The following is a 70,864-nucleotide window of genomic DNA, read 5'->3' on the forward strand; positions in this document are numbered from 1 at the left end:
GGGGAGTACATTGTTATACTTGCTATCACCTATTGACAATATCAGTCAAGAATAATATAAGATTGTCTGCACCTTTAGTGACATATCTTGGCTTTTGATTCTAGGGGCTTATATAGGCTGCACAAGCTTAGGATTGGCTGCAGGTTATTGGCATTAATACAGAAGCTGCACCTTAAGCCTCTGCCCCAGGCATGACCCTTTGGTGAGTCAGAGAGCAATTTCCCAGGGGTAAAACTGTGATAGGTTTTGACACACACACCTGTAGTTTTGGTGCTCCTGGAATGATTTGCTCTCATTCAGGAGAAGCTAGGTATGTATCACCATTGTAGAGAACAGAGAAATATTCCAGACAACCACCCCTCCTAGCCAGGGAGGAACCCAAGGCTCAGGACTGGGCACTAGGGTTGGTGGAGCTGGAGGGGAGACTAGGAGGACTGATGTCTGAGTCCTGTCAAGGGCAGGCTTAGGAAGCATGTGGCATCAGAAGCATCACATTCAAGGCCTAGGTGGAAGCAAAGGTTGTGCCCCACTTCAGGCAGGATAGAAGGCTGGGAAGAACTCTCTCCCAGACAGAACTCTCCATACACAGAGCCCAGAAGAGGAGTCTTGGCTGGGGTGGGGGCTTATAGGTTATGACAAGTTTCAGTGCTAGAACCTAGGAATGGCCTTAGTAGACAATGGCATTTGTTGTTGTCTTTCTTTCTTTCTTTCTTTCTTTCTTTCTTTCTTTCTTTCTTTCTTTTCTTTCTTTCTTTTTTTTTTATCTAATCACTGTCCTCCAAGTGACTTTGGATCAACTATTCTAAAACCCAAGTTATTTTTTAGGTAGCTTCTAGGTGATATTCCTATGGGGGGGTGGTTATTTATTTGGTAACTTGAGTTTCGATGAACAGTTTCTTGATCTTGGAGGATACCCCAGGAAGGTATGAAATTCAAGGTCAAGTATTCTATGGATGCTTCACCAAGTTGTTGTTTTTTTTAATGCCTAAAAGGAGCACTGATTGTACCTGCTCTCAGTTTGTTATATTATAAATAGTCTTAATTATGTTCTATTACACAGAGGTTTGGGGTCTTAATCATTGGTGGTGACCAATTTATTCTTTTATTGATATAATTTTGGTCCCATTTGGAGGGAGTTTCATAGCTCTCCTCAGCCCAGTGTTGGAGATAGAAGATACTTTTGTTTTAGATACATGTTATGGGGTGCCTGAAAGTGGGATCCAAGCAAACTGCTCTGAAAGCGTTGTCCTAGAAACAGAAGGTATGGGGACAAATGCAGTCTAAGCCTCTTTGGTGGAAATCATGATTTTTAATTATTAATTAAGTCACATTTTTCTTTGTTAGCAAGTGCCAGCTGGTTGAGGTACAGAGCTCAGAGGGAGAAAGACCTTAAACTTTAGCTCTTTGGAGATCAGACCCTCCCTTGACACCATCAAATACCCTCTTATCTTCCCTTCCACTTGGTACTCTTTTAATATAGGGGCTGTGAGTGTTGGACCATTCTCTTATCCTCTTAGGTTCATGTGAGTGACAGAGGGAACTGGTTGTCTTCCCAGAGGTGGGACTTGGGAAAGACCAGCCTCCATTTGCAATTTTGTCTTCCTCTCCCCCTCCACCACCTTCTGCTTGTTCTAGAATCCTGTTTTCATCAGGAGAGCAGGGGCTCTTGTAGAGAGATCCCTGGCCAAGAAAACAGGAGTCTCCAAATCAGTGTAACTCATTTGGTGCCCCTGAGCAAACCTCTTCACCTCTCAGGACCTCAATTTTCTACCCTGTAAGAATGTGTATTTAAGATTCCTTGTATATATGCCCATGTTACATGATCCCTAAAGCCTCAGGACTCCAGACATTTTCTGATTTCTCCCAATGTGGACAGAGAGGTGAGTATACCTGATGAGGATTTCAGGTCGTAGTGAGTACAATACACCGAGAGGAGCTGTGGCCTCCAAGGAGTCAGTGATGTTTATACAAAGGCCGCAGGCTGGGTGTGCAGCATCCCTGTTCATTCCTCTAGATGCCTGGGTTCTGGTGAGGATTAACATATATGTGTGTGTTTTGTTTTTGTTTTTTCATTTTTATTTATTGATGGATGAGAGAGAGAAAGAGAGAGAGAGAGAGAGAGAGAGAGAGAGAGAGAGAGAGAGAGAGAGAAACATGGATTTATTGTTCCACTTATTTATGCATTCATTGGTTGCATCCTATATGTGTCCTGTCCAGGGATGGAACCTGCAACCTGTTGTATCAGGATGACGCTCTAACCAACTGAGCTACCTGGCCAGAGTTCATATATGTATTTTCAATGAAGGAAAGAAGAAGAGAGGATGGATGGGAGGGAGGGGATAAGAGATGGCAGGATGAAGTGAAGAGGAGAATCCCATTGACATTCCATAATAAGGGTACAGAGAAGCCCTGAATGGCTCTCCTTTCTAAAATTACCTCCCACCCATCCTGAGTGCTTTTTTTTTTTGACGAGGCCTTTCTAAAAATTCTGTTCTCCTTCCACACCTTAGCTGTCTCATTAGAAAGAAGTTCCCTCAGGCAGGGACTCCTCACATCACCTCGCCCCCAATAGGAACAATGAAGCCAGGATTGGATGCCACTGAAGAGGGAGTAGGTAGGAAAAGCCTAGGTGGGGTTGCATGCAGGCAGCGAGCCCCCCAGAGCTGAGGGCCCTAAGGATCAACATGATTCTGAAGGTGATTATCAAGGGTGGAAGGAGGAGGCAGGGTGCTTGGCCTAGGCTTCGCTGGGGCCATCTTGGACGTTGGTCGACATGTTGTTGGCCTGGAGCAGGAAGGCAGAGTGGGCCATGTCAGCTTCCTCCTTGGAGGACTGAGGGGAAATGGGAGAGGAGTCAGTGTTTGGAGCTTTGCTCAGTGAGTGGGGTTGGAAGGAGAGGATACACTAAATATCCTGAATTCATAATCCTGGCCCCAGCAACCCAAGCCTGTGCTGATGCCCTGTTCTTATGTCAGCCCCCATGCTTACCAACAAGGGCTAATCTTGAGAAACGGAAAGTCACAGCTTCTAAAAATATCTCCCTCTGGTCTCACTACCTCCTTCCGACACATGGAGTGGAACCCTCTGCTGCCTGGGTCTGTCCCCTGAAGCTCTGCCCACACAGTTCATGAGGGCAAGGGGTCTAGGCTGGCATCAGCCACATTGGTTGAGTGGTTCAGGCTTCCTCCACCAGCCCAGGGACACAACACAAGACTGGAGGGGAGCGCTGTCTCCAGAACTAACTCGTTCCCCTAATTGTTCCAAATGCTGGGGTTGGCTTCTGTGAGGGAGAGCAGACCTGATAAACGCTATCACCTTGGGATCAGGGAAACCGAGGGGAGGGTAATAGTGACCCAAAGGCAGGAGTCACCTCTGATAGGATTTCAAGTGAAGTAGCACTTGGTTGGGGTCGGGAGGGACATCTAGTGACTATCAAATTGCCCAGCAGCCTCAAATGTCTTCCGGGCTCAGGCAAAAGGCCTGTCATGAGCAAACTCTCAAGGGAGGGTGGGTGACATGAAGTCCATGGGCCCCCAGCCCAGGAGGAGCACCTGCCTAATCACCAACCTTTGATATTTGACCTTCCCACCCTAGGGCCAAACTTCATGCACTTGCCTTCCTCCTCCCCAGCCTCCCTCCCTCCTGTGTGTTTTCAGCCTATAAACATAGTCCATCTCCTATCTCTGTCCAGTGCCACACAAGTAAAATGCATCTCAGCCTCAGACATTTCTCCTGAACACTGCTTATCCCACCTTCCCTGCTCTGACACAGCCCCACTTTGAGGTAGTTTTTCCTAATGTCTAACTGCAGTCCCTCATGCTGTATTTCTTTGTCACCCAAAGGAGGCCTCCTTCTCCCTCCTCTCCCTTACCCTCTTGGCCTTCTTGGGCTCTTCAGTCTCCACAGTGTCCTCGGTGGTGGCCGTGAACTCTGTGTGTAGAGAAGGGGGTGAATTAGCCCTCACTAGCCTCCCATTCCCACCCCACAGAGTCAGCTCTAATTCTTTAAAAAAAAATGTTTTCATTGATTTTTAGAGAGAGAGAAAGGGAGAGGGAGAGAGAGGTAGAAACATCAATGGTGAGAGGGAATCATTGATTGGCTGTCTCCTGCACTCCTCACACTGGGGACTGAGCCTGCCACCGGGCATGTGCCCTGACCGGGAAACAAACCGGCGACCTCCTGGTGCATGGGTCTATGCTCAACCACTGAACCACACTGGCCGGGCAGAGTCAGCTCTAATTCTTTCTCTCCCAGGGGTCAGGAATCCTCTCGTGTGAGGGACGTACCATCTTCTCCTCCGAGAGATGTCTCCTGAGTGATCGTAGAGGCTCCCATGTTGTCATTGGCTCCAAAATCCCTGGAGTTCTCCAAGTCTGACATGCTGAAGTCTGTCCTGTAGCTTCCAATTGAAACCCGATCTGTCCGGGAAAGAGGAGTTGGTATAGTGCGGGGCTGAGAGCAGGTCACGCTGCTTCTCTCAGAAGGAGCCCCCAGGACAGCTGGCGGGGGGGGGGGGGAGGGGGGTGGTCTCTGGCTGCTCATCTCTATGACCCAGAGCAGACTGGAAGTGTTCTGAGTCTCCTCCCAGTCTCTGTTCATGAATAATCAAGACTCACTAATCCCTGGTCTGTTTGTCACTCTGAGACCTTTCCGTGCACAGGACCTCGTGTTGTCCTCTCATCGGCCCTTTGAGGTGATATGATGATCCCTGTCCTGAACCGTGAGGTGTGAAATGGGACACCCAAAGTCACACATCCAATCAGTTCTCAAATTAGGCTGGAAGTGCAGGTGCCCAGAACCCTGCTGTCCTCTAGTAGCTCTGCCTGAACTTGGACCTGAGCCGTCGGGGTGGCCTTCCAGAGACAGCATTTGGACAGCAGCACTTCATGTAAGTTTGGGGCACCTGCGGGTTTATCTTTCCCCACCCTGCTTTCCCAGAACCTTTTCTTTGAGTTTATGAAAGAGCAGAGAACATGGCAGCCCCATCCCCCGCCCCGCAAGGGGTTGGAGGTGGGGGGCAGGGAGCATCCCGGGGCTCACCAACGTTCCTCCTATGCCGGGCTCTAACCACAGCCACTGCCACGGCCCCCAGTGCTAGCACCAGGGCCAGGGGCACCAGCGTGGAGACCAGCACTGTGGAGCTTCCTCCTTGTCCCGCAGAGCTGGAAGAGAGATTGAGTGCGTTAGTCATGGAAAAGGAAATCTGGGGGTCCCACGTTGTGCTGGCTTTGGCTAGTTCTTCCTCTCAGGTTGATCCAGTCCCCCCTTCTGATAGAACCCTCTAGCTCCATTTTGCTAAGAAACCTTCCCAGACATGGCAAAGGCAAGGGCTGGGCCTTCCCTGCATCCCAGGCCTGGGAAATTGACCTGGACAGTAAACACTGGCCCAGCTCCTGGAGAAGGGCTGAGAGCACCAACAGCCTCTCCCAAACACCACAGTGGCAGTGAGGGCCGCCCCACGATCAGGAAGCGGACAGGCTCTCCTGCTCAGACCTGGGGGCCCAGCCTCAGGTCCTTGTCCTCTGAGATGCTCTCTGAGTGGGGAGCCCCCAGTCCTTCCTCACCTGCCAGGGTCTGCAGATGCTTTGCTCCTATCCTCTGGGTCTCCATTATCCTTCACTGGTTTGTCCTCTGCAAAAAGGCTGGGATCTCGAATGACTTTGTTCTCAATCTCCTTGATACGTGGCTCTATCACCTTGACAGGTGGCTCTATCACCTCCTTGCCAGGAGCAGCCGCGTTCACTCGGCTGACATCTTGGAATGCTGGAGAGAGCAGAGTGGGGCTGAATTGTGGCTCTTTCACTTCTGAGGCCAGGGAGTCTGAGGAGTGGGACTTTATTGTGACTCACAGGGTCAGAGTGAGATTTCAAAGCTGTTAGGGTAGGGACCAGGATGACATTCGACATAGAGGAGTGATGGTCACTTGTTTGTCACAAATGACCTCTGCCCCATTAACACCAAATTTATTCTTTATTCTCATCTACAAGGCTCCGTATCATAGATCCAACTGTGCATAAGGGCTGACCCACCCATCATTTGAGGACAAGGAGATTTTTCACAGCTTTAAAACCCTGCCCAACACCTCCTATCTGTAGGGCTGGGTGCGATAGTGCTGCCCCCTGGTGGGAGCACGGCGCTTGGTTCCTCAGTGAGGCAGAAGAGTAGGCCCCAGACAATTGCATTTCTAGAGGGACTAAAAATACCTGCATTAGGGATAAAACATTTCAGGTGACATTTAAGAAAGACGAGTAACAGGCAAGCTTACTAGAAGCGGTTGCCTTAACTTTCTTTGTCAGACCTTGCAGGAGAAGGCATCTTGCTGTCTACAGAGACCCGGCTTTGCAGAGTGTATTGCATATGACAATGACTTGGAAATTTTTACATGAAAAGGAAGATCTCTACATATAGAAAGACTTTCAAATGGCCCAACAGGGCAACTATGGGATTTGTCTTGAAGCTGAGGTTAAATGGGAGGCCTGCTATTTTTTTCTTGGTTTGTGTGTTTATTTGGGATGCCCTTTTTGGAGGGCTGAGACTATGTGGGGGCTAAACTTCTTCTATCCCAGCCTCTTGGAGCCAAACCTGGGCCCCTATGAGCAGGAGCCTTTCTCTGGGGACCAGGGGGAAGCAGGCCTTGGCCCTGAAGACTCACCCTTTGCCTTCTCCTTGACCTCCACGTAGACAGCCACTGTGTCTCCGAATCGGGGCCCATCCTTCACCCCACACCAGTACCAGCCCTCATCCTCCTTGGTGGCTGAGTTCAGGATCAGGGAGGTGAGCTGGTTGTTCTGGTCGCAATTCACAGAGGCCTGCCTGGAGGCCTCGTCTTGGCTGGGCAGGACCTTGCAACCTTTGTTGCTCCACTTGCACCAGTATTTCTCGTAGGAGAAGAACTTGCATGGCGAGTGGCAGGGCACCTTGAGAGTCTCTCCCTGCCAAGCAATGGCTTTCTCAGGTGCCTTGAGGTTTGGCTCTCCTGGAGCAGGAAGGGAGGGAGAAATAGGCACAGAAGTTGGCACCGGTGATGCTGCTGCAGGGAAATAGCTGTGGTGGGGACCTTGATCCACAGCTTATTTCCTTTTTGGACAGCATTATAAAGAATAGCATTGTAAGAAATGTAATTATGCACCCAGGTAATAATTTTTAGGAGTGACCACCAGGAATCAATCAGTCTATCACAGAACAGAGAACCTTGCATACTGGCTTCAGTTGGCTTTCCTTGTTCTTCTTTTCTGGACTCAATACAAAGGCTGGGGTCACTTCAGATAGGAAGAGTATGTGTTGTAGTCTGGAGTGAAGGCCAAGTGCTGGGAAGGGTGCTTGTTGCAGGTATGAAAGCATGACCTCTCCACAGCGGGCTCTCTCCTGAGGTCTGTCCCACCAGCATGGAGGTGGGTGAAGTAGAAGAAGAGTGGTAGGAGGTGATGCTGTTGCTGATTGGAGGAGTCCTGGGATGCCTCCCTTCCCTCTTGCCCAGTTCAGCTCTTTTTTTTTTTTTTTTTTTTTTTATCCTCACCGAAGGATATGTTTTTCTATTGAGTTTTTAGAGAGAGAGGCAAGGAGAGAAAGAGAAAAACATTGATAGGTTCCCTCCTAACTATGTCCTCGGGGGTTGAACTGGCAATGTGGATATGTGCCCTGACTAGGAATTGAACCCACCACCGTTTGGTGCATGGGCTGATGCTCCAATCAATTGAGCCACCCAACCCGGGCTTACCTTCCACAATCTTGAGCTCCACTGTGAACCACCAGCGAGTATCACCAGTGGTCAGACACCAGTAGAATCCAGCATCCTTGGTGGTGAGCTGGTTGAGTATGACCGTGTAGGTGCCATTGCCTGGCTCTTCGTACAGGGCGAGCCTGCCCTCGTAGGGTTTGCTCTGCTCCTTAACCAGCCCCTCGCTGCTCACCAGCTGTGGGCAGCCACTGTTTTGCTCATTCCAGCGACACCAGTACTTCCGGCTATTTTTATCCTTAGGGTGGTAGGGGCAGAGCATGGCCACAGAGCCTCCTACCACACCTTTCATCACAGAGACACTACGTGGAATCGTCGTCTCTAGAAGGACAGAGATGGCATGGAAGAATGGCAACATGGTCCGAGCAGGCTCTTCCCTGGTCTCAGCCAGGGTGGGGACTGAGGTTCATACTAATGACCTCACCCACCCCAGAAAGTAAGAAAAACTTTCCTAATGTCACAGAGCCTGGAGTTGGAGCTGCCCAAGCAGACCCCTGTAATCTTCATCGCTAGTCAGGACATCTTGCTCCTTCCCCCACCTTATTCTGAGCAGAGACTGGAAGGAATTTAAAGAGAAACTATCAGCTCCTCTTTTTACCTTCTTACAAAATCTTCCTCTATAGAAATTTTTGTCTGTTTATTAGCTTGTCCCACAAAAATAGCCTGATGCATTTTCTCCAAATTAAGAAACTATATTTAGAACAGTGTGATTTAAAATACAAACTCTGTAGCACAGGTAAGTTTAATTGTTGAGGACCCCGAGGGCCCTCCCAAAGAGAAGGACAGCCCTTCTCTAAGAAGTTCATGCTGAGGTTCAGTGAGATCCTGGGTGACTGGCGTGGATGAGGAATGTGGTAAGGACCCCACGCGGGACAGAAAAATGATGCCCAGGGAATGTGAGCCCCTTAAAAGGCACAAGGGCAGTAAGTACTGGTTTGTTGTTTCTTATGAGGGTAACTCCATGCATAGTGCTCTGGGGTGAGAAGGAGCAGGGATTTAAGCATTTCACCACATTGCTGGCTCACCAAAGTAGAGCTTAGTAAGCCAGATCTTGCTGAATAACAATTAATCCTAAGAGATGTTGGAGAGGAAAATTTAGAGGCAGGGTGTTGCCTTCCTGGGAAAGCTTTGAGAGCAAGACAAGCCACTGATTCTATCATCTGAGTGTAAGGCATGAGGAGCCATCTGCTAAGGGTCAGGGAGAAGGGGCAGATGGCCCTGCAAGTCCTGGGATGCCACGTTGTGTCCTCACTGTGACTCTCCGAAGCCCAGACAATCTACAAGTCTTGCTTCAATCAGGAGCTTCACTCTCCTCATTTCTGTTAACCAGGGACAGCCATCAAAATGATGACAGAGAAGAACTAAAGGTAACACAAGGCAGAGGCTGTGTTTCCTAGCTGTCCTGTACAGCTGCCCACATAGCATCCAGTTCAGGGCTTGTCCGTGAGCAGACATTGTTGACTGACAGATGAATACTAAATAGACTCACCGAGAGTGAGCTAGGCTCTCACCTTCCAGATCTCTTCCCTCTCCCCCTCTCAAAGTCTCACCTGCCTCACCTCTTCCCTCTCCCCCTCTCAAGTCTCACCTTCATTGACGAAGAGTTGCCAAGCCTGCATGGGCAAGCCTTCCTGAGGCTCCCCATCCGAGTGGGCTCCACACAAGTAGCTCCCTGCATCTTCTTTCCTCAGGCCAGTAATATGCACACTGAAGAAGCCCTGGTCCTTGAGAGTAATCAGGATCCTTCCCTCAAAGGCCTGAGCCCTCTTCCCCAGGGTGTTGACGACCACTTCACAGGTTTTATCTTTGCTCACCCGGCACAGAAATTTGGCCAGATGTGCCATCTTGGGGTCCAGGGCACAGTCAAAGGTCGCTGAGCCCCTCAGGTCTCCATAAAGTAGCTCAGGCTCAGGCTTCAGCACTTTGAGGTCAACATTGCTTTTGTCACCTCTAGAATCATCCCCAGCCTGGCAGACATACTTCCCAGCATCGCTGAGCTGTACTCGGTTGATGATGAAGCTGAACTGCAGTTGGCTGGTGTCCTGAATAGTGATGTAAGCTCTTTTGCTGTACTCGGGGTTCACATACCCATTGGTGTCGGTGACTAGGACACACTGCTGGCCTATCTTCTTGCACACAGACTTCCTCTGTATAGAATTCTCAGATGTGAAAGGGCAGGTGATGATCACTGTTGTGCCCAGGTCTGCTATATAGACTTGAATGCCATTTTGGAGCCCAGGACCTGCAGGATGAGGAGCAGGAGGTGAGTTGCGACTTCACTTTCTAGTTGGTGTTCCCAGTGAAGGTCTGGGTGTGCCTGTCACCTTTACTGCTGTTTCCTCCATGAAGCCCCCTCTCCCCCAAGCGGGCATTAATCTTTCCATCTTCTGTGTTCTCCTTATACTTACATCTGCATCACATACATCCAGTCTTGTGTTTAGTTAATTATGTTCCCCACAGACTGGAAGTCCCTTGAGGGCAGATGCTTTATACGACTCCCATGCAGGACCTAGCATGATGCCTCTACACAGTCAGTGTCCAAATTAACGTGCATTAAAATGTGCAGAATGAATGCCAGTACAAGGGGGTGGATTTCAGTGTATTGTGAGAGAGTTTCTAAAATTCACAACAGTCTAAACACGCAATGCACTTCTTTGTGAAGTAATGAGTTTCTGCTATTTATAGTGTTTGACCAGAGGCTGCATCCCCATCGTCTCCAGTGTTCTCCTCGATGTCCTATATAGGGTCAACTCTAAGGTCTCCTTAGCTCTTAAGACTCTGATTTTATGAATATCCACGACCACCTGAATTAACTCTTTAATGGGTCCACAGATAATACTAAGCACATCCCTAAACAGAAAAACATATCTCTGGGAATCCCTCCAAATTTCCTCCCTTAAGACCTTTCTATTTTAATTTCTCATTATTATTTAAAATGCCCTTGTCATTGAAACCTTGTCACAAAACTCTTTATTTTTATTTTTTTATTTTCTCAATTAGAATGGGCTTGTTCAAAGGCCCATCCCTTCAGAGCTCTGATCTTTGGAAAAGAACTGGCCATATAATTTATGCTGAAAATGTTGATGGATTAATGGGTCCTGGATAAAAAATGCATTTTCAAAGAAGCCTCTGGTGACCTGAGGTCTTGATCTAAAGCGTGGACTAGTAGCAGGAATTTAAGGATCCCTGTACATCTCTCCCTGCCTTTTCTACATTCCTCAGCTCATAGACCTCCTGTCCCACCTCACCAAACACTGGAGTTGTTCTGCTAATGCTCTTGGAAGCTAGGGCCTCAGTAAAACCCTAAAATGTAATAGGTCCCGAAGATCTAGAAAAGTCCACCTGCCACCTCCAGATAGGTGCCATCTGTCTCATTCTCGTGTTTTGTTACCAAAGGTCCTTGCCTCCAGAGGGAGGAGGACCCACGGCCTTCCCCACCTCATACTAGGCTACCTTTCCCTCTCATAACATTCTTCCTCCAGCCCTCCCATTGCACCTGAGATGATTCCCTCTCACTTTCCCACAGAAGCCCAAGGATCCTCACCTGGGATGACCTCCAGGTTCACATCAAAGAACAGGCCTTGGTTATTAATGCCTAAACCACACTTGTAGTGCCCAGAGTCATTCTGGGTGAGATGGCCAATGTCTACCACAAACATGTTGCTCTCTGGGAAATTGGTGATGTTGGCTCTGCCCTCATAGTCCTTGGAGAAGTAGGTGTCTGAGATGAGGGTAGTGCAACGGCCCCTGGCTCCCTGCTTGCACCAGTACTTCCTGGAATGCCGGTTGACAGAGGTGGCTGGGTAGAAGCATTTGATAGACACTGAGCTGCCTTCCACTCTGCTCACCTCCTGGGGACCGAAGATGGGACTCTTCATGGAGACCACTGTGGGGACAGAGAACAGAGGCTTTCTGAGGCCATGGGAGGAAAAACCTGCTGAAAGAATGCCGATAGCCCACCTGGAGGAGATGACATTTCCACCCAACACATGGGCCTTCTGTGGATTATTTGCCTGTACTACAGCTAGACAACTGCTGCTGTTGGGTAAAAGAAGTGATTAATCATTATTAAATTCTAATTCTAATTTATTAATGGCAATCATTCGAAGGACAATGGAATGTAAACTTATTTAAAGACTAGAGGCCCGATGCACGAAATTTGTGCAAGAGCAGGCCTTCCTTCCCCTGGCTGCCGGCACCAGCTTCCCTCTGGCACCCGGGACCCGGGCTTCCCTTGCAGCCCTGGCTTCGTCCAGAAGGACATCCGGTCTAATTAGCATATTATGCTTTTATTATTATAGATTTCCTTTGGTTATTAAAAAACACACTTTTGTAGGGTGCTACACTTTTGCATTTACTGTCTGCTATTTCCTTATTTTCCTAAAAATACATTCTAGTTTATTTTTTTTCTAGATAAAAATATTGAGAGCCAGGAAGGATAAGTCATTTTTCCCCAAACCCCATTCATCTCATAGAGATTTTTGGTTCAAGGTCTAGGTCTTTTTTATAATTCCCAGTGAAGAGCAGACCCCTGGCCTTGAAATGAGAAACATCCATTTCTGTTCCTGATCTGCAATCTATTTTCAGACGTGGACTTTCCCCTTCACCTGTGTGATCCCTTCTTGAGGGAATATACTTTTTGAGAGAGGCATCCCTGGGGATGGGCCTGATCTCAGTGTCCCCAGGGAACTGGATCCTGCAGGGAGTGGGCTGGGACCTGGCAGACACACCTGGGAGGACAGCCAGCAGACAGGCGAGGAAGAAGAGCGTCATCGTTGGTGGCTCCCTCCGGGCTGTGGGGCCCAGGCCAATTTCTTGCTTGGATGCTGAAAGACAATGGCATGAGGGGATGAAGCTCCTATGCCTTCCAAGTCTACATAACCTTAGAGTTCCTGTAACACCAGTTTGGTATAGTATCTGCAGTAATGAACATAAATCCTACTGAAAGAATGAATAGCTCCCTCTTTCTCATTAGAACTCAAAGTCTTGTCACCTCACAGTACTTTTTTTCCTCAAAAATTATCATGTATATTTTTATCTCCTCCACTCATCTGCAAGTTTCTTTGGGACAGGACACAAGTGCCGTTTCTTCCGTATTTCCGCCTGGGAGGCATGGTCCTGCACATGATCTATAAGATCTCAGAAACGCCTCGCTGGATGGTTGGTTACTACCAACATGTGGCCCCATCTCTCCGTCTCTGCTGCCATCCTGGGAGATGGAGGGGGTCTGTCATATTTTAAGGTGTGTTCATATGAGTAAACCAAGACCCATTGAGGAAGCTTAGCCGGGATTACAGTTTCAAATGTAACAATGATAGGCATAACCACCATCAGTTGTTTTCTTACATGTTCCGGGCACTGTGTGAAATAATGTAGGTTTATTGTCTCATTGAAACTTGATATCAGCCCTTATGAGGTAGGAATTCTTATCCACATTTCACATGGGAAGAAATGAAAGCTTAAAGATTAAGTGCTTTTCTCAAGGTCACACAAGGATCAAGCCTGTGGGTGGGTAAGGTGGGCGAGATTTGAACTCAGCTTTGCTGGACTCTCAAATCCAAGCTCTTAACCTCTCCCACTGCACCATAATTACACCTCAGATACAGCAGTGTGCTTATCCCGTGTGCTTATTCCTGTTATTTTATTTATTTATTTATTTATTTATTTATTTATTTATTTATTTATTTAGTTTGGTTAATCCTCACCCGAAGATATTTTTCCATTGATTTTTAGAGAGAGTGGAAGGGAGAGGGAGAGACAGAGAGACACATTGATGTGAGAGAAACACATGGATTGATTGCCTCCTGACCAGGGCCGGGGAACCTGAAATCGAGGTATGTGCCTTTGACCAGAATCTAACCTGGGACCCGTCAGTCCGAGGGCCGACGCTATATCCACTGAGCCAAGCTGGCTAGGGCCTTATTCCTATTATTTTAGAGCCCTCATTGCTCTAAAGCACTGTCCTTTATGCTATTTCTCTGAAGCTTCGTAACTTCCTTTTAAATAAGACAAAACAGATAGAATTATAGCCATCTTGTGCATAAAAAAATCAAGAGCTTGAGCTGCTGAATGATATGCCCACGATTTCCCAGAGACTTGGTTCTTCCTATCCTGCCTAGAGCACCTGGGCAGACGGAAGTGATGGAGAATCCAAGACAAGGCCACCCAGAGGGTGCAGTGCACGGGGACCTTGTCCAGTCTGTGAGCACAGCCCAGAGCTGGGGAGAGGTGAGGGTCCCAGGGCCCAGTCTGATCACAGCTGTTTTCAGGACACAAGCTGCAGCCCAGGGAGGAGAGGGGAGTCCCCGCTTTCCCACAGACTCTGGCAGGCTTTAAACTTTCCAATGAACTTGAAAGCAAGAGTGTTGAAGGAGAGAAGCATGTTAACTGAGCTTGGGCAATAATGACCCCTTCCCCCCAAAAATAAGGAAGTTCAAAGCAGTAGGGAGGTAGGACGGCTCTCCCAGGCTCCCCTTACTGCCCAGCCCTCGCTGCCCCCCCCCGCGCCCCCCCCCCCCCCCCGACCCCGCAGCGACTCCCTTCACTAGCCTGAGCCAAAGGCAATAGAGCTGTTTATCCTGGTTATTTCTTTTCCTTGGGGGAATTTCCCAGCAAGGAACCTTTTTATTTCCTTGTGTAGATAAAGGTACTCTGTTTCCTCTGTTTCTCGAGTTCTTTGGAAGAGGAAGGGGAGCAGAATAGGGGAGGTGGGGATAGATATGAGTGTCAGGTGGCAACTTGAGGCTCTTGATTCTGGTTAATTGTCCTGGACCTTTCACAGCAGGCCAATGATTAACTTCTGGAGTGGGGCCTTAGCCAAACGCCACATCAGCCCCACCCTGGATGGGCTCAGGGGACGCTGGCTGGGGGACCACCTTTTTGAGCAACTGGAGTCACCGTGAGGGAGGCTCCCAGGTGGGAGCAAGTGTCAGAAGGCGGAGAAGCCTGTGTCCTCTGGGACACATGGGATGGGCCCGCTGCAGAGTCTGGGGGAATCTACCACCTGCCATTTGCACTGGCCTTGGGTTCAGTGGCAGGTGGGAGGACAAACCGCCACTTGCTGTTTTAAGAGCCCACACCAGCAGTGGCTCTCCATGGTTCTGGTTCCTATCCTCTATTTAGATAAGCAAGCTTAATGTTTCTGTGAGACTGGAGTGAGTCTTCCCATGGGCTGAGCTGGGGATGCAGCCCTCCTCGAATGGATAAAAGTGATTCGCCCTGGGTTTCAGAGAGTCAGATGCCAGGGTTTCCAACGGGCATCCCGATGTTCAGCCCAGGCTTCCTCTCATGTGTGACATGTTTGGATGGCTGTGGGTGTCTGGGTTTGGGGAGGATACACACGTGTACCCATTACTCTTTGCACAGCCATGGGCCAGAGATGCAAGCATCAGGCATGCACAACTGGAAGGGCAAATCTGGCAGAGGGTGGTCTTGGAGAGGAAACATAGTCTAGTCCTAGGGGAGATGATGAAAGGGCAAGGGCTCCCACACTCTCAGGAACAGGAAATATTTGCCCAGAGCTAAACTAGAAGCACAATTTCTCTGCTAACAGCTGAAAGAAACTTGGGCTTAGAGAATTATTAGGGATCTCTTCCTCGTGAAATCAGACTTTCTCCCTAGCCTTTGAGATTCAGGTCTCATGGAGGTCCCAGTTCCACGGGGTCTGGAGTTGAATTTAAAGGATTTGCTTAAGGAAGGAAGGAAAGAACATAACCTTTATTGGGTACCTCCTATGCACCTGGTACATTTCTAGCTTCTTTTCTTATATGGCTTCATCCATCTTCACAACAACACAAGAGGCAGATACTATTATCTTCATGTTGCAGATGGAAAATCCAAGGGTTAGAGAGATTCTTGGCCCCAAGACACATAGCAGAATTGGATCGCTACCCTGTTATCACTCCTTGCATGAGCAGAGGGGCCTGTTCTTTTGGGATATACATAGGCTAGTATATCACGCATGAAAGCACCTTTCTAGTCCTTAAAATAGGTGTTGTTTTTCACTGCTAAAGCTGGGGTAGTCTAGATCCGTGGTCGGCAAACTGCGTCTCGTGAGCCACATGCGGCTCTTTCGCCCCTTGAGTGTGGCTCTTCCACAAAATACCACGGCCTGGGCGAGTCTATTTTGAAGAAGTGGCATTAGAAGAAGTTTAAGTTTAAAAAATTTGGCTCTCAAAAGAAATTTCAATCGTTGTACTGTTGATATTTGGCTCTGTTGGCTAATGAGTTTGCCGACCACTGGTCTAGATCATTCTCTTTTTACCAAGTCACTGCCTGTGATAACATAACATAAGTCTACACTACTGTGGAGTGGGGCAGGGGTAGGGGACGTGCTGGAGAATAGTGATTATCTCCTTGTAAAATTAACCTAGCTAGCTCCCGGTCAGTTAGAATGATTGATTTTTTCAAAATATATTTTTATTGATTTCAGAGACTAAGGGAGAGATAGAAACATCAATGATGAGAGAGAATCACTGATCGGCTGCCTCCTGCATGCCTCCCATTGGGGATCAAGCCCACAACCAAGGCATATGCCTGACTGGGAATCGAACCGTGACCTCCTGGTTCATAGGTCGACGCTCAACCACCAAGCCACACTGTCCGGGCAGAATGACTGATCTTCAGCTCTCATAGCTTGAGTCCAAACCTTTGTCCACCCAATGTTAAGTTTCCTCCCTTTTCAGAGGGAGAGGGATCTCCTGGACAGGTCCTGGCTTGGCCGCTGCTGAACTACCTGGCCTTTAGCAACTCTGGGCTCTTCAGTTGTTTGGTATACAGGAGAGGGCCAGGGGAGCCTTCTCAGGGACTTTCCAGGCACTCTGGCGCAAGGCCCTCCGGGGATGGAGAGATTGGTATTTCAGAGGGGTTTCAGAGGGGACAGAGAGCGTGCCCTATGGGGACTTAAAGCCAAGTGGCAGTTGCTGACAACTCCTGTGAATGTGAACTTGGAGGAGCAGGAAGCTTGGAGCTCAGAGGAGTGAAGAGAGCTGGCCTGGCTGGAGAGGGGGCTTTCCTTGGCCTGTACTGAACAACCCCTTCCCTTATTTCCCCTATTCCTGAGTCTCATCTCTCATGGGTGCAGGGGCCGAGTGCAGACTAGACTGAGCCCAGAAATCACAGCACCACTAGGGAGGGAGAGCAGTCTGTGTGGTTTGCAAGGGCCTTAGGCTTGTGATGACAGGTGAGAGCTTAGGAGAATTTATATAGTTTATAGAAGCCCTGGAGTGCGGCAGAGTCTCCAAGTAAAAGCGATGTCTAGGGAAAGGAATTTGAACTCCAGAGGGCAGGTAGATGGAGAAAGACTAGTCAAGGGGTTTGAAGAAGGCATGAGCTAGAATGATTCAAGACTTTCTGGTCCTTTCCCTGTCTAAGTGGCCTACTATCAATGCGAGACTAAAGCAGAAGTTAAGCATTTGAAATACCAGCTCCATGAGGCTCTGGGAATAAGCCTTTCAACAAAGACTTAGAACCCTTGTTATTGGCTCCATCCCACTATCTCATCCACTGTACCAGAGAGCAGCTCCTTGAAGGCAGGGGCCAACTAGACGAATCTCTCCATCCCCAGAGGGCCTTGCACCAGAGTGCCTGGCAAGGACCAGCTGCACAGCAAAGGCCGATGAGATTGGGAATGTTACATCCTCTTTGAGAAAGAAAATGTCAGAATTAATTTCTCTCACTTTGCCAAATGCCTTCTTGGTTCTGGGCACTAAAGGGACAGTAGCATGAAGAAGAGCCTGGAGGATGGAGGACAACCCAGAGGCCAGAGTCCTGCTCTGTCACAGGCTACAGAAGACCTGTACCACTGTGCTCAACTCCCTCAGAGCCCCTGACTCTTCCAGATTGAAGGGCTACAGTGGGATGGGGAAATAGGGAGGGGGATAGTGGGACAATGTATATGGGGGCACTTTAAATAGTATAAAGTTCTCTTCAGCTGTAAGAGGTTGCAATTACTCAAGCAAAGAAGGACTGGGATCCGTGCACTTGACTTTCACGGTTGCTGTGCACTTGGAGAGTGGCACAGAGCATGGGCTCATCAGCTTGGCTCTGAGCTCTCTCCCTTAGGGGCTGCATGATTTGGGGGCAGGGTCTTTAAATTATTTGAGCCCCAGTACTCACCTGTAAACTGGGGATAATTATACTGAGTACAGAGTTGCTGTAGAGATGAAATGGAACAACATATGTAAAGTCTGATATGGTGTCAGAATTTAAAAAGTGTTAGTTTCTTTTCCATCTCCTCTCTAAAATCAGCACAGTCTTCTCTTTTTCTCATCTTAGAATGAGAAGAGAAGAGAATTCTATTTACTGAGCACCCTTTGAAGACAGTGTGTGTGTGTGTGTGTGTGTGTGTGTGTGTGTGTGTTGCTCAGATTGGACCAGCATGGCCTGAAAGAGGAGACACATGTTATGTACTAGGATAGAAATGGGGGCAGTATTTATAGTTAGCACACATTGAATAATTTCCTAGTGCTTTACATGTATAAACTCATTTATCTTTGCAGACACCCTACGAGGTAGAATTAAACGGGCAAACTCATTTCACAGAGGCACAGAGAAGTTATAATCTTGCCCAGCTGGGAAGTAACTGCAATGGGATTCAAATGCAGGTACTCTGGATCAAGAGTATAAGCTCTCTGTCACTATGCTATACTGCGGGGCCTTGAGTTTGAGGGGAAACAGTTGGGAGAAGGAAATCCAATCGTAGAGAAGTTAGTTCCGTTCTCTGCCCTCCACCTTCCACAGAAGACTTAGTTCCAGTGGAGGGACACCTGAACCCAGAGATAGGTGCCAACAAGACGTTTCTTCCTGGAAATAATAATGGCTGCTATTTATTGGGCACCTACCATGTGTCGGGCATGTGACGGTTGTTTCCTGTAACCAGACACTTGCCTCCAAAGCTTCTCTCTATCACGTCCTACTGTGTCAAGGCCAGGGCCTTGGGGACCGTGGCCTCAGCCTACTCAGGAAGGGCGAGACACAGATGCGGGGAGTCTCTGCTGAACACGTGCATGGGTCATGCTACTTTACAAAAGTTGGTTGTTTCGTTTCTCAGGTGTGTCAAATGTCCCCATGACCACATCAAATGACTGGGCCAAAACATCATCGCTCATACATGTGGGTGACCTGACACCACTCGCACTAGCTCACGGAGTCTTAGTTTCCCAACTGTAAAGTGCCATCGCGACACCTACCCTGCCTACCTTCCGGGTTTGGTTCAGGTGGGAATGAGATTAGAGCCGGGGGGCAGGTGGATTCGCTACATGGAAGTTGCTGCTGTCGCTCCCTTTATAAAACAGAGCCACCAAGATCTAGGGCTGCCCAGGGACAGGCAATGACCGCAGAGCTAGATGCTCTCCTGACTCCTGGTCCACGGCTCTTTCTGCTGTAGCCCCACATCCAGGAACCCATGCATCCCCTCTCCAGATGTTAAGGAACCTGTAATTCCTCTTGTGAAGGGGAGAGGGACGGCTAAGGCTGTGTCCAAAACAGAGCCAGCAGCTCGGGCGACCCAAGCCTGAGACAGTTGCAGGAAGGGAACTGGGGCGGCGGAGGATGGAGCTTGTGCTGGAGGGGCAGGGCTGGCTTGGGGACCCTGTCAGCATGGGCAAGGGGAAGGGCATGGAGGAGAGGCCTATGTCTGCAGAGCCAGGAGTAGCATCAGGACACCAGAATGCCGACTGTCCCGGGGAGCCGGTTCTGTCCACCTTACTCGCTCACCCTGGGAGGATCTCATTTTCCCCACCTTAGTAAGGGCATCACATCATGGAGCAAAGCTGGGTTGAAATTAGGCTCTCAGAGCTTCCTCGAAGCCCAGGAAAAGGGGCTGCACGAGCCCTCACCCGGAAGCTGGAGGAGGAGAGAGCGTCAAAGGCTAGAAGAGTCGCTGCTATGTGCCGGGCACTTTATACGCATTATCTCACCCAGGTCTGTCTGATGCTCACAAGTCCTTGAGTAACTGAACTAAATCAAAAAACACCCAACAGTTGTTACTTTTCAGGAGTTTTCAAAGCAATTTCACACGTATTTGAACCTCACATCAACCCTAAGTGATAGGAGTTATTTTTATCCACGTTTTACAGAGGAAGACACTAAGGCTCAGAGAGCAATTAGGGGACTTGCCTAAGGCCACACACTGTACCTGTGGAGGGCTTAGTACGGAACTCAGGGATCAAAGTGGAGAATAACTACACGTGCTGACCACAGGCATCCCTCTTCCCACCTGCTAAAATTCCACAGACAAGGGGTGGGGGCTCCCACACATGTGCGTCCTTACCCATCTCTCTGGGATCTGCACCTCTACTCCCCAAACATATGCTCAGTCCTCCTCGCCCGGCGCTGGGAGGCTGAGAGCTGTGAATGTAGGGGGTTGTCCAAGCCACCATCCCAGACCCTTCCAGATGGCATCCCATCTGGGGATCCCACACTTACTTTTAGATACTTCCTTCTCTCCCGTCGAGTCCGTTTCAGGGGAACAGCCTGCTGGCTAGTCCACAACCCCTGCCTTCCCAGGAGTTGCCAACAGGACACTGGATGCTGCTGCCAAAACTGAAACTATGCACAGTGCTTGGCCCACACCTGGGTTCTTAAAGGGACACTCTCCCACAGGCATGGCGGCCGGCCAGGGCCACGTGACTCCCACAGATCCTTGCTTTCCTTCCCCTTCAGCTTTCTGGGCTGCCTCCACTGCTTCCCCTTGACCTTGGGGAGATGTTACTTAGGAATCCCCACATCATTGCAGCTATAGGATTTGAGAGCATGAAGAGCCCTTCTGCCACTTTCTAGCTGTGAGGCCCCCGGCACGTCACCTTCATATTTCTTTTCAAGTGGAAAATAGGGACAGGAACACCAGAGCTGAAGGCTGAGGGTATAACCCGACGTTAGATGTAAAGCACCAGGCCCAGGCCATGGTATGATACCGATATGCATTGGATGGGGCACAGGTGGCAGGGATCGGTCTCAGCTCCCACTTGGAAGCACTGCCCCCCAATCCAGAGGACACAGCCTGGACTGAGCGCACTCTACACGTCTTCTGTGGAGCCCCCCTGAGCAGCGCCAGTGCTCCCGGGATCTAGGGGGACCGCGGGTCTTCTCTTTCCACTCCTAGAGGAATGAAGATGCTGGCTGCCGCCGGGCTCCCCTGAAATGGTGAACCTCCGAGTCTTGCCAAGACCTGGGCTCCGGGCCACATCAAAGAAGGGGCCGATCTGTGAGCTGGAGTAGAAGGCCCCTTCTCCACCTCAGCGAGTCCCTCGTGGCCTTCTGGTCATGACCTGGTCAGGACTCCCAGGTGTTCCCCAAGTGATCTTGGCAGTCCTGGGTCACACATGCCCCCTCCCCAACACACACACACATGCCCCCCACCCCTCGCCCCACCCACACAGGATCCTTCCCCTTCCTACCTGTGCACGGCTGGCCTGCGCTCTCCCTCCGGCGTCCTGCAGGCCAAGCCCAGAAGGGGAAGGAGGAAAGGAGAAACAGGGTCCCGGAAAGCACAGGGCGGTCAGAGCCCGGGGGCTTATTTTAGCTCACCACTCACTCACAGGTGGGAACCCCACCATCATGAATTTGGATGGCAAGTAAAGAAACCGTATTTTCTATTATGAAGCTTAATTTCCGACCCTAAACATAAAGATGGACTAATTTAAGACATAAATGACCTAGTCACTTCCAAGCAAACTGGGTCCAGTTCAATGGTATCTCAGTCACTTCATTCCCAATTTAAAACTCGCTCTCATTCTAGATTTCCTTTCCCTTTTTCTCCTCCTCTCCTCAGGGACTTACATTAAGTCTGGGGTAAGCGGGCCCACTGAATACTAGGACAGAAACTAGGTGAGTGAGGAGGGGAGGACGGAGAGGGGAGGGAAGGAAGCTCATCCATGAAACGGTTGATTCTTATACTATTTGGGGGCCCCAGACCTTCTGCCATGTGCTCGTACTCTATGATGGTGAGGTTTCCTAGATCATGACCCAGCGTGTGTTCCCAGGAGTCCCCAAAACTATCTTAGCAGACCATGTCAGACACATATGCATATGCACACATGCATGTGCACACACACACAGATACACACATACACATAAGAGCACACACGAGTGCACACACACACGTACACACATGCACAGATACACACACACACACACACAAACACACACACACACACTCCTGAAGCCCGCCTGCTCCATGGCCCAGCTTAGGGAAAGGAAAAATGAGAAGTAGAGCCCAGGTAAGAACCAGGAAGTCAAAACCCTGCATCTTATTTTGGGCTCAGTCACATGCTGTGGTGAGACTGGAGTCCCCCAGCTTCCCCTCTCTCACTGTGGTTTCCCCATCTGGGACTCAGAGCCCCTAAAAGTAACCCCTGCATCCCATTCCTGGGGGAGGAGGGACTGGCCAAGAGGGCCTAATTGGCCAACTCAATAATAAGGATGGTAACAGCAGTCATTATAGCTTCCAAAACTTACTTCACGTGCTTAAACTCTCCCTTTTCTTTTAAAATAATAGTATGAGGAGCATGTAAGAGGAAGAACAGCTTCTCATTTGACTTTCATGACTCGGGATTTGGCATGAATCAGTGTGGGGACACGCAGAGCACTGGTCTGGGGTCAGAACTCCTGTGTCCTGGTTCTGGCTCTGCCTGCAGTTTGCTGAGTGGCCGCTGCCAATCGCGTCCTCCTTTAGGGCTGTGATTATTTCAGCTGCTAAATGGGAGGGCTGGGCCAAATGGTTTCCAGGGCTTTTCTACTTCCAGGATTTCTGTTTTCACTGAGCACCGCATTAGGGTCCTGGGGCTGCTGCGACAAGTCACCATAACCTCCGTGGCTTAAAACAACAGAAATGTATTCTCTCCATTCGGGAGACCCAAAGTCAGAAACCAAGGGGTGGACAGGGCCATGCTCCCTCTGGAGGCTCCATGGAGAATCTGCCCAGGCCTCTCTGGCTTCTGGCGGCTGCTGGTATCCCTTGGCATTCTATGCCTTGTAGCTGCTGTGTTCCAATCTCTGCCCTTGTGCTCACATTGCCTTCTCTGTGTGGCTGAGAGGTTTCTCCGCCTCTCTCTTATAAGGATGGTATTTGGGGTCCACCTGGATAATCTGAGATGATCTCAAGATCCTGAACTGAATCACATCTGCAAAGACCCTTTCCCCAAATAAGGTCACATGTACAGATTCCAGGTTTCATGAGACAAACATGTTTTTCGGGTGGCATTTTTCAGCCTAGCATGACATCTATTATGTTCAAGACCAGTTCAAGGTCCAGGCAGATTTGAGACATACAGAAATGGGCATCCCTGTTCCCCAAGGCCTTATGGTCTAATTGAGGAGTCATCACATTGCCACCACCGCCACAGAGAACAGTCAGGTGGCAGCCAACGTGGAGAGGCAGGGCTGCCTGTGGGAAGCTCACAGGCTCCAGGCCCAGCACGCCCGGGTTCACATCCAAGCCTGCCACCTGCTAGCCAAGGGACCCTTGACAAGTTATTTATAAAACGGGGCTAATTATATTTACCCTATACATATGTTAAAAAGATTAAGTATAACGTGCATTGGCTGGCATCTGCTAGCTGCTTATCGATCAGCTTCAATAAATGGGACAGCATAGGCTTTCAAAACAAACAGTTATTCTCCACTGATCCATGAAGAACCAAGGGTGGAGAAGTGGAATGACTTGCCCAAGTTTGCACAGTGAGGCAATGGCATGGATGGGGGCAGCACCAAGGTCTCCTAGCACTGGGCATTTCCCCCGCTTCTGAAACCTTTGGATTGTGTTTTCACAGGCAGTAAAGGACTCCCCTTTGCCCCTTTGATCTTGGAGAGGACCAAACACACAGGCCCACACAGGTCCAACCCTTCAGGTTGGCATCCTTAGTTTGATGCTTCAAGACCCTGGGTTGACCCAGCTACCAACAGAAGGGGAGACCTAAGCCATACAGTTCTGCCCCACGTCTCCACTGCCCTCCCGACACCCCTCACTGGGGATGGTTCTTATGAATGTGGTATGTGAATGAGGTAAGAGGACAGATGAAATGCCAGTCACTGCTGTTTACTGCCAGCTCTCTGCTCCCACATGCACATCTTTGGCTGAGTCAATGTTAAACCCCTGCCTGGGGTCAATGTTTAACCTCTGCCTGGAGTCAATGTGTAATCTCTGGCTGGCCAGCTCTGAAACCCAGCATTCCTCAGTAAGCTAATACTACCACAGAGTCATTTTAGTATCAATCACTGTAAGATAGAAGTGTGACAGTGAATCTACCAAAGCTAACTAGCCAGCCCCCTCTCCCCCCACACCCCCTCCCCACCTTTTTTAAAGAATATTGACTGTTTAGGATACTCCATGCCCAAGTAGTTTCACCCTTGCTGTCAACAGATAATGATCTGGTATTTCCTCACTCTAGTCGTCATTCATCGCCGGGAGTACAGCATCTACTCCTCCTGTTCTTTTTTTTTTTTTTTTTTTTTAATATATTTTATTGATTTTTTACAGAGAGAAAGGGAGAGGGATAGAGCGTTAGAAACATCAATGAGAGAGAAACATCCATCAGCTGCCTCCTGCACACCTCCCACTGGGGATGTGCCTGCAACCAAGGTACATGCCCTTGACCGGAATCGAACCTGGGACTCTAGAGTCCGCAGGCTGACGCTCTATCCACTGAACCAAATCGGTTTGGGCTACTCCTCCTGTTCTAATGTCAACTTTTGGGCTGCGGGAGGGCATGGAGTGGGGACTACTGCCCTTGTTGTTCAGCTCGGCGCTGCTGGCTGGCTTTGTGGTCCCTTGTGTGGTCGCTGTTCAGAATCCCACTGAGAGAGTGGGGATGGGAATAGTACATTTGGTTGGCTGGACTTGGGTAAACTTTTAGGGAGTTTCTGAGCCAGACTTATGTTCAAAGGCGGGAGCCTTTTGTCAGGTGAGCTTCCCTGTTAGGGGGTAGGTAGGAAGACAGGTGGCAGCATGTGTCAATGCCAAGAGCAACCTTAGTGAGGGACAAGTCAGAGGATGACAGGCTGGTGGTGGGCATGTGAGGGTGTGAAAGAGGGGAGAGGGCTATGGCCAGATTAGCAGTTCTAGTCACTGGATAGTATTGGAGAGCATAGTGACATAGTGGCCAAATGTATGCATCTGAGCCTTAAACCACTTTTTTAAAAATATATTTTATTGATTTTTTACAGAGAAAAAGGGAGAGGGATAGAGAGTTAGAAACATCGATGAGAGAGAAACATCGATCAGCTGCCTCCTGCATACCTCCTACTGGGGATGTGCCCGCAACCAAGGTACATGCCCTTGACCGGAATCGAACCCGGGACCCTTCAGTCCGCAGGCCGATGCTCTATCCACTGAGCCAAACCGGTTTCGGCTAAACCATGTTTTTTTATATGAACTTACTGAATCACCTCCTCCCTGACCACCTGCCTCCCTGTGTCACAGCCCAGATGTCCAATCCCTCGCCTGTTTTCCCAGCTCTGTTGACTCCCAACCAGAGAGTGAAAACTACACTTTTTCTGGGGCTTCCAGGATGGGGAGTGTCTGTACTGTTTATCCTTTTGGCTGGTGGAGGAGTAAAGGCATAGATGGCTGTGTCTTGCCCTGAGGAGGCTGTCATTTGTGGAGAGCAAGGAGTGAGGGGTGGAGCTTGAGAGCTTAGCAGTGGACAGCTGACCTTGGTCCTCGGCTCTCTCAATTCCCCCTGAGCCAGAGAGAGTTTTCGAGACTCTGGTTCTAAGAGGTAAGAGCAGATGAACCAACCCTTTCTGAGGTTGCCCTCTCCTACCTCCATCCCTGCCGGGGAGGGGAAGAAAGAGGAAGATTTTTGGAGCAGACATCCAAAGTCAACGAGTGGAGTGTCAGGTGACAGGGCCCACAGCCCCTCTCATAAGCCCTCAATGTCTTCCGAAAGACTTGCTGTTTCCTTGTTCCTGGTCTAAACCTGGCCTCTAGCCCAAGGTTTGCTTGGCAGGCAGACATTGAAAATATCCCATGATCCCCTGCAGCCAGTGCCCATCTGAACTGCAGCATTCCCATCTGTACAATGGTGTGCAATCCACTTCTTACTGGGGATGGATACAGTAATTAATTTTTAGTTGTCTGCACTACACAGGTGAAAGAGAGTGCTGGCAAAATGAAGAGCGTAGTCCCTTGCCAGTCCTTCCCATGCCTGGCTACGGAGAAACAAACTCCCTCATGCCCCCTTCCTGAACTCTTGTCAGACGTGAAGTACTTTCAGACAAATTGGAAGACAACTTAGAAAACACTTTGGGTCATGGCAGTCCTGCTTCTCTTCCTCCTCCCTAAGATATTCAGGACTGGGGAGCCAGAAACTTGTAACATTAGGGAACGAAGTGGCCCTTAACTGACCCTCTACGCTCAGAGCAGAACTGTAGATCTAGGTCCCAGCGGCAAATAAGCGAAGCGTGGGGACTCGGCCAGAGGCTGGAAGAAGCAGGAATGATTGTGTGTCTGCAACAAAATGGGACCCGGAGGCAAAGCCTCAGTGCTCACTAGTGTGGCATTGGGTCCTCTCCTGGAACGGACACCTCTCTGCTGACTATTTGGGTTTCAGCTGAGCCCTCGAGAGTGGAACATAGGTGCCAGCTCACCCTCTTGCTGGCAGTAAAGGGAACAGGTTGGCCTGGGAGGGCCCGTGTAAGGCAAGCTATGTCACTTTATGAGGGGTGGAGAGCTTTGTGGTGCTGGACGCTCCACAGAGTCTGTTTCCTTTTGTGTAGAATCTCCATTCTCTAGGCAATGTTTGTCAAGCGCTTTGTCATGGAATAGCTGTACCAATGAGAAACAATCACCTAATCCATGTTTACTTGGCTGAAGTACATGATGGGTCTTTCTATGGAAATACCTTCCTCTTTGCATCTGACTGAAGTGGCTATTAAACTGATTCTGTATTTCTGGACGTCACTGGCTGCTGGAGGAGAGGAAGAACCCACCCTCAAAGTCTAAGTGGAGAACAAGGAACTGTTGTCTGGGGGTCGGGCATCTGCCCTGAGTTACCTGAGAAAGATGGACACCCCCAACCCCTGCAGGGAAGGAAGATCTGAGCTCAGTTTGTACAAACCCAGGAAGGACCTCAGGGCTGGTGACTGAGTTTTTAGCTGTCAGTTCCAGCTCCCTGAGCTTTTACACTTGGCCACTTGGCCAAGACAGGAAAATGCCAGTTAGGTGATTGAAGAGAACAAATTACTGGAAATGCTTATGAATCTTTCTACACCTGGACCTAAAAGGGGAAAACAAAGGGGGCTTTGGCAACCTAAACAGGAAAGGACCTGACCAGATACCCAGACCATACCTCCAAGCATGGAGGAAGGCAGTGTGGCCTACTGATCAAAGATTTAAGCTGTGGGGGTCTATCACTCACGTTGCATTCAATTCCCAGCTTGTCCTTTTCCTAGGAGTATAATTAGCTAATGTCTCTGGATTCAGTTTTCTCATCTGTAAAATGGGAATTATTATATTTACCTTACAGAAATATTGCATCCAATACAATAAGGGAATGTGAAAACACCTAGGGCAGTACCTGCTATGTGGAGACACTTTAACAAGTGGTGGTGGCATTAATAATAGAGGGGAGAGTGGAAGAGCTGTCCTCTGAGCCAAAGAACCTGCCAGATCATAGAGAAGTCAGTGCTTCCTGGGTCTGGGATTAGAAATCTCCATGGACATGTCCTGACTCCAGCCTGGTGGTGGATGTCTCCCTGCCCCATGTCCCCGTGATGTGGCATCATTCTAGCAGGAGATATACAGTGAAAAACAAACCACTGATAGTACCAAGTAGTGGAGTTGGCTGGCTTTGCCTATTCTGCGTCTGGTCCTTTAAGTCAACCACTCTTGCCCCATTCTATGCATCAATTAGTCCATAAAAAAGAAGCTATAAACATTAGGGGCTGCCCCACTTCCGTCCTGGCAAAGATTTCACTCAGATCTTATCTCTGCTCAGTTCCATACTCGGCCCTGAGACTCTGATCTTGGCTCTGTTCTGGCCCTTTGAACTTGTACTGGCTTCCCCCGTGGACCTCGGCGTTCCCTATAACACCTTACCTTGGCAGCCTTTTCTACTTCTGGGAGCTGCTCCTGACTTCAGCCACTTGGCCAACACCCTTGTTGGGCTGGTCTCCTCCTTCCCCGTAAGATGGGTGGTCAGGCAGGGTGTGCTAACTGCTGAGTCCCAGGCAGAAAGTATTAGAGGAGTTGGGAGGAAGGGAAAGTTTCTATGGAGCTTTTGAGGAAGAGTGGGGTCTGGTCCTCTCCACTGGAGTAGGAGTAAGAGAGTCTTACTGGTTTTATGGCTTAGGGCAGGAATTGGCAAGTTCCTGCTACTTGTTTCTGTAAATAAAATGTTGTTGGAAGACAAAGTCAGCCCTTCATGTATTGTCTCTGACCAGTTCCTGTGCGACAACAGCAGGACTGAGTGGTTGTGATAGAGGCTAACTACCTGTAAAGTCTAACATATTTACTAGTTGACCTTTATTAAAAAACAAAGTTTAACTGGGAAAATTTTAAAGATCTTGGCTTTATTCAACAATTCGTGAGTCGGGCAGGATCCTATCCAGCAAACAGAAAGGACCTCCAAGGGACTGTGCAAAAATGACAGACTTTTACAGGCAGAAGGGAGAGGGACAGGTAAGTCATACCAGCAAAAAGTGAATTGGCTGTGGCAAAGCCATTGTCCTTAGGGAAACAGCAGGGATCTAGTAGGCAGATACCTTCACTACTATTGACAGGCGGTTTCTGATTGACTGATTTAAGACTACCTTTGTGGGAGAGGCTGAAACTATAATTAAGTCCTTTGTGGTGATGTGGGCCTTAGCATAAGTGACTCCATTTTGGGCCTGTTGTTTTGTTTTTAACACACTTAACTTTTTTTGAGAGCAACCTTATTTATAATAACCAGACCCTGGAAACAATACAAATGTCCATCAATAGGTGAATGGATAGTCCAAACTGGGTATATGCATACAATTAAATATTCTTCAGCAATAAAAAGGAATGAATTATTGGTACACACAACAACCTGGGTGAATCTCAAAAGCATGTTGAGTAAAAGAAGTCGGACACATTCAAATACATACTATATAATGTAGGCATAATGATGGAAATCTGATGAACAGGAAGAGGGAGAAGGGGTTTGCTGGTCATTGTTGACTGTCAAGGAGACTGGGGGTGAGGGAAGTGGCCTACATCTTTTTATTTATTTATTTTTATTGAATTTACTGGGGTGACATTGGTTAATAAAATTATATAGGTTTTAGGTGTACAATTCTATATTATAATGCATCATCTGTATATGGTTTTGTGTGTTTACCACCCCAAGTCAAGTCTTCTTCTATCACCATTTATCCTCCCTTTACCCTCTTCTACCACCCCTTACCCCCTTTACCTTTGGTAATTACCATATTGTTTTCTGTGTCTATGGGTTTTTGTTAGATTTTTTTTCCTTAACCCTAACCCTAACCCTAACCCTTTCACCCAGCTCCACAACCCCCTCCCTTCTGACAGCTGTACAAAAAAGTTTTGCAGATCCCTGCTTTAGTGCATTAAGCTTTCCCTCAAAAGGGGTGATCTGAGGAACCCAGTTTTGTAAGATTACTTCATCAAAATGCAACAGTCCAAAATGTTGGGGAAACAGCCATAATGTTCCCACCTCCTGGGGCTATTCACAATGCACTTTAGTGTATTAGAAGCTCTAAAATAAAATCCTGTGCAGAAGAAACAGATTATTGTTTAACCCTCATTTGCCAAACTTCATTGAGTTACCAAATCTGCCTTTCCTCAGAATACCTCTTAACAATCCTGAGGAGCTAGCATTCTGTAGAATGCCTGATAAATGCTACCGGCAATTAGGTAAAATGATTTTATATAACCTGGTTCTCAGCCCATCCCTGCCTCTAACGAGCTAAGTGACCTTGGCTGAATTACATATCCATCAGGGCCTGCTTCCTCATTGGCTGAGTAGGATAATATTGGCTGTTCTATCTCTCTTATAGGTTTTTTTAAACCAGTCACTGAGATAGTGTGTATGAGAATGGCCTGGAACAAGACAACTTGGTGTAATTGATTTTTTTATTAGTTTTGTTTTGTATGTTGTTAATAATGGTGATGGTGGAGACAGCAAGAGATCAAGGTCCCAAGTTCCCTTTTCTGGTCCTCACTCTGCTATTACTAACTGGGTTAACTGAGTGACTTTAAACAAGTTACTTCCCCCACAGGGCTTCAGTTAGCTGCCACGAGGCTGAGGGTTTTAGAGAGGTTAATCTCTAAGGATCTATTAGCTTTGAAATTCAATGATTCCCTTTGGTTACATGCATACAACTTCCCTACTTATCCAGAACAATGGGTCTCTCTCTTTCATAAACCAGGAAGACAACATCTCCTTGATTTTCTTAAGAAGGTGTCTGGGTTCAGACTCAGCTATGAGGAGTTATTGATAAAGGGTCTCTGGTGCCACTGACAGCTTAGGAAGCAGGGCTAAAGCTTCTGGAAATGTCTACCTGACAATTCTCACTGGCTATCAAAGTCTTTCTTTCCCTTCTCTTCAATTGCTCAAAGGCTTCTCTGCCCTGACATGAAGCTCAGGAAGCTGGTTAACAGATATGGCAAAATAAAAAAGCAGAGGTAACTCCTGCAAAGACAGTGGGACCAAGGGTGGAGCAAAAGTCCCCCCATAGGCATGAGATGAAGTGGTTATAAAAGCAGAATTTACATAAATTCCATTTGGCCACTTTCTCTCTTACCCCAGCCCTGCTCAACCATTTTCTAGCTCCATCAACATCCTTGCTATCAAGGGTTTAGAAGCAGTTGAACAAGAGAAGCTTTGTGAAGAAGTTGAGAATCTACTGAAAAATACCCTCTTCCTCCAGGAATTTAGGAAAATCCCAGAAAATCTTGACTGGGTCAAATAGTCTACAGCATGATGAGTATGGGGCCAAATGGGGAGAGATGATCTGAGGACTGGCTGTCCTTTGGTCTCTTTGTAAAAACCACCAGGGCACTCCTGAATGAAGGGACAGTCAGAGCATTTGCATGAATAGGGTCCCCAGAGACCACTGAGCCCATGCCCTTGCAGTCAGCCAATCAGTCACAAATATTTATGGGGGGCCCTACTGGAATGGAAGTTCTCTGGGGGCATTGTGAGATAAAACACAATTACTGTCCTAAAAGAACTTAGAATTTACTTGAGAAAGCAAGGCTAGTATACATGAATATAATTCAATGTGTGCAGCAGGCTGAATGCTAACAGACATCAGAAAAGAGGGCAACTGCCATGGGCTAGATGTGATGGTTGAAAAATTTGTAATTCCTCACACTGAAAACCTCTTACATTTTGAAACCTCCAAGAATGGAAATTTCACATTTTTTCCTAGGTGACCTCCACCAGTGTTTAATAAATCCTTTCTTGAAGCCTTCTTTGACTCACACTGTCATCTTTGACTGTGGCCAATTCATGACCTTTATAGGTCTGAGGATGGTCAGCCTTTGCTTCCCTAATGGAGCGCCAGCTCCATTTGCTTCCTTTTGTACTAGTGGAGGAAGGATGAGAAGGAGTCATGGTGTTTGGTCCTAGTTCTCCTTCCATGGTGACCAAGAAGTTTATCCTTCCATTCCTCAGGGTCCAGGGTCCCTCTCTGGGACCCTCATGGTGGCATGGGCAGGAGAAGAATCCTCTTGGAGTATCTTGCTTTCCACATGGGGCAGCTGATCTGGCTGGAGGCTCAGCTCCAGCAAATGTGTCATCTGAATCAAGGTGACTCCCGGGGCCTTTTCTGTCTCCTGAGCTGCACAGACAGAGCACACTGTGAGGGTAGTGGGTACTGAATTTGATTCCTCAAGAATCACCCCATCCACCACAAGCCTTCAAGAGCTTCCTGATCCCTCAAGTTGACACAAATTGGGTCTGAGAATCTTAGCTTCCTCCACTCGCTCCCCAAAAATCTCACCCTTTCTTCGCCAGATTTAAATACCATGGAGTTTAAACTCATTTTAGGAATATTTAAACCTGAGCCTGTTGCTGTAAGAGACTTTCAGCTGAGCCATGCCAAGGGTACAAATGTAGTCTGGTCCCACATCTGAGCCCTGCACTCCTGCTATCTGCTGCTGGGGCTGCTCATATGGTTCATACGCCTATGGTTGGCATAGGTCTTGCCATCCTCAGAAGAGCTTCTCCTTAATCTCTGTGATGCCACTGAGACATAAGGTCAAAGGTGATTTTCCTGTTTGATAAAGAAACCAAGGCCAAAACCCCTGGCAATGGGCAAGGAGACACCTGATTGGTGTGTTACTCTTATATCAATCAGGGGCAAAGCAGATGTACAGTTCTTAGTTCATCTTAGCTTGATGCCTGTGTTGGTGGTCAGAGCTGTTTCATGCCTGAGGCACATAAAATAATAAATAAATTTTATATATATATGTATTAGAGGCCCGATGCACGAAATTCATGCAAGAATAGGCTTTCCTTCCCCCGGCTGCTGGCACCAGCTTCCCTCTGGCACCCGGGACCTGGGCTTCCCTTGCAGCCCCAGCTTTGTCCGGAAGGTTGTCCAGAAGGATGTCCGGAAAGACGTCCTGTCTAATTAGCATATTATGCTTTTATTATTATAGATATAGGAAACCAAGGCCAAGAATGGTTAAATGGCTCAGGCAAGAATTTACCACTTCTACATCTAGAAGTCCTGGCACCAACTTTGACCCAACCCAGTCCTGAGGGTGTCAGATGGGAGCAAGCCCCCTCCTCCCCAGCCTAGGGGCTACTTAAACTCAACTCACAAGTCGTCTTTCTCCGTAGTTTCCTTTGCAATAGAACAAGAGCCACAAGCGCAAGTGGGCACAGCACCGCGGAAACAGGAGTCAGCATCTGAGAGATGTTTTTCTCTTCTGGAGAAGCACTGGAGTGCAAGTAGCAGGGGTGGGGAGGGGAAGAGCACCAGATATGTGAGGTTAGAGCTGAATAAGAGACCATTTTATGGGTAAGAAGCTGAGGCCAAGATGAGTTGGCTGCCCTCATTCCCATGGCAGGTTAGTGGCAGAACTGGGACCAGAAGCTCTGTCCCCAGGTTCCCGAGCCCTGACTCCTTTTCCCAACTCCCCCCCACCCCCGTGTGTGGGTCCCTCTACTGAGCTATAGTGGGAAAGAGGACTGGGTGAGAGTCAGGGAATCCACCCTTGTCATTTGGCTCTGCCACAATCTTTTTTTTTTTTTTTTAAATATATTTTATTGATTTTTTTACAGAGAAGAAGGGAGAGGGATAGAGAGTTAGAAACATCGATGAGAGAGAAACATCGATCAGCTTCCTCCTGGCACACCTACCACTGGGGATGTGCCCGCAACCAAGGTATATGCCCTTGACCGGAATCGAACCTGGGACCTTTCAGTCTGCAGGCCGACGCTCTATCCACTGAGCCAAACCGGTCAGGGCTCTGCCACAATCTTTCCTTGTGGTTTCAGCACGTCACCTCCTCTCTTTGGAGCTGTTGTTCCTCACCTTTTAAAAAAAGTCCCACCCTGGCATGTGTGGCTCAGTTGGTTGGGCTTTGTCCCATGCACCAGGATGTTGCTGGTTCAATTCTCAATCAAGGCCACATGCCTGGGCTGCGGCCTTGATCCCTGGTAATGAGTGTGCAGGAGGCAGCCAATTGATGTTCTGCTCTCACTCAATGTTTCTCTCTCTCTCCCTCTCCTTTCCTCTCTTTCTAAAAAATCAATAAAAACTAAAAAATAATTTTTAATAGTCCTAAAGACTCCATTGTTTAGATTTTTCTTGAAAACCACATGAAAATACTCTGATTCTTCTAGCATGGACCTTGAATGAGGGAGGATGGATTATTTTATGTCCCTTGCCCTTTACTGTCTTGTGATTACAAAAGGAAAGAAGTGAGTAGATGGAGAGGGGCACAGAAGTTAGCTCACTGAGGGGTGCGCCAGAGGAAAGGGCAGATGTGGAACCCCAACCAACAGAAGGGCCTGGGGCTTTACCTCTTCATGGAGGACCCCTTGCCTGGGGGCCTTAGGGGTCCTGCTACCAGGTCCTGGCTTGGTGCTGTTTGGGGACCACTGCCTCCAGCAGGCATGTCTAGGTCCCCTTCAGTGCTCCCTTCGGCAGATGACATCTCTGTGCTGCTGGGCCCCAAGGCCCACACACCTGCAGCTCCAGCAGTTCCTTCAATGGAGCCCAGGGCTTGTGGCATAGAAACCAAGCTTGCTTCTTGGCGGGTTTCCCACAGCCGTTTTTCTGAGGCCCGTGTTGATGGCCTGATGGTCTTTATGACTGTCCAGTCCGTAGCCAGGGCTATGCTGACCCTTTCTGCTTCCTCTCTTGGCCTGTTGGCCTCAGTGGCTGTCTCTCTCCACTCCTCTTTGGCCCTAGCTCTTTTTGTTGCTGAGCTCCCGGTGCCCCACAGCCAATCACGTTCTGCTGTACCGGGCATCCCTCCAACTGCTGAAGCCGGACTCTCTGGAATAGGGATGGTGGACCAGCTGGAACTCTCTACCTGGCTAACTGTCCCTGCAGCCACCAACCCAGGGGTTCCTGGGGTTTGTATTCCCTTAGCTGAAGCTGTTGTTTTGCTGGTTTCTGGAGTCAGAGCAGCTCTGGCCCATTCTGTCCCCTGCCTTTCTATAGTGTGGGTGGTTCCTGGGGCCCATCTGTTGGCCGCTGGAGAGGCTGTTCCAAAAAATCTCCTGACGAGCTCACTGGCAGCTGACATCGCTCTGGGGCTGGGGCTGGGAGGGCCTGTGTGAAGAGCAGAGGGAAACATGGGAAGGCTATTTGCGGCCACAGGGTTTAGCAAAGGATGCCAGGCTGAAGGTGTTCGCTACATGCAATGCAATCTCACGAGGTGATACCATCTTTGGTCAATCCGTTGGATAAAATTAAAATTTGGGAAAACCAGATGTATTCTCTAGTCTGTTGCAGATATTGACATTTGATGGTCCTATCTCCCTTTTTCTGCCCACATAGTCTCTAACCAGGCTGTTGAGGCCTGCGTGCTACTCCGTTTCCCAGAGGCCCACAGCCCAGCATGTACTCTCTTCAAATAAGAAAAAAAGAAGTCCAGTCACAGTGGAGCAGCCAGTCTCAGCAGGTGGTTAGATCACAAGTGACACCTAATAAATAAAACAAGTCCATGGGCACCCACGCATGCCTGTTCGCTGACACGCCACCTCTCCTGTAGACTGTCTGTCACAGCCTTCCTCAGACTCTGGGTGCCTGGCTCGGGGTCAAGTCTCCAGAGCCCGCCATGCAGAACATGGACCTGGTACACCACAGCCGTAAGCAGCTGCATTATCCAGTTCATTACTTTCTTGGAACTCTCCCTAAACGTACAGGCCACACATTGGGGGGTGGGGGGCGGGGGGAGATACCAACGTGCATCCAGGTGGGCAGTTCTCCCTGACACCTGCCTTCCTTCTGATGGTAGTTTCCTTAGAGAAGAAGCCTTCTCCTCAAAGCCTGTGCCTTGCCCCAGCTTTCCCTCATCACACCCTCATGGTTAAAGCCCCCTGGGACCTCTTCCTTCCCTTACACCTGTTTTCTGGCACCCACTTCTCCACCTTGATTCACCCATACCTGCGGAGATGACCAGGTTCATGCTCAAGAACAGCATGCTGTTCCTGTTTCCGATGCCACAGCGGTAGGACCCCACATCTTCCGGGGACAGCTGGGTCAGCCTTACCACAAACAAGCCGCTGTGCGGGAAGTCTGCCAGAGCCACGCGGCCACTGTAGCGAACGTGTGTGTAGTGGTTGGTGGACACGATGGTGTGGCAGAGCCATGTCAGGGGGCTGAGGCGGCACCAGTACTTCCGCTGGTGCCTGTTGATGGACGTGGGGGTGTAATGACACTGGATGGTGACAGCGCCCCCAGGCTCCCCAGACACCAGCCTCGGGCCCTTCAGCGCGTTGGCAGCTGCAGGCAGAGAAAGCAAAGTCTCAGGAGAGGGAGTGTCATGTTCAATCAAGCTCCACACTGTGTCAGAATTAGGAGGCAGGCGAGAAAATGCCTCCTTAAAAGCGAGGCAAGAAGAATCAATATAGAAACGTCAGAACTTAGCCCCTAAGTGAGGAGTAGTCTCAAGATATGGAATGAAGCTACATCCAAGGCCCCATCTGAGAGATGAGCACGCAAGAAGCACCTTAGCCACGACTTAGCCAACACTCCTCATGCGCCAGGTGTTCGCACACAAGTCCGTGCAGGGCCTGGCTTCCTTTCGCTGGGCTCCGATGCAGATGTTTGAAAGGCTGCCATCTGAGCATGCGTAAGAGGACAGAGGGGACATCTGGTAGAGGACTGCAGTGTATTTACATGAAATGTAAAGAGAAATGTTCAATAGTAAGAACAGATCAGCATGCTTTCTGTTGAAACGGGGGTGGGGGGTTGGGAGTGGGGAGGGGGACTGAAACACAAGAATTCTGGGCTGCATGGAGGGTCTATCTGCAGACCAGGGGTTGCAAAAGTGTTCACACTGGCCACCTTTCTGTAGAAATGGACACAACCACGTGCCACATCAAGGCCCAGAGGCCGGTATTGTGACTATGTCTGCTTTGGCAACAAGTGTAAACCCCAGTTGAACCACCGTATGTGCCTGTTTATGGAATGCCTTAAACTTGATCGGTGCCAGCAGAAACGTTTATTCTTTCTCTTTCTGCCTCTTCATCCTCGCTCTGTGGACTTCTCTGCTCCCTGATACAATTGCAGGCATGCTTTCACGCACTGTGGCTTTCACAGTCTCACCTAGGTAAGAAAAGGCTAGCCTAGACTGGTTGCATATGTAAAATCATGGAACCAGTCCAGTCCAAAGACTCTTTCCACCTCCACTCTCTGCCCCAACTGAAGCTTTTCTCTTTCTTTCTCCCAGTTAGGTTTGGAGGCCTGCGTTGAGGAAGGGGACCTTTGGGGGTCTCTTGCTTTGCTCTACCCCTTCCTCTACCCCCAACTGCTCTTTGAGGCCCCTCTGGGAGTGGATATGGAGGAGAGCGAAGAGAGGGACAGTGTGGTCTGCTTTGGTGCCCTCTGGACATGCAGATGGCCAGAGCAACTTCCTTCTCTGCTGCCTCTCAGATGTGTCCATGCCTCTGGCTGCAGTCCCTTCCTTGTGAGAACTGCCTTTTCTGCTGGCCTCCTGGGACTCCCCCACTACCAAGCTTACGACTTCTGGCCACCTGTGGCATGTTGTGGTCACAGTCTCCTCTGGGTGGCCCTCTTGGTGGATGCCCCAAGCCAGCTCCTTTCTGTAGGCCCCACATTTGCTCACATTTGCTCTGCTGTCACAGGAAACTTGGACATACAGCAAGCTTGTTGAGCGCCTTTCTAGAAGTCCCTTTGAACCTGGCTTAACGTGGCTCCCACGGTGAGCTCTTCTACCCACAGGTGGCTACATGGTGGGCTCCTGTGGGAACAGCCAGCTTGCAGTCTCTCTACACAGTCCTACACAGTGGTTCAACATCTATCCATTGATTCTATGTCTTTAGTGCCTCTGAACCCAAGAAAGTTCAGTTTAATATCTTGTTGCAAGGACTGGCTATGTAATTTGCAGGGGCCATTGCGAAATGGAAATATAAGACCCCTTGTTCAGAAATGATAGGGTCCCATGTGACTGCACAGGGCGTGTGCCCATGAAGCAGGCCCTGTTCATGTATGTGTCTTGAGGAATAATTATAGGAAGAGTCAAGGCCATAAATGCTACGGACGTACCAATAGTCAGTGTAGGTTTAACTAAATGACCAATGATCAACTATGCCCCTATTAATAAAATTAAATGGCAATTTATCATTAAAAGGCAAGAAAATTCACAATTACAAACAAGGATCTCCTCAGGACAACAGTGATGGTGCCCTGATAGAGGGCTCTTCCCCCAGATTTCAGGAACTCTCATGATCAACACGTGGCATGTGTGAGAGGCGCTCTGGCCCGTCAATCAGCAGGCTGGGGCGGTCTGACTTTCCTGTGGGAGGATGATTTAGAATCCTGAATCAACTTGGCAATGCACATTTTTTCTTTCAATAATACTGAATTCTGCTGGCCCTTAACTCATTTGGTGCATTACTGATGAGTAGCTCTTAGTTGTCTATAATTAAGGTATTTGGGGTTTTCTTGGTCACCTGTGAAAATTAAAGAAAGGGCTAGTGTTTTAGTAGGAGGTGGGGTGCCCACTTGGGGTCCCTGATGCAAACTCTCTGCCCTTCAGGGGCAGAGGTGCCCTGCTCTCTTTCACCCACCACTTCCCAGCAGTTGTCTGTAGCTGAGGCTTCTACTAGGGAGGGTGAGGCCTGCAGTTGGAAGGAGGCCCTGGACTTGGTGTGAGAAGATGCAAGAGGTCAGTGGGGTTATCCCTGCACTGGCTCTCTCCTCCCACCAACAAAGGTGTGAGAAACGTGTGTGTGTGTGTGTGTGTGTGTGTGTGTGTGTGTGTGTGTGTGTTTCCCTGGCCAGGTGGGGCCTGGAGGGAAGAGAGCCAACCCACAGCCATCTGAGACGGGGGTCTTCTGTGTGAGGGGCCACAGCAGAACCTGGGCACAGGGAGGAGATGGGCCAGCAGGGGTCATGTAAGGGTCCACAGAGGCACCTACAAGAGGAAGGGTCAGCTCTAACCCCCTGCCAGGCCATCCCATCACTAGAGTCCCTACCTCTGCCTCTCCTCCCTCCTGCCGCTGTGACCCTGCTGGGGTCCAAGTCGCAGCTGCCAAGATAAGGGGGAAGTGGGAGGGGAAGAGAGAAGGTGGCCACCCCAGCCCCCTTCCTGCCTTTCTGACCGCAGGCCTTGGGTGCATGAGGGGCCATATCTCTGAATGAAGATTAAAATGCTGACCAAAATATCTAGCTGGACACTTGAAATGATTACATTTAGCGTGTTTGAAACTTAAAGCAATTAAGTTAGGACTAGTATCTACATGTCAGCAGAAAAATCATGGGCTGCCTGAGTTTTCATTTGTGGACATGGGGAGTCAGTTCCTACTGATAAATTAAAGCGAGCAGTGAGAGATTAAAGAAATGGTATGATTTATCAGGGAATTCTTGCTCAAACGTTAGCTACTTTTGATTCATTAAAACTCTGATTTGTTTATAAGCCGAAAACATTGTTAATTTTTTTTTGGCATTATCATAACATTTTCTCATAACATTTTCATCTGTTCATTCATCCAGCAGTTCCTTGCTAACCATTTGTTAAGTATGTACTTGGGGCCAGGTTCTAGGTACCAGGCACTCTAGGCACGTACTTACTACATTCCTTAATGGCTCCCTCTTGCCATCAAATAAAGTCCAGAGACCACAGCATGACAACAGGCCATTCATCATCTGAGCCTGATATGTACCTGGCCAGCCTCACCTCACCACCTGCCAGCGCCTTGAGGGCAGGGACCCTGCCTTTCTTCCATTTGTCCCTAGTGCCTGGCACATGGCCGGCTCTCTGTAAATACTATATGTTGACTAAGTAAGTATTTGCATAGATACAATTTTTATTTATCTATCTAGGTTTTTTATAGACTCTTTTAAAGTAGGACAGGGTCTTTTTATTTATGCCTCTTGTACTGGGCCTGATTGTAGAGTAAGTGGTCATGGAGCAGTGCTAGTCTTTTTTGCATACCTTAGAACCTTGACCTTGCAAATGCAGCCGACTTCCAGTCATTAAGTTGAATGGAAGAGGGCAGAGAGTAGGGAACATCAGAACAATGAATATTCTAGAAGCCATCAAGTTAGGCATGTGCCTTCTCCTGTGAGCTCTCGGCTTCCTCACTCTCCCGGACCCCAGATCTGACCACTCCTTGGACCCGCTGCATGGCCTTGGATGCCAGGAGGGAAAGCCATGGCGGTGCCCTGACTGCCGAGGGAGCACTGACTGCCACCGAGGTGCCCGCCAGGAGTCTCCGCAGCCTGGAAGCCTCGGGTCTGGCTTTGCAAGCTCTGCCCCTGGGCTGTTTGGGACTCACCTTGCAGCAGGCACAGTATGAGGACCACCTGCATTTCCCATCCTGCCCTCTGGTTGGCGACCTGCAAAAAACACTGTAAATGAAGCAGGCTGAGAAGGATAAAGAGGGGAGCTGGGGTGAGCTGCAGTGGGCCTGGGTTCAGCACCTTCTCGCTTTGGGGGCTCGGTCTGCTCAGTGTGGGCTGGATGGACATCTCTAAGAGCAGGACAGGGGGCGCCCTCTCTGAGAAAAGCTGGAGTCCGTCTTCACACTCCCAAGCATGCATGCTTGGCCTGGGCCACTGCCACCGAGGCTACCATTCCCCTGCGTGGCCGTTTCTGTGTTCAGAAGAGGCGAAAGGCCCTCTGCGGCATTCCACCCTCTGCACCCACTTGGCAGTGGGAGCTCTGGGTGTGGGGAGCTCTGGGTGTGGGGAGCTCTGGGTGTGGGGAGCTCTGGGTTCAGGGAGCATGGCGCAGGGGAAAGACCACACGCTGGAGGTTTAACCCGTAGTGGCCCTGTGGGACCTGGGCAAGGTTACTCTGTGCCAGGGACTGGTCTCCCCTCCAGGGAAAGAGAGTGAGCACATGGGGTTGTTATGCAACATCAATGAGATTGAAGTGCCGACAGTGAGCCTGGCACAGAGCAGCTCCCTTCCCCCTCTCCTGCCCCCTTCTTTTTTGTGGAACAGATTCCTCACGGAAACTCTGCTCCGCTGGTCGTGTGCCTCTGGTCAGTAACAAGGAGTTAAAAATGAACTCTCAGCCCAAGGATTGTCTGCAGGAGGGTTCTAGAAAGCTCTCCCTGTCCCCCCATTCACACCTATCTTCCCCGTGGTGTCTCCCACTGGCCTGGGGAGCTCCTTGCAGACAGGGCTGGGTCTCCTCTGTCCACCTCCAGGCTCTGAAGCGGGATCCAGCTCAGTGTGGGGGCCCAGGTGCAGCTACTGTGAACAAGACCCGACCACTCTTGATAGACCCCGTTCTGATCATGGCAATGGTCTCTTAGTGCCTGCCGGTTCAGAAGACAGTGTACATCATACTTTTTTTGTATCCTCCATAGGGTTTTCATGGATGCTTTTTTGATGAAAAATCTCGTCTTTGAATCTAGCTACTGCCTGAAGTTCCTGGGATCTACCGATAAAAAGTAATCTACCAAACTGCCCTGGCTGGTGTGGCTCAGTTGGTTAGAGCGTCATCCCACATACCGAAAGGTTTCGGGTTCAAGGCTCGGTTGGAGCACAAATGGAAAGCAACCAATAGATGTTCTCTCTCACATTGATGATCTCCTCTCTCTCTCTCTCTCTCTCTCTCTCTCTCTCTCTCTCTCTCTCTTTCTCTCTCCCAGAGCATATCTTTGGGTAAGGATTTTTTTAAAAGGCAAACTAAAGAGCCACTGTTTTCCTTCCTACTCTCACATTCACACTAATGCTAAGAACAGGCTCTGCAAGCCAGTGGTCTGGCCCATGGGCAGGATCCCCCCCGCCCCCCTCCCCCAACCGAGCCACTGAGCTACATGAGGTCACTGACCAGTCCAGAACACAGGCTACAGGAGGAGAAAAGGGAATGGGGGAGAGGGGACAGAAAAAAATCAGAGAAAATAAGAGCAGGGGAAGAGGAAAGGAAGGGTGGGAGTTGAAAGAAAAAAGAGAGAGGAGAGAACGCGAGAACAGTAGAATCCTAGGTTTGCCCTATAGCTGCAAACTCTGCCCAGCCACTCCACCACAGACTCCGCCGGCCTATCCGGGTAGAGCCCGGAGCGCGATCGGATTTGAAGAAGGCCAGAGGCTCCTCATGCCCCCTCTGCGCCCTCCCCTCAGCAGCTCCCCTGCCTTGGGCACAGCCTTGGGCCTCCCCTGCCTCCCAGAGCTCTGGCTTCCTGCCCTGGCCTGGAGGCTCCCCCAGGTGTGCCCACACCTAGTCCATTGTTTGCTTAATGTTCTCCCAGCTCAGGCTCATTCTGAGGCTGGCACCAGGCCCCAGGACCAGTTTTCCTAAAGAGCTAAGTGCTGACGCTGCACGCATTGGGGCCAATTTCTCCCGAGGCGCAGTGGGGCCGTCTCTGCCTCAGAGGGGCAATGAGGAAGCACAGCGTAGAGATTAAATGTCCCCAGGCAGTTATCAGCCTTGCTTGGAGGCTGCAGGATAACGCCGCACTATGTCTTGGACCCTGCCGATGACCTTCAGAAAACCTTTCTTAGCGGGCCGCGGGCCTGTTACAGTGCATGGTGTCTCAGGCCACGAGGGATGCTCAGTCCCTCGGTCCTGCTGGGAAGAGCAGCTAGCTCACCTTCAGCACAGGCTGGTGTATGGTCCGCCAAATCCTACTGCCTCCTGAGGGCCATTCTCTCCTCTCCTAGCCTCCCAGCCCTGGGGACAGCACACAAGAAAGGAGGGAGCCAGTGAGGTGTAGATGGAGGTGAACAGAACAGAACCAGGATTAAGGAGGGTCCGCCTTGCCTGGGGCTGATGGAACGGCCTCGCGCAATGCACCTTCCTCTCCGCTGCTACAGTGGAAGAGCACTGACTGCAGGATCTCCAAGTTTCCTTGGCTTTCTAGCATTTGTTGGTTCTAAATGCTGCAAGGGGCCCTCAGGGAATCACGCTGTGGTGGGAGGGAGAGTGGGAGTGAGCAGAAGAGGAGGAGGGAGGAGGAGAGGCTGAGCCCCTGAACTCCAGTCTTCCCTGGCCTTCTTGTGTGTGTGTGGGGGGGAACCCAGCTGCTCTGGGAAAAGCCCTTGACAGCCGCCCCCTGCAGCTCGGCACCCACCTTCCACACTCGGAGACCAGACCCCAACCTCTGGGGAGAAAGCCCCATCTCACCTTTTGTCCTCCAGGCGTAGCGGGGGCCTCTCCATCCATCTCAGTCTAGAAATAATAAAGTCCACTTGGACTTTCCTCTTTCTCTCTTGGAGATGCTGGTGGTTGGACCTCTTCTAGCTTCTTCTCTTTAGAGCTGCAGACTGAGGAGGCAGCTTGGGCTGGGAAGGGGCCGGAGGCAGCCCTAAGGATGGAGGTGCAAGGCGGCTCTGCCCTCACCCCCACCCTTGCCTCAAGTCCCTTCGCCCTGGGCCTCGGCTCTTATCCCAGGAAGAGGGAGCCGGTCCTGGCCCCTTGGTCTCACTGCCTCTGATTTCTGTAGAACTTTTCCTGGAGCAGTGACCATCGTTTCAAAGAAAACACACTGGTCGTAACCTTCCACCTCTTGTCACCCCTCCAGTCCTGGGTCCCAGACTTGTCAGGATGCTGCAGCTTAGCCAGCCCATTCAAGTGATGCAACTCCCCCCTCCTCCGCCCCGGGCAGGAGAGAAAATTCAGGAGAGGAATTCCCCTGCTGACTGGGGGCAGCTGGTGCCTTCGAGCTGGCCTGGCCCCTTCGACTCCCCTGGAGAGGCCGTTTGGGTCACTGACTGCAGTCCAGCTGCTCGCTGGCAGTTACTACGTCATGCCCTGGACAAAGCCCCGCACAGTGATGAGATGACCTCAGGGACAGAGAACACTAAGTGTGGCTTGTCTAGCTGGATGACACGCTTGAAAAACCCCCCAATATTTCCCTCTGGAAAGATTTCATGGGTGGGTTTTGTCTCCTACAAGATGTGACCTGCCTACCCTGCTGGTTTTAAGCTGACCTCCCAGTGGCTGGCACAGCCCAAGCCCTCAATAGCGAAGGGCTCCTGGGGTGGAGGTGCTGGAGACTGTAGTTAAGGACTCTCACCAGGACCTCGAAGACAATGTGGCACCCTTGGGCCAATGAGGAAGGACCCTTCTTCCTTAAGAAAAGTAACTTGAGCGGGTACTTTGCTGCACAATTTGAATAAGCAGTGGCAGCGTGTACTCTCTCTGCATTTCCCCATCCAGGTGGGAAGACAGGTTGTGGGGGGCGGAGGGGGGGCGGTCCCTGAAAGCAAAAAGTGAGAGAAGGAGCCACTGCCCAGGACACCTGGGCTGGGACGAAGTGGTCTTGTGCATGTGTGTGCCCGTGAGCGTGCACAGGTGCCTATGCTACTGTCCCAGGGCTTGGCTGGGAGCCCCAGACTGGAGCTCGGCCTCCCACAGACATTAGGCCACAGCTACACCGTGAGTGGCATCCCCAGAGCGAAGCACGCTTGCGCAGTGCACATGACCGTCAGAGGCTGTCCTAGAACGGAATGACCCTGTGCAAGGGGGAGAAAGGCTTAACGCCTGGCAAGGTGCACCCCTCCCAGCTCCTCAGGGAGCAGCCTGGAATTTCGGTGGATTGATCCCTGGGTTGATCACTAGACTTTGGAATCAGACTCCCTCCAAGTCCATATCGCAGCCCTCCCTTTTTACTGAGAAAGTGATACGCGTCAGATTGTTTACCCTCCTTGAGCCTTGTTTTCCTAATCTGTAAAACAAGAGGCGATAGCACGTACCTCATAAAGTTATTATGTGGAGTAAGTGTGATAATCAGAAAACATTAGCTGATAAAATGTAACAGTTCAGCTTTCAGCAGCAGGAAGCTGGCGTCTGTCTGGTAATGATCAAACCTTAAAAAAAAAAAGTCCTTTTGCCCTGCCCACATGGTTCGGTGGTTTGAGCGTCGACCTATGAACCAAGAAGTAACGGTTCAATTCCTGGTCAGGGCATATGCCCGGGTGGCGGGCTCGATCCCCCGTGAGGGGCGTGCAGGAGGCAGCCCATCAATGATTCTCTCTCGTCATTAATGTTTCTATCTCTCTCTCTCCCTCTCCCTTCCTCTCTGAAACCAATAAAAAAAAATATACGTATATTTTATTTTATTTTTTTATTGTATAGAAAGGATTTTTTTAATTGCTTGAAGTATTACAAATAGTAGTACATATGTCTCCTTATTTTTCCCCCATTGACCTCCCCCCAGCCTCCCCTTCCCCCCAGTACATGCCTTTACCTGCCCACCCCCAGTGTCTTGTATCCATTAGTTATGCTTATATGCATGCGTACAAGTCCTTTGGTTGATCTCTTACAGAAAAATATATTTTTTAAAAGTCCTTTTGAAGGCTTTCATCTGTTCAGAAGTCTGCCACTTTCTTACATTTCTTTGTTCTTTTGCCATTTCATTATTTTGGCATTTGAAAGATTAAAAAGAAATCAATTGGGGACATGTCTGAGTTGATTTTGTATATTAAAATAAGTATTTATCAAATGTGTATTATCTTATAAACAGTGCAGTCATTTTACATCCTTGAGGCTGTCTTTTCTATTTTGTTTACTTTTGGACACTTTGAAGACTACTTAGTTACTGAAGACACCAAGTACAGTAAAGCCCAGTTAGTTGTAAAGCACTGGGCCAGTTTCCAGGGCGTTGTCCCCGAGCCTGGACGTCCCTGAGCCTGGAGCTTTAAGGGCGATAACACTGCACTGGCTTCTTCTCCTGGGGGTACATCTTGCCCAGCACAAAGCCACAGGTGGCCTCTATTTTATTTTATTTTGTTTTCTTTTCTTTTTAATCCTCACCCAAGGATATTTTTTTCATTGATTTTTAGAAAGAGTGGAAGGAATGGGGAGAGACACAGAGAGAGAAACATCAATGTGAGACACATCGACTGGTTGTCTCCCACACATGGCCTGGGGCTCAAGCCTGCAGCCAAGGTACGTGCCCTTGACTGGAATCGAACCTGGGACCCTTCAGTCCCAGGGCCGACGCTCTAGCCACTGAGTTAAACCAGCTAGGGCCAGGTGGCCTCTTTACAAAGGCTCATGACACTGTGATCTTCTGATTTCAGGTCCCAGACTCCAGGAAACGGCTAAGTAATACTTAGACCAAATGTCAGATTTGGGAAGAGCTTTATCCACGCCCCATCCCAGTTTTAGCAAAGGATTTTACCTGCTAAATGGACACACAAGGGTAAAAATCAGCAAGCAGAAAACTAAGCAATGCAAGGAAAGCCCTTGGTGGTATAAAACAATCCATATGGATCCCTTCCTTTTCCAAAACGTTTTCTTGTGAATATTTAAGAGCAATGTACAGAGATGTGTTATGCATCGATGTGGCTGGCACTCAAGGCTTACATTTCTTCTTATACATCATTGCTAAGTTTTCTGCTTTCTCTGCCCACATATTTGAGCTTTTTTCTATCCTTGTTATTTGTGGGAGAGACACACCCCTCTTCCCAATTCCTCACCAAAGCTCTATTCAGAATGCCGAATGCAGAAGAAACTTGGGTTACTACACTTGGGTTACTACAAGTCTTGACCATTTACTTAGAAACTCCTAGAAGAATGTAACTATGACACTTGTCACTCCTCCAAACGATAACAGAAGGGAGTATTTGTACAGCACAAATAATCATTTCAGAGTCGTCCCCCCGCCCCTTACCTATGATTTCACTTTTCGAGGTTCAGTTACCTGCAGTCAATTGTTGTTTGAAAAGATTAAGTGGAAAATTCCAGAAATAAACAATTCGTACTTAAATATATATATTGATCTCAGAGAGGAAGGGAGAGGAAGAGAGAGATAGAAACACCAATGATGAAAATCATTAATCGGCTGCCTCTTGCACGCCCCCTACTGGGGATTTAGTTCACAACCTGGGCATGTGCCCTGATTCATGGATCAATGCTCAACCACTGAGTCACACCAGCTGGGTCAATTCATACGTTTTAAATTGCGCACCATTCCGAGGAGTGTGATGAAATCTTGCGCTGTCCTGCTCTATCGCAGGTGGGACGTGACTCCTCCCTGTGTCCAGCGTCTCCATGCCGCAGACACTCTCTCCCAATAGTTACCTAGTATCTGCCATCTTGGTAACTACATGGGCTGTCGAGGTATCAAAGTGCTTGTGTTCAAGTAACCCTCATAGTAGCCTAACGCTACGTCACATGCCTACGTCACTCACCTCACTTTATCTCATCACCTAGGTATTGTGTCATCTCACATTATGACAAAATGAAGAAGGGTGAGTACAGTACAGTAAGAGATTTAGAGAGAGAAACAAGAGAGAGATAGAGAGACCCCATTCACATAACTCTTATTCTAGTATGTTGTTATAAATGTTCTATTCTATTATTAGTTATTGTTGTTAATCTCTTACTGTGCCTACTTTATAAATTAAGCTTTATCATAAGTATGTATGGGTAGCAAAATACATTATGTAGGGAGAGTTTGATACTCTCTGTGGTGTCAGACATCCACGGGGTGTCTTTGAACGTATTCCCTTGTGGATGACAGAAGACTGCTGTCTAATGGCACTTAGCAGGTTTGACAACCTCCGCCATCATGTGGCTGATCATAACGATTGCAACCCAGCATCATGAACACCCCTCCAAACAAAACAGGCATTCCGGAGGCAGCAGGAGAGGGTTGTGGTTTATGTCCACACACACGGCTGGTTAAAGCACAGGGTACAGAAACCCTAGCTCATTTCCTAGAACATAGGGGCATGTTGTCTAAGACCTCAGCTCACACTCATCTCCGCATGTTTTTAGGGACAAAATTCAACCCGATAACAGGGGAAAAAAGAGAAAAGAGCTGACAAAGTATCACCTGGAAAACAGTCGGACACACCTGAGCAGTCTGTGCCTTCCGACCTCAGAAGCTGCTGGGAGCAGGGTCCTTCCCAGGGTGTCCCAGAAAATGCTTGAAACAAGTCTGATTTTATGAGCTGAGAGAGGCCAGCTTCTCACAGTGGCCAGTGCGGTTGTGCCATCTGTCCCACGGCAGGGGATGGACCAGGTGATCCCCCACAAATCCTTGCATTTTAAGGCACCCTCACTGTGTTAGCTTTATTTCCAGAGCTGGACTGGGTTACCCCAGGGGCCCCTTTCTCTGCCACAGCTATACTGGAACCGCCCACAAGCTGCAGTACTTTTTCAACTGTGAGAAGATGCTGTCACCTTGTGGCAGAAAGACACCATGACTCTGGTGACCATGTAATGTTACTCAGACTAGGACACTTTTTAAAGTGAAAGGGGGCACTTTTAATCATTGTGGTGGGACAGCAGGTGTAAATAGAAACAATCTTAATTGTTCCCATAAGGGGAATTATTTTTTTAATTTATAAAACAATTTATTTTTTGAACTTTTCCTTCTTCAGAGCCGGCCATTCACCTTCCTGTGTAGCCAGGCTACTTTGCGGTTCCTTTCTTTCCGCATCCGTTCCATGACTTCTGAGAGCTGCATCCCAGCCGGGAGCTGGTTGTTTTGACGGCTCCTTTAAATACTCGGTTGTGTTTGCGGATCAGTCTTTTCCTTGCTTGCTCCTCCTTCCTGCTTCCCTATTTTGTTCCAAACTTGAAGGACTTGACCAGCAGGGGGTGCCAAGTTATAGTGGCATTGGCTGGCTCTGCTCACAGATCCCTGGCTGATAGCACTTCTCTTGATTTTCCTTTTCTGTTCCTCAGCTTACAGACAGCTGCTGGAGCTCAAGCTGCAGTGGGCCAGGTGCCATGTCAGGAGGGTTTCCAGGGGCCTCACCATGCCATGGAAAAATGGCCACACGCCATACATGAGCACATGGCTTTTTATCTGAGCCAGACAGCCTTGGCTGGGCCTCCAGTCCACCGGCAGGTGCAGGGAGAGGTTTCTCCTTGGCCATGATGCCATGGCCTCCTCCTCGCACACCAGGAGCAACTCCCAGCTCTTCCCACGTGCTCTGAAAGGGTGCATCAGAGTATAGCCTTGGCTTGGCTTGTTTGGAGCTGCTATGTAAAGAACCCCAAGAAGAAAATTAATCAGCTGGGGTTGAACCTCTGAGACAGAGACACGTGGTCCAGGAGCACACAGTGCACCAATAGATCCCTCACGGCCTCTTGGAGATACAGGACGGAGCACTGTGCGAGCAGCTGGCCATACACACCAGAGCAGGAGCTGCGACGGGAGCCAGAAGTCAAGGCTGAAGCCCGCATCCCCGCAACAGTCAAATAAATGAGCGCGCCCAACCCTGGAAATGTTTCTGGGGCTTTCTCCTCCATCTCCTGCATGGCATCTCGGAGGACAAACCGTAGGAAACAACTGGCAACACGTATAGAACTGAGCAACCAACTTATCAATTACTCTGAGGTCTGGGGGGTCATCTGGAGCCAAATCTCCAACATATTCCAAAAGGAAGCCAACCAGCGTTCTATCGTTGCCTTGTTTCCTGCTGTGAGACTTGGGTGGTTGTATTTCTGAATTTTCTCCACCACCGAAAGCTGCTCTTCAATCAGTTTTCCTGATAATAAAGATTTCCATTCCCTATAGGGTTCAGGAGCTGCCAAGGAATAGGGCAGCTCAGTTCTGGTGGCTCCTTGAGCCACCTGACCCTCGCTTGTTGGCCTTTTCCCAGGAGTCTGCTGCTGTTCTTCCGAGGCCTCCCTCTCCCTCTCCTCTTCCTGCCTTCCTTAGATTCCAGGTCCGACGGGCTCTCTGAGTCCCCCACTGCCCTCCCATGGTCCCTCCCTGGCTGGCCAACCTGTCCTCTGCATCCCCCTCGTCCACCTCGCCCCAGTTCTCACCCCTTCCTCCTCGTTCTGCCCATCACTGGCTTCCCTGCTTTGCTCTTCCTTGACATTCATCTTCCCGTCTCAGTAAGAAAGCAAATACCTGTCATCCCTATTTAACCCGAAGCCATCACTTAAGTCATCCGCTGACATATGTTTTGGTTTCTTAATATTTTCATCTCGTCCTTTCCAGGAATTTTTCAGAATCCTTCAGCCTCCAGGCTCTTGAGCTGCCTCTGGTCCTGCCCATCCTTTTCCGTTTCCACCACTCAAGGGCTGTGCCTTCATCTCAAAGGGGGAATCTCACACGCACCCTCCTTCTGCCTCCGCAGCCCTGCCAGGTCAGCGCACTCTATCACATTTCTGAGGTCAGAAATGCACCAGGCCTGGGGCTCTCCTTTTATCTCTGACTCGGGTGCTCTGTGGGCCGGGAGAGATGGGCTTCTCTCTGGTCTTGGTCCAGCTTCCCCAGAGCATGTGCTCCTTAAACTCGTCTCTCCCTCTTCTCTTGTTTTGGCTTCGCAGTGAGCTCTTCAATCAGTTCTTTGTGTGCTTTTGGTTCCCTCCCACCCCCTTTTTCAAGGTCTTCTAAGGAAGGAGCTTGCCACCTCCAAAACGGGCCGCCATCAGCTTGACAGCATTCTCACTCAGCAGGAGAATCCTATATAATAAAAGCCTAATATGCTAAGTGTCTGGTCACTCGGTCAGCCATTCAACCAATTAAAGCGTAATATGCTAATGATATGCTAAGGCTGCTCAACAGCTCACTATGACATGCCCTGACCACCAAGGGGCAGACAGTAGACCAGTCAACTAGTCGCTATGATGTGCACTGATCACCAGGGGGCAGATGCTCCGACCGGTAGGTTAGCTTGCTGCTGGGGTCCAGCTGATCAGGACTGAGTGAGACCAGCTGGACACGCCCTGGAGCCCTCTCACGGTTCCTCCCTGGCTGTCCAACCTCCCGCGTCCCTCCCCAGCCCCAATCATGCACTGGTGGGGTTCCTCAGTCTTGCCTGTGCCCTTTCGCAATCCGGGACCCCTCGGGGGATGTTGGAGAGCCGGGGGACCCCACTGGTGCACAAATTCATGCACCGGGCCTCTACTGATTACATAAAACACAGTACAGTCACTTGAGGGGGATACAGTCAATTAAAATAATAACGGTTGTTGTGAGACATGAAGAAACCTTGTACCGTTGTAGCAAGTATGAATGTTACCTGCATACTCAGTTGTGCCAAAATAGTAACTTAAATTTTCTATAGCAAGACTTACTTTCTTTTTCAAGCCCCAGGACCCTATATGTCCTGCCCTGGTGTGCTCCATGGGGCCGATCCTGGGCAATTTCAGGCAATTCCGTCTTGTCACACCCTCCTCCCAGCGCTTGCTTTCCCCTGGTGTTGTGCCTGGTAGTTTGCCATTACCTGCTCTCACTGGCATCCACCGGGGTGCCCACTGACTCCTCCCCTCTTCAGTCATTGGTCCCTGCAGAACCTGTGTGCCCTCATCCCTAATGCAGAAGTTTCTAGTCTGTACGTCTAGTTTATACAGTTGGCCCTTGAATAACACAAGCTTGAACTGTGAGGGTCTAATTATCTGTGGATTTTTTCTTTTTCTTTTCATTTTTAAATATATTTTTATTGTTGATAGTATTACAGATATCTCCCAGCCTTCCCCCATTCCCCCCTCCTTCCAGCCCCTATCCCCCACACCCCAGGTCTTCACTACCCTATTGCCTGTGTCCATGGCTATCATATAAGTAGATAAGTCCTGTGGTTTATCACTTCTCATCCCCCCACCCCCACATCGAGGTTTGTCAGTCTGTTCCATGCCTTCCTGCTTCTGATCTTATTTTGTTGGTCAATTCATTTTGTTCATTAAATTCCACAAATAAATGAGGTCATGTGATATTTGTCTTTCTCACTTTGGCTTATTTCACTTAGCATTTTCCAGGTCCATCCAAGCTGTCCCAAAGGTTAAGAGATCCCTCTTCTTGAATGTTTTCAGTAAGTGTATAATTGGTCCTCCGCATCTGTGGGCTGCGAATCTGCAGATTCAACCAGCCTCAGATGGAAAACAGAATTTCTGACCTGCAGTTGGGAATCCAGGGATGTGGAGGGCCGACGGCACTGTGCTACCCCATTTTATAGGAGGGACTTGACAAGCACTCGTGGATTTTGATATCCAGCAGGGACCCGGAACCAATCCCACACAGATACTGAGAGCCCACTGAAGTTTTGGGGGAGTCAAAAGGTATATGCAGATTTTTGACTGTGTGGGGTCGGTCCTCCTAACCCCTGCGTTGTTCAAGGGTCAACTTATCATCAAATGCCTCCCGGCCATAAGAGGTTGGTTGGGTCTTCATGTCTCAGCTGGACCTAGAGCCACTGCTGTTCCACGTGGGGGGCCTCAGCCACACCTGTCACTCGTGCAGGCTCTTCTCAGGGAGATGGTCCAGCCTTCCCCAGGAGGCCCTGTGGTGGTGAGGGGGCGGGGAGGGGGAATCTCACACGCACCCTCCTTCTGCCTCCGCAGCCCTGCCCAGCTCTGCGCACTCTATCACATTTCTGAGGTCAGAAAAACTGGTTCTGGCTGTTTATTTACCTTCAATGTGTTTGTCTTTGGCCTGCGCCTCAGCTTTTGAAATTGAAAGCCCATTATTTGATGATTTTATTATTTGGTTCTGCTGTACCACAGCCTCAGATATAAACGACAACACCACAAACCACAGTAAGCATGCAGACTGGTTGGTGAATGTACCCAAAAGCCCACCACAAAATGCTAAGAGAAGCAAACAGAACCCCAGAATGGCACACGCGACTTCATTCTAACCGTGTCAACGTTATGTGTGCATTCGTGCAAAGCTATAAGGCGACATTAAGCTAGATGATGTGTTGGTGAGGAGAGAATATGGGTGACGTGGGGAAAAACACACACATTTCCTTTATATTTGCTATATGTGAATACCAACCAAGTTGTTTGTGAAAAAAATTAGATTATTTTACCTCTAATAATACAGATTCTCCCTAGTTCCTGTGTTTTCCACCTGGTCTCCCATCAGTCTCCACCTGCTTCTTCCCCCCAGTGAAGCCTGTGTCCTTACAACCCACGTGGGCCAGCCTCTGGGCCTTCGCTTAGCCCAGTGGTTCTCAGACTTGAGCTACATCAGAATCACTGGGAGGGCTGGGCCCCACCTCCAGGGTTTCTGATTCCCAAGGTCAGGGGCAGGGCCTGGGAAGCTGCATTTCTAACAAGTTCCCAGGTGATGTTGATGTTGCTGGTCTAAGGACCACACTGGGAACCACTGGCTTATTCATACCTCTCACCTGAATTATCTCTTTTTCCCTCCCTCCCTCTCTCCCTCCCTCCCTCCCTCCCTCTCTCCCTCCTTCCTTCCTTCCTTCTGTAAACACCTCATGAGAACCTAATAGGCATGAGTTACTCCTTAAGGAGCTTTTTGGCTAGAACCAATCTATTCACCCATGTATTGCACCTTCCTTTTCTCAATAAATTCTCAGAATTCTTATTATTTACTCTGCACCACTCCTCCGACTTATACAATCCAGCCAAAACATCAAAATAACTCTACATTAGTTTGAATTTATTGCTGCATAAGGTTGCGATGGTTTCCTATGTTTTTTCTCTCCTTAACCAGCAACTTTGAAGCTCAAACAGAATCCCCTCCTTCTCCTCCTTCGTGGACACAGGACCAGTGTTGGCTGCTGGGGACCTAGGGGCAGGCACACGGCCTATTAATAGAGCAGGGGTCCTCAAACTTTTTAAACAGGGGGCCAGTTCACTGTCCCTCAGACCGTTGGAGGGCCGGACTATAGTTTAAAAAAAAACTATGAACAAATTCCTATGCGCACTGTGGGCCCGGGACGAGTCGGCTGCTAAGCAGGACAGGCAGCGGCACCCGGCGGGCCGGATAAATGTCCTCGGTATGTGGCCCGCGGGCCATAGTTTGAGGACGCCTGGGCTGGAGAAACCTGTGGGACCCAGGCCGCCCTGCCCTTCCTAGCCCGGATGTGGGATTTCTCTCGCCCTGTCCTTGTGGGGTGATTTCCCAGAATCGAACCCAGGACCCTTGAGTCCACAGGCCGACGCTCCATCCACTGAGACAAACCGGTCAGGGCCACAAGTTGTTTTTTAAATTTAATTTTTTAAAATTACAGTTTCCAGTCACGGTTACTCTGTGTTAGCTTCAGAAGCACACCGCAGTGGCCAACCATATACTTTACAAAGTGTTCCCCTGACATTTCCAGTACCCACCTGACACCATGCAGAGTGTTACACTTACAAGATGGACAAGGGAGATGATGTCACCCATGAGTTTGGCTTCTTGTCTTTTGATAGAAAAATTTAGACCAGGAACACTGATAAAAGCAAAGGCAGATTTATTGAGGCTCTGAAGAGGATGAGAACACTGAGGTAGGGCCTCAGGTTCTGCACCCCAAATGTAGGGCTTAAAGATTTTTATGGCGGAAATTGCTGGGGTTAACCAATCAGGGAGTAAATGTTTCTTTCTCATCAATGTTCCTCTCTCTCCCTTCTTTTATCTCTAAAATAAATAAAAACATATTCTTAAAAATCACACCCATTGAGTGGTGAACTTTAACAAAGTGAATTTTATGTTATACAAATGATATCCTAATAAAACTACTGTATATTAAAAAGCAAGTGTAATGTTGAGTGAAAAAAAGCATGTCAGAAAAATAATAAATATTTGTTTTATTTATACAGAGGTCAAAAATAAAGAAAACGAGCCCTCGCCAGTTTGGCTTAGTGGATAGAGGGTCGGCCTGCGGACTGAAGGGTCCCAGGTTCGATTCCGGTCAAGGGCACCAGCCCGGGTTGCAGGCTCGATCCCCAGTAGGGGGCTTGCAGGAGGCAGCTGATCAATGATTCTCTCTCATCATTGATGTTTCTGTCTCTCTCTCCCTCTCCCTCCCTCTCTGAAATCAATAAAAATATATTTATAAAAAAAAGAAAGAAAACGAAACAATGCATCGCTTAGGGACAGATGCATATATGGATAACACAAAGAAAAGCAAGGGCATGATCAAAATGTGGGCTGGCGGTCACCTTTGGGGGAGCGGGAGATAGGGTCAGGGAGGGCCACAGAGATGTCGGAGGAGCCGCTAACACTCTCCTGAAGCGCGGGGGCAGGTAAGTGGGTGCTCGTGGTATTACTTTAACGGAACACATTATCCTTTAAAGTGAGCTTCAACTCTCTCTCTATCTCAAGTTTATCTGTATGTCATCTATCTATGTAGATATCCATACTCGTTCATGTATATATTTCCTAATTTCTAAAAATTAAATCCCTTTTTCCTATCCTTACACTTAGCATTTAGTTTGTGGCCTTTTTTTATGGATGTAATAAATATTGCTGAGGTATTCATTTCAATATTTTACACATTTCCTTCCTGTCTAAATTACCCATTTGTTTACAACCACCCCCCCTCCATGGCTCCTCTAAGATAGCTGGTTGTCCTTGGCTGTCTCTCCATATTTGAAAGCTTAAGGCTGGGAGTTCTGTGCACTTGTACGCACCTTGCTCAGCCTGGGGAGCTGGGGAGCCCGTGGTTACAGGGGGGGACATCTAAATGCCACTTTGAGAGTATATTTTCTCTGGGACGATTCCATTTTTCAAGGGAAAAGGCCCTTCATTGTTTTTGTTTGGGCATCTTGTTTGTTTGGGGGTTGGGGCTGCTGTTTTATGGGCCTGGGAGGTTGGTGCTCGGCTCCTGCATGCTTCGAGCTTTGGGCAGCAGGATTTCAGCAAATCCCTTCTCTCAAGCCCATGCCTTCACTCCACGGGGTGGGCGTTTCCTAGGCCCAGGCCCGCTGGGCTCTGCACAGCATGGTGGCCCCTCCTCTGGCCTGTCACCCCCAGTCACTCTCTCCTCCAGGCCCTGGTTCTGCTGGAAGCTTCACTGTTGTCACTCCTCCATCGGTCTCATCCTTCCCCCCCGCCTCTCCCACACACACACACACATATTTACTAACTTCTCTCATCTGCTGAAAATCTCTCTACTGGTCTCTTCATTGCTGAGAGTTCACACATTTCCATTCTTTATTGTTACTTAGAGGAGTCTATTATTATTTGAAGGGAGAGAAGAAAATGTGTGTAGTAAATCTGTCATCTTTAATCAGAAGTTAGGTTACCTTTAAAATTAAAAAAAAAAAAGAAGAAAAAGAACTCATGTCTATTGAACACTAACTAAGGGCTAGGCACTGGTCTGAGAATGTCGCCTGCATTCTTTTATTAATCTCCACAACGATCCTATGAGGCAAGTGCTCTTATTTCTTTCCCCTACTTTACCGATGAGGAAACTGACAGACAGGATGATAAACATCTTGCCAAAGACCTAAGATATAAGAAAGTGGTGGAGCCAGGCAGCCCCCGTGCAGGAGCCATGTCCCTAATCATCATGTGACACAGATAGATAGGTGACAGGTAGATAGACATACCACCTGAGGTCCTATAATCAACGCGGCAGTGGAAGACTCACAACTCTGTTTCAAAGTGAAAGAGTGACAATCTGCTCAGAACGAGAAATAAAAAAGCAGCCCGGCCCTTAAGCAGGTTGGGAGGACCGACACGGACAAAACCAGCTGCAAAATTAACAGAAACGATGCCTCTCTCATAGGCATGCTGCGGATGTGAAGTGTCACCGAGAATAAAGAGCCTCCCTCTGAGTGAGCACAGCTTTCTCACCAGGGATACTCCCAAGCTGCTCTGCTCTACCCATCTATTACTGGGGAGACCCAACTGCTAACAGCATCCAATCCCTCATTAGATCCCTGTATCTTAACCCTGCATCGGAAACAGCAATGAACTCAGAACGGAACCCCACTTCCCTGAGACTTTCCTCAACAGTGTTCAGCAGGAAAGCACACCGTAGGCGCTTCCCTCTTGTTGAGCCTCATTCTGACGTTCCTTTGGAATGCCCTCCCGCCCTCAGTGCATTGAGTCTATCAATGCGATTTTCTCAGGCGACAGGTTTGTGCCTGGTGGTCTTGGCTGCTTAGGCTTGAACGTAGATATGTGCGTTCTTAGGGATTCATTCCTTTGGCTTAACGTCGTGAGCTTTCCTACAGCACCAGGGAGGGACGGGCAGTGGCGGAGGGTGGTCAGGCTTGGAAAAACTCATGAAAAACCTGGGGAGCGAGGGGCCTCCTCGGGGGAAGTGGGAGGTTAGGGCTTGGAAGGCACAGGTAGCTGCTTGGTATTTTGTTCTCTGGCTGGCCTTAGTTCTCTCCTTTCACCTGGTCTCTGGGCACCACATTGTCTCAGTTTTAGGAGGCAGTACAACTGCCATGTCTGAACTGATAACGATCTCCACCGCCTTGCCCTCCCGACCTCTGTACTAACTTTTTATTGTATTTTTAAACTTTTGAGAAAGAGAGAGAGAGAGAGAAACATCAATTGGTTGCCTCTCCCAGGCCCTAGCAGGGGGACAAACCCGCAAGCTTGGTGTGTGCCCTGACCAAGAGTGAACCTGCCACCTTTTATCACTCACGTTAGCCAGACGGGGCTTCAGGATAACGGTGTCTCTGCTAAGAGAAAGGTGGTCTAGCCCTCATGCTCAGTGCCAGGGGGAAGCTGCCCTGACCTGGTGCAGCATCGGTGTGAGGGGGGCTGTCCTAGCCTTGAGTGTGGCGCATGAGGGCCAGGAGGGCAGCCTTAGCCTTTGGTTGGAGTTTTATTAAAGGATCCTCAGGACTTTGGCAGCCACAGATGAGAACAGACTAAGTTATTATTACCGTTCTTACTGTTGTCATTCACATTGTTCTTAAGACTTCTACACGGTGTTGTGATTCAAACTTTTTTAAGTACCTTCACTCTGATCTTCTTTCTCCTCGGTGAGGTATACACCATACAAGTGAGCATTCTCTTATTTTCTAGTTGAAGAAAACGAAGCCCAGAGAAGTTGTGTTACTTGCCTATGTTGGTGACAGAGCAGAGGTCTAAAATCAAAGTCCCGCCCTAACTGGTTTGGCTTAGTGGATAGAGCAGCCGTGGGCAAACTACGGCCTGCGGGCCAGATCTGGCCCGATTGGCTGTTCTATCCGGCCCGCGGAGCCGAAAGAGCAGAGGGTTCTCTTGCTCTCCCCTCCGCTCCTTCACCAGCAGCAGTGTTAACATGGCAACGTCGGGAAACACGGCCGCAGCTCCTTCTTCTGAGTGGGTGGATTTATATACGCCCATTCAGTAGAAGGAACAACCTCTCAGTCTTCCAGAGGCTCCTTGTAATGCCCGCGGACGAGTCCCCGACATCACCCTGAGAATGCGTAGACACGTTATCGTGGTGATGTAGGGAGACACGCCCCCGGAGAGCACAGTATCAGAGCATTAGCTAAAAAGGAGACCAACAACACTGTTCCCACTGAAGTTGATGTTTTAAAGACCAAAAACCTTTCAACCCAATCTACATTGCCATCTACATCTACGTCCCGGGCATAATTTGGAAGTTGCACTAAAGAAAATGTTTAATTTACTGTTTACACATTTTGTTCTTTTCTATTTGTTTTAGTTTTAAATTATTTTATTATATTTAAGTTTAATTTGAAAGGCTTTTGTACCTTTCCTTTGTTAGGCAATTTTATTTTGCCTTTGCCATCTTCAATATAAGGTATGTTATTGTGCTATGATTCCTCCATTTTTTGAAGTTTCAAATTATAATAATTAGTGTTTACATTCTTCTTGTTAAAATGTTTGAAATGAATAAAACTATTGAAATAAAAAAAAAAGACTGTACCCTTTTATGTAATGATGTTTACTTTGAATTTATATTAGTTCACACAAACACTCCATCCATGCTTTTGTTCCGGCCCTCCGGTCCAGTTTAAGAACCCATTGTGGCCCTCGAGTCAAAAAGTTTGCCCACCCCTGGGATAGAGCATTGGCCTGTGGACTGAGGGGTCCCAGATTTGATTTTGGTCAAGGGCATGTACCTTGGTTGTGGGCACATCCCCAGTGGGAGGTGTGCAGGAGGCAGCTGATCGATGTTTCTCTCCCATTGATGTTTCTGACTCTCTATCCCTCTCCCTTCTTCTCCATAAAAAATCAATCCTGTCTAATAAAAGAGTAATATGCAAATTGACCATCACTCCAACACACAAGATGGCTGCCCCCATGTGTTCAAAGATGGCTGCCCCCATGTGGACACAAGATGGCTGCCACAAGATGGTCTGCAGGGGAGGGCAGTTGTGGGCTATCAAGCCAGCAGGGGAGGACAGTTGGGAGGAACCAGGCCTTCAAGGGAGGGCAGTTGGGGATGATCAGGCCTGCAGGGGAGGGCAGTAGGGGTGACTGGGCCGGCAGAGGAGGGCAGTTGGGGGAGACCAGGTCTGCAGGGGAGGACAGTTAGGGGCAACCGGGCTGGCAGGGGAGGGCAGTTGGGGGAGACCAGGCCTGCAGGGGAGGGCAGTTGGGGGGAACCAGGCCTGCAGGGGAGGGCAGTTGGGGGTGACCAGGCCTACAGGGGAGGGCAGTTGGTGGGAACCAGGCCTGCAGGGGAGGGCAGTTGGGGGCAACCAGGCCTGCAGGGGAGGGCAGTTGGGGGGAACCAGGCCTGCAGGGGAGGGCAGTTGGGGGCGACCAGGCCTGAAGGGGAGGGCAGTTGGGGGTGACCAGGCCTGCAGGGGAGGGCAGTTGGGGGCGACCAGGCCTGCAGGGGAGGGCAGTTGGGGGCAACCAGGCCTGCAGTGGAGGACAGTTAGGGGCAATTGGGCCGAAAGGGGAGCAGTTAGGCATCGATCAGGCTGGAAGGGGTTTGGTTAGGGGGTGATCAGGCAGGCAGGCAGGCGAGCGGTTGGGAACCAGCAGTCCTGGATTGTGAGAGGGATGTCCAACAGCCCGTTTAGGCCCGATCCCGGTGGGACATCCCTCGAGGGGTCCCAGATTGGAGAGGGTGCATGCTGGGCTGAGGGACACCCCCCCACCCCCCGTGCATGAATTTAGTGCACCGGACCTCTAGTAAAATATAATTAAAATAAAATAAAATAAAATAAAATAAAATAAAATAAAAGCCCCTTGGCCCCAGGCAATGGTCACTCCAGTTTCTCACAACAGGAGAAAAGACTATTGAACAGTGAGTGTTGAGGGATCCACCTGGAGTGTTGAGTGGTGGATATGCCCAAAGTGTACATAGACCACTGGGGCTTAGTTGGCTACCAGGACTAGAAACTGGTTATTTCTATCTCCGATCCAGAACCTACCAATTAATCTCACCTCCAGAAGCCACCCAGCCCCAAACAAGAGACTGGAGCAATGCCCTGGGCTCAGGTTATGTAAATGGAGGCTGGGCCGCTGCCACCTGCCTGGGTAGAAAGGGGTGGAGGAGGGCCTTGCCTCTGCCCTGGCCTCCCCGGGGGAGTGTGGGCACAGGAATGCGGAGAGGCCGCTCTGAGCCAGGCCAGGTGGGTCTTGCTTTGCAGCCAGCTCTGAACCGACAGGCTCAAACCAGTTTGTGGCTCAGCCTGCACTTCAGAATGGGGTGGTGGTTGCATTTTTGTTCCATCTGCGCCCTAACCCAGGCTGTCCACTGAGAAGGAAGCGTGGATGACACAGGAGGTGGTAGGTCGGACAAATAAACGTGCTTTAGGAAGGACAGGCGCTCAGGACTGGAGGCTGCTTCTGCTCTCCAAGCACTGCCCCTGGAGTCAGCTCTCAGGCACAGGCACCTTGGGTCTTTATCCTGAGTGTTCAAGGCATCAGTGCTTTTTTAACTCAGTTCCCCTCTCCTGAATCCCCTCTTTCTCCCTTTCATCCATTCCTCACATAGCAATCAGAGTGAGCTTTCAAAAACACAACCCCGATCATGTCATTCCCCTGGCCTAAGACTCCCCATGGCCCCCTGCTGTGCATCAAGTCCAGTCCCTCAGCATGGCCTGCCAGGCTCTGTGTGTGCCACAGCAGCCCACATCAGCCTCACCTTGCCCCACTGTCCTCACTGCTCCCCAAGCTAAACTCACATTCCTTGGAAAGGGTTCTGTGCTTTCCTGCCTCAGGACCTTTGCACCTGCTATTTTCGCTGCCTGGAATGCCCACTGTCTTTAGATCCTTCATATGTGAGCTCAGTATTTTCTTCGAAAAAGTCTACCCCAACATTAGAAGATATATGAGAAAAACATTTGCTAAGATAACTGTCAGAGTTACTGCCTATGTTTTCTGCTAGGAGTTTTATGGTTTTGAGTCTTACACTTAAATCTCCAATCCATTAGAGGTTTATTCTTGTATATGGTGTAAGAAGGTGGTCATTATTAACCCATTAATTATTTAGTGTTATTTAGCCTTGATGTGTTTGTGTGCTTTTTAGTTTTATCTTGTAATTAATTCCTAGTTTTGTACCATTGTAGTTAGAGAAAATTCTTGATATGATTTCAGTCTTCTTAAATTTATTGAGACTTGTTTTGTGTTTTAACATATAATTTATCCTGGAGAGGAGAATCCAAGATGGCGGCGTAGGTAAACACCTAAACTGCTGCCTCGCACAACAATTTCAAAACTACAACTAAAAGACAAAACGTCTATCACCCAGAACCACGGGAAAGCTGGCTGAGTGGAAGTTCTACAACTAGAAGGAAAGAGCAAACAGCATTGAGAGGTGCACAAGCGCTGAAAAGCTGAGGTATGGGGGCGTGCGAATCGGGCTGGTGACAGGTGACTGGGAGCGCTGCTTTTTCAGCCCGAAGGGAGACAAGCTCCCGATTACTCCGAACTCCAGTTTCTGGGGATACGTGGGGGACCCAAGCTCCTACAGGGAGAAGCTGGACTGTCTGCCGTGGGGTCGGAAGGTGAGGGAGGCTTGCTTGCAGGGCTGCGCGCAGGAAAGATTGTTTACTGTGCTGGGGCGTAGGACGCGGGAACGCGGTCTGAGATGCAGAGCCTGCTGACTGGCAGCCATCGCTGTTTGCCACGCCCTAGCCTAGTGACACCCTGAGACCCCGCCCTGCACAATCTACAAACCCACCCAAACTCCAAGCAGCGGCTTTAGCATATGAATGGCCTGCCCTATCGCAGCTTAACCTAGCAAACTTGCAGCCCTGGTCAGACAGCTCCAAAACCTCCAAACCCCAAGCAAAGAGGAGAAAACTGTAGTTCTCGCTGTAGTGCCTGCTGGGTGGCCTCAGACAGTAGCTGACCTGCACCCCATTAGAAATCCAGAAGCCAGTGTATCTAGTAGTCAGTGTGAGACACCAGATTTCAACTTCCCACATCCATAAGTGATACATTCAAGAGGCAGACTCAGTGAGCACCAAAGCCCCACTGAAACAAGTCCTGCACCATTAAGAGTGTCTCCAGCGCAACCGTTCTTCCATTATAGACACAGCGGGTCCTCACAGCCAATTGGCCTAGAGGTCAATTCCTCCCAGTGTACAAACAGCAATCAAGGCTTAACTACATCAAGACTTTGCACTCAGCCCACAAAGGGGTGTACCAAAGGCGTCCACCTCAGGTGATTGGGGAGGCTGAGCTACTGGCCCCCATAGGTCACCTACCACACAAAGCCACTCCATCAACACAGGGAAGCAGCAAAATGCGGAGACAAAGAAACATGTCACAAATGAAAGAAATGGAGGAAAGCAAACTACTGGACGACATAGAGTTCAGAACCACATTTATAAGGTTACTCAAGAATGTTCTAAAAACCGCTGAGGAACTTAGTGAGACCTTTAAGGATCTTAATGAGAATGCCAAAAAAAATGGAAAAGGACCAGTCAGAAATTAAGCATACTCTGTCTGAAATAAAGAATATACAGAAACTCAACTGTAGATCAATGTACCCCAAGAATCAAACCAAAGATCTGAAATATGAGGAAACAAAAAACACCCAACCAGAAAAACAGAAAGAAACAAGAATCCAAAAATATGAAGATAGTGTAAGGAGCCCCTGGGACAACTTTAAGCGTACCAACATCCGAATTTTTGGGGTGCCAGAAGAAGAGAGAGAGCAAAATATTGAAAACCTATTAGAAGAAATAATGACAGAAAACTTTCCCTACCTGGTGAAAGAAATAGACTTACAAGTTCAAGAAGCACACAGAACCCCATACAAGAGGAATCCAAAGAGGATCACACCAAGACACATCATAATTAAAATGCCAAGGGCAAAAGACAAAGAGAAAATCTTGAAAGCAGCAAGAGAAAAATGGTTAGTTACCTACAAGGGAGCACCCATACTACTGTCAGCTGATTTCTCAACAGAAACTATGCAGGCCAGAAGGGAGTGGCAAGAAATATTCAAAGTGATGAACAGCAAGAACCTACAACCAAGATTACTCTACCCAGCAAAGCTATCATTCAGAGTTGAAGGTCAGATAAAGAGCTTCACAGACAAGAAAAAGCTAAAGGAGTTCATCACCACCAAATCAGGATTACATGAAATGCTGAAGGGTATTCTTTAAGAAGAGGAAGAAGAAGAAAAAGGTAAAGATAAAAATTATGAACAATAAAATGACATCAAATACATACCTACCAACAAGTGAATCTAAAAATCAAGTGAATAAAAAATCTGATGAACAGAATGGACTGGTGAATATAATAGAATCAGGGACATAGAAAGGGAGTGGACTGACAATTCTCAGGGGGAAAGGGGTGTTAGGGGTGAGGGAAGTGATTGGACAAAAATCATACACCTATGGATGAAGACAGTGGCAGGGGGTAAGGGCATGGGGTGGGGTGGGGAATCAGGTGAAGGGGAACTATGGGGGAAAAAAAAAGAGGAACACCTGTAATAATCTGAACAATAAAGATTTATTTATTTAAAAAAATAATAATAATTTATCCTGGAAAATGTTCCATGTGCACTTGAAAAGAATGTAGATTCTGTTGCTTTGGGCTGAAATGCTCTGAAAATATCAATTAAATCCATCTGGTCTAGTATGTTATTTAAAGTTGCTATTTTCTTGTTGATTTTCTGTCTGGAAGATTTATCCATTGATGTTAATGGGGTGTTACAGTTCCTTATTATGACTGTATTATTATTATTATTATTATTATTATTATTATTTTTAATATATTTTATTGATTTTTTACAGAGAGGAAGGGAGAGGGATAGAGAGAAACATCGATGAGAGAGAAACATCGATTAGCTGCCTCTTGCACACCCCCTACTGGGGATGTGCCCGCAACCCAGGCACATGCCCTTGACTGGAATCGAACCTGGGACCCTTCAGTCCGCAGGCTGACGCTCTATCCGCTGAGCCAAACCAGTCAGGGCATGACTGTATTATTATTGATCTCTCCCTTCATGTCTATCAATATTTGATTTAGGTGTTCCTATGTTGGGTGTTTACAAAGGTTATATTCTCTTATAAGGTTGATCCCTTTACTATTATGTAATGTCCTTCTTTGTCTCTTATAGCCTTTGTTTTAAAGTCTGTTTTGTCTGATATAAGTATTGCTACCTCCAGCATTTGTGTGTGTGTGTGTGTGTGTGTGTGTGTTTCCATTTGTATGAAATATCTTTTCCCATCTCTTTATTTTCAGCCTGTGTGTGTCTGTCATTTTGAGGTAGGTCTCTTGAAGACAACATATATATGGGGTCTTATTTTCTTATTCATTCAGCAATCCTATGTCTTTTGATTGGAGCATTTAATCCATTTACATTTAAAGTGATTATTGATAGGTATGCATTTATTACCATTTTATTCTTTTAATTATTATTTTTTTCTGTGATGAAGCCACAGAACTAAGACTCCTGCCAGCCTCATCAGTCTGTGGCTGGACTTGAATAAAGAATCTGAACTCTGCAGACTCTTCTGTTTCATGACTCTTATACTTCCTTATTTAAGGATTTTTGTCTTTTTTTTGTACTTTTCTATAAAATCCTTTGAAAATAATTCCAGCTTTAACTCAGCTAAACCAAGGAGAAAATAAAGCCAGCCTACACCTGGCCAAGGGCCCCTGGAGGACAGGAAGACAAAGGCCAGGCCTGGGGGTGTGGTGGCCACTTGATCAGATCAGTACAGAGTTATGTGAGGAGCTGGGACCACTGATTCTGTTGGGATCTGCCTTTCTCCACACCTCCTGGGTTTTGTATCTACAAGGAGGATGCTTTGTCCAATGGCTGAGAGCAGCCCAGAGAGTTGGACCTGGAACAAGAGAATGCTCTATGGTCATCAAGGACCCTCAGGCCCTCTTAGCCATCAGTGAGGCCATCCTACCAGGAGGCAACACCAGCCTCAAGGTCTCCCCATCTTGTGTCTAGGACAGGGGTGGGCAAACTTTTTGGCTCGAAGGCCACAATGGGTTCTTAAACTGGACTGGAGGGCCGGAACAAAAGCATGGATGGAGTGTTTGTGTGAACTAATATAAATTCAAAGTAAAGGAGCGGAGGGGAGAGCAAAAGAACCGGATGGAACAGCCGGATCTGGCCCACGGGCCGTAGTTTGCTCAAGGCTGGTCTAGGATCTTTGAGGCTATGCACAGAACCCAGCTCAATCTGTCTACTGCCCTGCTTCTCTTCTCCCCATCAGATTACATTCTCCTTTGGGCTGCTACCATGCCTGTAACAGAATGAAGTGCTCACTCTCTAACTCTATCTTAATTCTAGCCTGCATTTCTTCCATGGGCTTCAGGCAAGTAGCTTCCTGCTATAGATTTGATCATTATTAGAAGAATCCTACTGGAGGCTTGAGCTTTTGGTAAAGATCAGCAGGAGCCTCAAGACAGACTAGGATCAGCAGGGGTAAATGGGAACAAAAGGATTTAGAGATTTCGAACTCTTCCTTGGATTTCTGTTGGTGCCCAGATGTCACACACCTCTTGCCCTGCCATTCTCCCTTTTCTTGACATAAAAGAAGCCTGAATTCTAGGCTGTCTTAAGATGGATTAGTAGAAGCTTTAAGTCCCTCTGTCTTCTCAAGCTGGTGCCTTCTAGATCAATAAACCTTTCCTTACTCCAAACTCTGATGTTTTGGATATTGGCATTTTGAAGTGTAGGGCACACAGCCTTGAATAGGTTACATGCCCCCTTCTCACGAACAGCCCTACAAGATGGGTCCAGTCAGCAACCTGCCTTCTTCAAATACTGCTGGCTGCATGGAGAAAACAAAGCGGCACTCACTTGTGTCTCTTGATGAGGGAGCGGCCAACTGTTAGAGGTCCCTTCTTATCCCACCACAGTTCACCTCACCTGCTCTCCCATTTCCTTCCCTCCGCAGCCTCGGAGAGAATGGCAAGAATCCTTCCTTCTAGTTCAGCTGATCCTTCTACTTTCTTCTCCCTTCCCCAGAGCCCAGGTCTCATGGGCCCTCTTTCAGTGCCCAGACCAAAGTAGCAGGTCTGGTTGAGTCCTGGTTCCTCTGTATCCAGGGAGCTGGGGCACAGGGCAGGGCCGGAGCAAAGGAAAGGAACGGGCACTGATGCTAAAGGGGCAGAGAGGGGGGGCACATTGATTTGTTGATATGCTACTTCTCTCTTAGTGGACTGCGAGTTTCCTACAGTGGGCCCTCTCATGTCTCTGTTCCCAGTAGCTATTCCTTTCCAGCCTCTCTTTCACACACATGATTGTAGCCCTGTTTTTCTGCACTTAATTCCCGTGTGTGTGTGTGTGTGTGTGTGTGTGTGTGTGTGTGTGTGTGTGTGTGCAGGTGCAGGTTGTGTGTGGGTGGGTGGAGGGGGGAGGGTCCCACACCAGCAAGTAATTCTCAGACACCAGCTGGGTGTCCCAAAATTTAACTCAATTCTGCCTGGAGATAGCGTCAGATTCCACAGGTTAAGGGCTCAGTTCTACAAGACTGTCACACCCCTGCTGCCTTCAGATACCAGTCACAAGCTCAGGTTGTTACCTCTGCTCTGAGCAACCAGCTAGAGACTGCAGGTTCCCACGACCCCCTGCATAGGTTTGATTCATTTTCTGGAGCAGCTCACAGGACACAGGTTTATTATAAAAGGGTATAACTTAGGAACAGCCAGGTGGAGGTAATGTATTGGGCAAGGTCTGTGGGAAGAGTGGAGAGCTTCCATACTCTTTCCAGGCATACCACTCTCCCTTACCTCCATGTGTTCACCAACTGGGAAACTCTCAAAATCCCATTCTTATGTTGTTGTACATGACAGCTTTATTACACAGACATGGCTGATTAATAAATCATTGGCCATTGGTGATTGATTCAACCTCCATCCCTTCTCATCTCCCTGGAAGTTAGCTGGATGGCACTAAAGCTCCAATCCTCTGATCACTTGGTAGAGTCACCTGGCAACTAGTCCCCCTCCCTAGGTGTTCTAAAGGCATTCTAAAAGTCGCCCTATTAACATAACAGGACACCTTTATCACCTCTACCACTTAGGAAATTCCAAGGGTTTTAGGAGCTCTGTGCCAGGAGCAGGTGGAAGACCAAATATATATCTTATTATAAATTACAGTATCACAAGTCCCTAGCCGTTTCTCCCACCCTTCCTGATAAAATCCAAATGGTTTTTCTCTTCCCGAAAGTGGCCAGAGGTGACCTCTGAAAATCATTTGTTATCCACCTAACCCAGAAAACCCCACAAAATCATGCAAATCAGAAGGTTCAAAGCTGTATGTTCACTTTAACAACACTCGTGAAACTGACCAGGCCATCAAGGGTATGAATCTTTGCAAAGCTACCAAGTATCTGAAGGATGTCACTTTATAGAAGCAATGTGCCATTTTGCTGTAACAATAATGGAGTTGGTGTGCCCAGGCCAAACAGTGGGGCTGGACACAGGATCGGTGGCCCAGAAAAAAAGTGGTGAATTTTTGCTGCATGTGCTTAAAAATGCAGGGTGTAATGCTGACCTGAAGGGTTTAGATGCAGATTCTCTGGTCACTGAGCACATCCAGGAGAGCAAAGCTCCCAGGATGCGGTATAGAACTTACAGAGCTCATGGGCAGATGGACCCCCACAAGAGCTCTCCCTGCCATACTGAGAGGATCCTTCCTGAAAAAGAGCAGATTGTTCCTAAACCAGAAGAGGAGGTCTCACAGAAGAAAAAGATACCCCAGAAGAAACAAAAACTTATGGCCCGGGAGTAAATTCAGCATAAAATAAATACTAACTACATCTATCTCCACATAGTCCAAACAATGGCTCTAATCTGTGAGCACAGCCCCTCCTTCCAAGAGTCATTCTTGATCAACTTGTCCTGAAACAGGCTGAACGTCACCTGACCCTTCCTCCAAAGCCCTGAAAACATTCCTGTCTCCTACCCCAAGTTAGAAGGGAATCAAGGCTATGCTCATGGGGCTCTGGGGATGCTCCTTCACCATGCACTCCTTGTGATAAAACGGTCCAGTCCAGGAAAGGGTCTTCTATTTATCCCAAGAAACATCTCCTGGGGGAAGAGAGGGAAGAAAGATCATTCTACAATTTGTGGAGGGATTTGAAAGAGTGTGCCAGGGAGGATGATTCTAGAATAGTGAAGATGGGCCTAGCGGGTACCCTAGCTGGCCCAGGACTCTCCCGGACCTGTCCCTGGGTGGATGGCCTCTCACTTCCTCGAAGCTCACTGTGTCCACCTCTCAAGCCAGCTGTGCTTGTTCAGCACCTCTGCTTCCCTGAGGAGCCACAAACACCTGCTGAGTTTTTCCTTTTAGATTTTGCCTTGGAAAGGCGATCAGCTGAAATAATTGAGATGAAGCAAGAAACCGGCCCTTCACAGAGGAAGCCAGGCCTCTAGAAATGCTGGAGAGGACAGGTCTTAGTCCCAGAGGAGTGTGGATACAAGCCCTTGTTCTCTCTCCACATGGTTACCTGGCCCCGATCCTATCTCTTTCAGGGCAGGTGCAACATTCCTGGGTGTGAGGAGGGCCTTATCAGAGGGGAGCAACAGAAGCTTGATATGCAGGCCAGGGTCCAAAGTCAGCCCCACGCTAGGTACAGCCACACGCGTCTGGAGAACAAGGGCTTCCTCACGAATGCACTTCCTGCTCCTGCTTTCCCTGAATGGAATCCCAGCTTGTTTGCAGAGGGACGAGGTTACTAAGGCCAGGGTCCTATCAAAGGACCTTTTGTCTCCTGAGCTAAACATTGGCTCATTGTTGCTTTCCTGCCTGGACCCTCCAGAGGTGGGAGGCCATTCAGAGCCTCCAGTTTCGGTGTGTGGCTCTGAATGCAATGGTGCAGGAGGAAGAGGCTGGCCTGACTCTGCGGAGAGGGACCCTGGGATAGGCTGATGGGATGCCTCCACTCAGGGCTTCCTGTCCAGCGATGACGGGTTAATGGGCCCGTCGACACACTTACCTTCCTCCAGAACAAAGGATTCTTACAGCTTTGCCTTCCTCCCTTATAAACTCAAGCCTGTTAATAGGATTCTTTTCCTCTTGCTTCTCAGGGGATGGAAGTAAGCCTGCAGTCTCTCAAACTGGAAGTGACCCACGCCACCTTCCTTTCTCTGCACATTGACACTTTCATGGAGAACACAGGGTGGCCTCTGACCCCTGGAACATCAACCAAGTAGGACAGTTTTCACCTCTTTCAGAGAATGATTGAGAAAGAACCACTTTAGAAAGTTTGTAGAACAGAGTTGAAGACCTGACACCACTTGTTAGCTGTGGAACTTAAGACAAGTCTTTTACCCTCTTTATGCCTCAGTTTCTCTCCTACAAAATGGCATAATACTGGAGTTGTTATGAGGACTGAACAGGATAATGTGGCCAAAGTATCTGTGTCTTGTATTATTAACTGCAGTCATGTTACCTAGCATTGTTATTCTCAGGTTGGGCCTCAGGACCTGACCTCAGAGTCTGCCTAATCCATTCCCTGATGCCCCCCAAGGCACATCAACGTGGTCTTGGGGTGAGGTTCTCTCTCTCTGTTTAAAAGGTTCCCCAGTGTAATTCAAGGCCATGGGTAGAGACAATGTCCACACATTTGCTTGTCAAGCCTGACTACTAAGAACTACAAGGGTCACCTGATTATCTAACACCGGGTCCCAATATGAATAGAAAATTAAGACGAGGCACCTGAGACTTGGTGGATCAGACTTATCTCACTTTTTATTTGAGCTGTAGGAAAGATGAGCCCTTGTGGCATCCTGCACTCATTTTCACCATTTTCTCTTCATTTAATTAACAAATATTCACTGAGTGCTTACTGCTTGCTGGGAACTGTGCAATATGCAGGGCATACAAGATGAGCACAAGGATGTGTGGTCTTTGATCTTGTGGAACTTAGTCTAATGGAGGAGCAGACATTAATGTTATAGGTGCGAGCAAGTGCTCTTTGGGGAAGAGAGTGACAAATTCCATTAACTGATGGAGTGACGAGCTCAGAGACGGTGCAGGGGAGGCTGGAGGGATGGACCGGGGTTGTTTTGATGGGACTTGAAGAGCTTGGAGTCGACGTTTAAGGTTTTGGTCTGTATCTTAAGAGCAGTGGGGAAACCAACCAGGTCATGACTACTTCAACTTTCTATTTTGAAAAAAAAAAATCTTTCTTAAAACTTTTTATTTTAAAATAATTTTTGACTTTAAAAAGTTTCTAAAATAGTACAAAGTGTTCCCACATACTCTTCACCCATGTCCCCCAAATGTTAGTGTCTTACATAGCACACTTATTAAAACCAAATGGGGCCGAAACCGGTTTGGCTCAGTGGATAGAGCGTCGGCCTGCGGACTGAAGGGTCCCAGGTTCGATTCCGGTCAAGGGCATGTACCTTGGTTGCGGGCACATCCCCAGTAGGGGGTGTGCAGGAGGCAGCTGATCGATGTTTCTCTCTCATCGATGTTTCTAACTCTCTATCCCTCTCCCTTCCTCTCTGTAAAAAATCAATAAAATATATTTAAAAAACAAAACAAAAAAAAACAAATGGGGATGTCCTTTTCTGGAGCAACAAGATAAATGGTAGCCATGAACACTAACCCATAAATATACATTCTTCCGTATTGATATAAATAACTATTTGAATATATGTAATTAAATGGGTATTAAGGCCCTGGTTGAGTGGCTCAGTTTGTTGGAGCATCATCTCATGCACCAGAAAGACTGTGGCTTTGATTCCTGCTCAGGGCACATACCTGGGTGGCAGGTGTGATCCCTGGTCAGGGCACATGCAGGAAGCAACCGACAGATGTTCTCTCTCGCATCAATGTTCCTCTCTCTCTCTCTCTCTCTCTCTTCCTCCCTCTCTCTAAGTATATCCTCAGGTGAGGATTTAAAAAATAATAATAATAACATTTTAAAATGGGTGTTAAGAAACAATTCTTCATTACAGTAGAATTCCAAATAATAAATGTAGAAGAAACGATGAAAGTAGAAAAATCACAATTTGGCAAACACTGTAGTGATAATTGTTTCAGGTCAGAATCATTAATGGATACTAAAATTAGTGGAAGAAAGTATGAGAAGAAATAGAATATTTCTGTAGCTTTAAAGTATTTCATTTCCCTTCTCTAACAGTGAGAAATCTGGTTCTTTTATCCAGAGATAGTTACTTATTTGTTTAATCTAGTAACACACAAATAGTAAATTAAGAATGCTAACCTATAAGTATGAAAAACACATTCAACATCTAGAATCTGTTTTTAGCCTTTGACAACATAAAGCAAAAATACATTTTTTTTTCAAATTACTTAGTTTAGGTCTTTTCTTCCCCATTCCCCTCAGTGTAGTTATGTCATTCTTTTATTTATTTTTTAATACAGTGGGTTTGTTTTTTACTCTTTGGTATTCCATTTTTGGATCCTTCCCCCCTCCTCCTGTAAACTCACACACACCCTTTACACACACACACACACCCTTTACACACACACACACATACACACACACTGGCTATTATTTATTTATTATTTATATATTAATTCTGTGGATATGCAAAACATCACCATGGCTCT

The 70,864-nt window shown here is 48.5% G+C and overlaps 2 protein-coding genes and 1 pseudogene across 3 annotated transcripts; 1 reads left to right on the forward strand and 2 right to left on the reverse strand.

Moving 5' to 3' along the window:
- Positions 1-1,292: 1,292 nt before the first annotated feature.
- PIGR (polymeric immunoglobulin receptor) lies at positions 1,293-20,292 on the reverse strand. The gene is made up of 11 exons (XM_080647626.1): positions 20,162-20,292; positions 12,466-12,561; positions 11,280-11,621; positions 9,324-9,977; positions 7,718-8,056; positions 6,653-6,976; positions 5,565-5,763; positions 5,041-5,162; positions 4,287-4,418; positions 3,872-3,930; positions 1,293-2,832 (listed from the first exon to the last, which is right to left on the reverse strand). The coding sequence occupies exons 2-11, from the start codon at positions 12,506-12,508 to the stop codon at positions 2,737-2,739; spliced, it is 2,310 nt and encodes a 769-aa protein (XP_080503752.1). The 5' UTR covers positions 12,509-12,561; positions 20,162-20,292; the 3' UTR covers positions 1,293-2,736.
- An 11,045-nt stretch (positions 20,293-31,337) lies between these two features.
- FCAMR (Fc alpha and mu receptor) lies at positions 31,338-39,919 on the reverse strand (the record flags this gene model as incomplete). Its single annotated transcript, XM_080647796.1, has 6 exons — positions 31,338-31,507; positions 32,496-32,614; positions 33,703-34,459; positions 35,297-35,635; positions 39,655-39,715; positions 39,800-39,919. 6 exons carry the CDS (start codon positions 39,917-39,919, stop codon positions 31,338-31,340), a joined length of 1,566 nt encoding a protein of 521 aa, XP_080503922.1.
- Positions 39,920-66,545: 26,626 nt separating this feature from the next.
- LOC308237242 (large ribosomal subunit protein uL22-like) lies at positions 66,546-67,066 on the forward strand (annotated as a pseudogene). The gene has a single exon. The product of its transcript is annotated as a large ribosomal subunit protein uL22-like (transcript).
- The last annotated feature ends 3,798 nt before the right edge of the window (positions 67,067-70,864 follow it).

Source organism: Plecotus auritus (assembly GCF_963455305.1).
Source record: "Plecotus auritus genome assembly, chromosome: 12".
In the NCBI taxonomy this organism is placed as follows: domain Eukaryota; kingdom Metazoa; phylum Chordata; class Mammalia; order Chiroptera; family Vespertilionidae; genus Plecotus; species Plecotus auritus.

What these genes read in the sequence shown, in the direction of transcription:
- PIGR (XM_080647626.1), bottom strand. Translation starts at nt 12,508, where the DNA reads ATGACGCTCTTCTTCCTCGCCTGTCTGCTGGCTGTCCTCCCAG. An exon ending in TCTGCTGGCTGTCCTCCCAG is followed by an intron (nt 11,622 to 12,465) that starts GTGTGTCTGCCA and finishes CTGTCCCCACAG; the next exon opens with TGGTCTCCATGAAGAGTCCC. An exon ending in GAACCTGGAGGTCATCCCAG is followed by an intron (nt 9,978 to 11,279) that starts GTGAGGATCCTT and finishes CTCATCCTGCAG; the next exon opens with GTCCTGGGCTCCAAAATGGC.